At 48.8% G+C, this 71,233-nt stretch overlaps 1 protein-coding gene across 8 annotated transcripts; it reads right to left on the bottom strand.

Moving 5' to 3' along the window:
- Window positions 1–23,412: 23,412 nt before the first annotated feature.
- LOC308491177 (tyrosine-protein phosphatase non-receptor type substrate 1-like) lies at window positions 23,413–63,274 on the bottom strand. Of its 8 annotated transcripts, none has more exons than XM_081034203.1 (9): window positions 63,070–63,274; window positions 61,997–62,084; window positions 43,221–43,586; window positions 40,855–41,175; window positions 39,955–40,284; window positions 37,774–37,884; window positions 34,789–34,813; window positions 28,526–28,565; window positions 23,413–26,007 (listed from the first exon to the last, which is right to left on the bottom strand). In XM_081034203.1, the coding sequence occupies exons 2-9, from the start codon at window positions 62,073–62,075 to the stop codon at window positions 25,753–25,755; spliced, it is 1,527 nt and encodes a 508-aa protein (XP_080890329.1). In that variant the 5' UTR covers window positions 62,076–62,084; window positions 63,070–63,274; the 3' UTR covers window positions 23,413–25,752. The 8 variants fall into 8 exon arrangements, with proteins under 8 accessions (XP_080890329.1, XP_080890325.1, XP_080890326.1 ...); XM_081034199.1 differs by having other exon boundaries at window positions 28,514–28,565; window positions 63,070–63,207; XM_081034200.1 differs by lacking the exon at window positions 63,070–63,274 and adding an exon at window positions 62,609–62,742 and having other exon boundaries at window positions 28,514–28,565.
- Window positions 63,275–71,233: the final 7,959 nt, after the last annotated feature.

Below are 71,233 nucleotides of genomic sequence, written 5' to 3'. Positions count from 1 at the left end.
AGGCTTTTCATTCCTTTGTGTAGATCCAGACTCTTCTCTGGTGTCTCCCTCCACTTGATGAGGGATTTCATTAGCATTTCACATTGTACAGGTACGCTGGTCCTGAATTCTTTCAGCTTTTGTACATCTGAAAATATTTTTATTTTCCTTTCATTAAAAAAATTTTTTAAAGGACATGTTTGCTGGATGTAAAACTCTAGGTTGACTTTTTTTCTTCCAGCACTTTAAAGATGCTACTCCACTATCTTCTCATTTGTCTTGTTTCTTTTGAGAAATCTGATGCCATGCTTACATTTGTTCTTCTGTATGCAATATGTTCCCCTCACCACCTGCTGCTTTTTAGAGATTTCTTTTTATCCAATTTTGAGCAGTTTGATTATAAAGAGCCTTGTTATTTTCTTTATGTTTCTTTAAGGCCAAGAGGGGAAAATGAGAGTATAATGTTATCAGATTCTTGAGTACAATGTAAGGTTCTCATGTTATATGTAAAGTGGTATATCACTTGGAAATAGGAAATAGGTTCTAACAAGTTAATGTGTGGGTTCACTAAACTTTTTGGATCTGTGGGTTTATAGTTTTCATCAAATTTGGAAAAACATCAACCTTTATTTTCCTTGCAGGAACTCCAAATTATCTATCTATCTATCTATCTATCTATCTATCTATCTATCTATCTATCATCTTGGCTTGAAGTTGTCCCACAGCTCGCTGGTGCTCTGCTCATTTTTATTTTCAGTCTTTTCCCCCCATCTGTATTACATTTTGGATAATTTCTATTTCTTTAAGTTCACTAATCTTTTTTATTTGGGTACTTTTAATATCATTCATATCACAATTTAACATGTTCAATGTTTCCTCTAACACCTTGAACCTAGAAAATACAGCTATAATTAGAGTTTTAATGTCTTTGTCCATCAATTCTATTATCTATGTTTTATCTGGGTCAGTTTCTGATGATTGAATTCTTTCCTCATTAAAGTGTTGAATTTCCCTGCTTCTTTGAGTGCCTGGTAATTTTTTATTAGATACCAGGCATTGTGAATTTCACATTGTTAAATGCTAGCTTTTTTTCTTTTCTTTCTTTCTTTTTTATTTTATTTTGTTCTATTTTTTGATATTTCTATAAACATAGAGCTTTTTCCAGGGATGCAGTTCAATTATTTGAAGTCAGTTTAATCTTTGCCTTTAATTTTTTAAAGATGGGACCAGAGCAATGTTTAGTTTAGAGCTAATTTTGTCCCCCTACTGAAGCATAAACCTCATGAATACTCTGCCTATTGCCCTATGAATTATGAGATTTTTGTTTTTACTCTGGCTCCTGGGCTTGTTTCCTCTAATCTTGTCAGATGGTTCTTTGCTGGCCTTGGGTAGTTTCATGTTGTGATAGTTAATTCAATGTGTCAACTTGACTACCTTAAGGGATGCCTAAATAGCTGGTAAAACATTATTTCTGGGTGTGTCTGTGAGGGTGTCTGTAGAAGGATTAGCATTCAAATCTTTAGACTGAGCAAAGAAGTTTGCCCTCACTAATATGGGTGGGTCTCATCCAATCTGTTGAGGGACTGACTAGAAAACAATGTGCTGGCAGGATGAATTGGCTCTTTGCTTGAGCTGGAACATCCATCTTCTCTTGCCCTCAGATATTGGTGTTCTTGGTTCTCAGCTTTTGGACTTGGATCAGGTATCATCTACCCCCACTCATCTCCCAATTCTTGGGGCTTTGGACTCAGAATGAATTACACCACCAGCTTTCCTAGTGGGTCTTAGCTTCCATAACCACATGAGCTAATTCCTATAATAAATCCCCCTCTCTCTTCTGTCTGTCTGTCTGTCTGTCTGTCTGTCTCTCTCTCTCTCTCTCTCTCTCTCTCCACACACACACACACACACACACACACACGGCGCCAAAAAATGTATATACATTTTAGAAAGGGAACTTGTGTGTGTGTGTGTGTGTGTGTGTGTGTGTGTGTAGTTTCTCTGGAGAGCCCTAACACAGATGATTTTGGTAGCAAGACTGGTTCTAGAGGAACAAAATTTTAAGGATCAGTTTTCTGAATCGGTTCTGGGGTTTCTGGAATAGGTACTCTAATATGCTTAGATACATAGATGCAAATGACTCTATATCCAATAGGAAAGAGAGCTCTGATAGTCCATGGTGTCAACAGTTTATCGAGAGTCACAAAATATCTGCATGGGGTACGCCTAGTCAACCTATTTAATAAGAAGCAAGGAGCTGGGTGACTGCATATAACACTTTCAAACATTTTTGGAAACAGGACTATAAGGACATTTGTTGGTTGCTCCTAGCGTCACTGAACAAAGTGGTGAATGAAAAGGATGAGCTCAGGGATTCAAATTCCCAGCTCAAGCACAGCAAAAATGACCTAAGAGCTTCCATGTGTACCCGGAAGGAGAGCCTTATCTCCTGTAGCCAAGGCTGAAATTGCTGAAAATCAAATACAAACCATCATCCTGCAATTGGCTGAATTACAACACAAGTTAAACTCTCAGTCTCACAGGGTGTCTGCTGCTAAAGTGAGGGCACTGATTAGGACAGAATAGGATCCTACAAGTTGGGATGCGGGCCGTGGGAAGGCCTTGATGAAGCTGGGGACACTGAATCCTTAAATTCTGATGAGTCTTCTTCACCAGTGGGAGAGATCTTCCTACCCCCAGGAGAATTCCTTCCCCAGCATAGGTGGCCTCCCCTGCCCCAGTCGTATCTGCCTTTCCACCTTTGCTGAGGGAATTAACCCTGTATCACCTAAGGAAATGATAATGACCTCCTTGAGGCAGTTGCCATGCAACACAATGCCGATTCTCCCCAGGATTCACCACTATCACCCCTCTTTGCTTATAGATCTGTAGCGAGACTTACATCCCAGCAGGTCTCTACACTTGAGGTACGAGGTGAGGTACACTCCAAAAGAACTGACTTGAGTTTTCTAATTTGTACAGACAGAAATCCCAGGAACATGTGTGGGAACGATCCTAAAGGTGATGGCTTAATGGTGGAAGGAAATATAGTTGGGTCAGGATACATTTACTGACATGGGCTCACTAAGTAAGCAGAGATTCTCCATTTACCATTGAGGCTCAGGAAGTCAAGAAGGGCTTAAATAGTTTATTTGGTTGATTGGCTGAAACATGGACCAAAAGATGGCCCATGGAGTGAAATGGAAATGCTTGACCTCCCACGCTTTAAAGCAGAGGAAGGGATTCAGGTGTAGGGAGATTAGAATGTTAGAGTGGATCTTTCATTTAAGATCTACGAGCTCACATTGGGAGGGCCCAGAACACATACCTTTTATCCATACTTTGAGAACTAAATTCGTGGGATGAGTCCCAGAATCCTTGAGGAGCTCTGTATTCATTCTTCTCGGTAGGACAGACCTCACAGTGGGAAATAAAGACTGTCAACTGGAAAACCTAAATGCAATGGAAGTAATTGGATCCCGGGGTGATAGGAGTCAAGCAGCTGCACTCAACCACCAAAGGCAAGGTGGGCATGGTTACCACAACGGACAGCAGAATCAAAGCAGCAATCAGGCTAGTGTGGTTTGCATAGATGGGTGACACTGGCTAGTTAATGGCGGTGTTTGAAGAAGCGGAATAGATTGGAAGCCTACTAAATTTTTACTTGATCTGTATAAGCAGAAGAGTGCTAGGTCAAATGAACAAAAGTCAAATCTGAATCATAAAAACAGAGTCATGGCCCCTCAAGTAATTCCCAGACTTGAACCAGTTAACAGACCTAGAACCCCTTGAATGAAATGGGGGTGAGATCCTCTTGAGGAAAGATCCCAGAATACTACTGAAAATTTATACTGTTCATCCCAACCTTCCCAAAGAGACCCATGGCCTTTTACCAGGGTAACTGTACATTAGGAAAAAGGAAACAATCAGAACTTTTAGGGTCTACTGGACACTGGCTCTGAACTGACGTTAAATCCAGTAGGCCCACCAGTCAAAGCAGGGACTTATGGAGGTCAGGTAGCAATGGAATTTTAGCTCAGATCCATCCCACAGTGGGTCCCCAGACCCATCCTGTGGTTACGTCCCTGGTTCTAAAATACTGGGATTGACATACTTACCAGCTTGCAGGATCCCCGCACTGGTTCCCTGACCTGTGGAGTGTGGTCTATTGTGGTGGGGAAGGCCAAGTGGAAGCCATTAGAACTGCCTCAACCTAGGAAGATGGTGAATTAAAAGCAATACCACATTCCTGGAGGGACTGCAGAGATGAGTGCCACCACCAAGGACTCGAAAGATGCAAGAGTGGTGATTCCCACCACATCTCCATTCCATTCTCCTATCTGGCTGGTGCAAAAGACAGATGGATCTTGGAGAATGACAACGGATTGTCAGAGCTTAACCAATGGGTGACTTGAATTTCAGCTGCTGTATCAGATGTGGTCTTATTCCTTGAGCAAATTAACACATCCCCTGGTACCTAATAGGCAGTTATTGATCTAGCAAATGCCTTTTTATTCATACATGTCTATACGTTTCAACAGAAGCAGCTTGTTTTCAGCTGGCAAGGCCAACAGTACACTTTCACTGTCCTGTCACTTTCTCTGGAGAATCCTGGCTAATATCAACCCTCAAGGCCTATGTCATAATTTGGTTCGCAGGGATCTTGGTTGTCTTCCCTCTTTACATGGTATCGCACTGACCCACATTGATGATATGAGGCTGATTGGACCCTGTGAGCAGGAAGTAGCAACTATTCTATACTTATTGGTAAGAGATTTATGTGTCAGAGTGTGAGAAATAAGTATGACAAAAATTTAGGGGCCTCCTACCTCAGTAAAATTTCTGGGGATCCAGTGATGTGGGGCATGTGGAGATATTCCTTCTAAGGTCAAGGGTAAGTTATTGCATCTGGCCCTTTCTACAACCAAAAAGAGGCCCGATGCCTAGTGGGCCTCTTTGGATTTTGACGGCAACACATTCCTCATTTGGGTGTATTACTCCAGCCCATTTATTGAGTGACTTGAGAAGCTGCGAGTTTTGAGCGGAGCCCAGAGCAGGAGAAGGTGTGCCCCAGGTCCTGGCTGCTGTGCAAACTGCTTTGCCACTTGGGCCATGTGACCCAGCAGCTCCAGTTACAGAAACAAGGATGGCTGCCATGAGTATTTCCTCCTTATTCTGTTAGGAACACGTTTGTGTGTATATATGCAAATATTAAATACATAGCTTTGTTTTCTTTCTTCTCTTATTACCATATCATGTTAAGAGGTATTGACTTTATATCAGTATTTAAGTATTGTTAATTTTACATTATAATATTTAAGTTATGGGGTATCAGGTGAAGAGTAAATATCACTCAAGGATTTTATCTCCTCTTCTAGGGGAGGGATTAGTGCATCTTGGGTTGTGCACAGGGTAATTTTATCATGTCAGAAGGTATTATGACCTTTTGTTGTCTTTATTTGGAGATTAAGTATAGTTTAAGGAGATACGTATGTGTGCCAGATTGACAAGGGGTAGACTTATGATGGTTATAGATCTCAGGTAGCTTCCGTACATATTGTGATGGTTGATTTTATGTGTCTACTTTACTGGGCTAAGAGATGCCCAGAGAGCTGGTAAAACATAATTTCTTCTGTCTGTGGGGATGTTTCTGACTGAGATTAGCATTTAAATTGGTAGAGTGAGTAGAGAAGATAGCCCTCACCAGTGTGGGTGGGCCTCATCCGATCCCTTGAGGGCCTGACTAGAATGGACAGGTGGAGGAAGGGTGAATTTGTTCTTGGCTAGAACTGGGACAACCATCTTCCCCTGCCTTCAGAAATCAGAGATCCACGCTCCTGGTTCTTAGGCTTTTGGATTTGGATTGGGACTCGCTCTGTCAGCTCTCCTGGTTCTCAGGCCTTTAGACTCAGACTGAATCACAGCACTGGCTTTCCTGGGTTTTCAGCTTGCAGATAGTAGACTGTGGGACTTCTTATCCTCCATAACTGTGTGAGTCAATTCCTATACAGTAGTCCTCTCTTATTCATGGGAGATATGTTCCAAGAACCCCCAGTGAATGCTTAAAACTGAGGAGAGTACAGAACCCTATTGTCATGCGGGGTGTCATGCGGCGTCTCTGGTCCTGCTCCCTACATAGGAACGCAGGGCATGGTGAGGCCAAAAAGGAAGACCCACGGAGCCATAGATAGGGAAGTCATACCACTATAGTCTCTCTGGCGGTTGAGCTGGAGACACAGGAGGCAGGAGCCACACGATCCACAACCTGCCGTCCCCTTGTCTCTGCCAACCAACCTCACTTGCTAGCTGCAATCCGCCTCTCTGCAATCCATAATCCACACTCCACCACGCCACACCACTACACCACCACACCTTGCTAGCTTGCCTACGGCAGTTATATCAGTGGTTAATGGCTAACCAGTAACAGCCGATGGCCAACTAGTCACAACTGATGGCCATCTACTACCCGAGCCAGCACCTTTCTATGTGAGGCCGAGAGCCTGGAAACTGCTCTCTGGGGCTCTGTCCCACACCTATATACGTTGTTGTTTTTTTCCTATACGTACATATACAGCTTCTCTCTGGCATATTCAAATTGCCAGCATCACCACTCCAGCAATTCGGGGCCATTATTAAGTAAAGTAAGGGTTACTTGAACACAAGCACTGTGATACCATGACAGCCAATCTGATAACTGAGACAGCTACTAAGTGACTAACGGGCAGGGAGCATATATAGCTGGACGAAGTGATGATTCATGTCCCCAGAGGGACGGAGTGGGATGGTGTGAGATTTCATCATGCTATGGAGAACAGTGCACCATTTAAAACATGAATTGTTTATTTCTGAAACTTCCATGTAATATTTTCGAACTACGGTTGACCGCTAGTAACTGAAACCATAGAAAGTAAAACTGCACATACGGGGGGACTGCTGTATACATTTCTTACCTTATTGGTTCCATTTCTCTGGAGAATCCTGGCTAATACAATGCTCATCAGTACTCAGAAGAAGACTCTAGGGGTCTTCTGCAGATCTCCTGAGCTGGTTCATGGTCTCTTTCTCTCTTTGTCTCTCTGTCCCTCTCTCTTTTGTTCTGTTTTTCTGTCCAGCTTGCTCCTCAGTGAATTCTGGCCACCTTTGTTCCCTAGCTGCTTGTCCTTAACACGGGGAGACCACTGGGCTCCACTGAGGTTCCCGCTCCTGCACCGTGGTCTGAAAAATCTCTCCAGATAGTAAGCTGGGGGCAATCACAGGGCTCCCCTCTTTAGTTTTCTATTGCTCAGGAATCACTGCCTTTGTTGTCTGATGTCCAATGTCTTGAAAACTGTTGTATTGTATGTTTTGCCCATTTTTGTTTGTTTGTTTCAGGTGAGAGAATAAACTCATTCCTTGTTACTCCATCTTGGCCAGAACGAAAGTCAACGAATGAGCCCAGAGCTCTTCTCAAGGAACCAATATATCTCCAGGTATTTCTGTTGGGCAGTTGTGATGGAGAACTATTGGTCTCCATCCTAATTCCTCTTTAAAGTTCTTTTAAAAAACACTGGGTGGACCAAACAATTCCTTCTATAGGCTGTATTTGGCCCTTTGCTTGCCATTTTGGTACTTAGGTTCAACCTGTTTCCAGATGTATTTTACTTGTCATTTTAACTTGTTTAAGCCTCAAAATGGATATTCTTTACATTTTGCAAGTGCAGAAATTAAGACTCAGAGAGGTTAGTCAACCTGCCCAAAGTTAGGAGTTGGAGGAGGCAGGGTTTGAACCCTGACTTCAAAACCAGTGCCATTTCTTATATGAAATTCCTACCCCTTTGTCCTCATCTGCACCATTACATTTCACATTGTTTTTGTTTATTTACTGCATGCTTCTTCCCTCTCCCCTTGGGCTTTGAGATTTCTTGTCTTTTCATCCTCATTCCACTATGTTTAACAGAGGGCCTGACCCGAGGGAAATGCTGAGGGAAATTTTGTTAAATAAATGACTTCTTTCCGTATGTTTGCCCTCTTAATGTTTTGTACTTTCTCTAGTCCACACCTGTCTGTTAAATGGGAGGTACGTTACCAGTAGCACAGGTGGCATTTAAATCAGGCAGCTGGTACCTGTGAGATGATGCCTCTGCTGCCACAGGGGAGAGGAGTGTGGAGTGATTCTAAGACAGAGTCAGATCATTTGAAGGGAAAAGGGCTGGTTGGCTTCATGTAAACACAAACTTTGAGGGATTAAAAAAAATTTTTTTTAAGTCCTAAAATGTTGGAGGGGGGATATTCAACTTTTGTAGTCATCGAAAAAATTCAAATTAACAAACAAAATATTAGCATAATCTAAAATATACCACAACACAGGTACTGATGAAAATTTAAGGAAAAGATGCTCTCATATGCTGCTGATGGCATTATAAATCAGTATATTTTTTCTGAAAGGCTACTTAGCAAAACTTATCAAAAGCCTTAAAATGTTCATATTGTTTGACTAAGCAATTTCAGATCTAGAACATTCTACCCTTAGGAGCTAATCGGACAAGTGCACTATAATTTATCCATGAGAATGCTTATTGTGGCACTTGTTTATATGGTATTAGTCGAAAACGAAGGACTTGATAAATGCATCAATTCCAAAGAAAACCCCACAGCCTTTAAAAACGAATATGCAAAAGAGTAATGATTTGAAAATGCTTATGAACAACTGTGGGTTGAGAAAACTCAATTATAAAATTATGTGCGTTTAATAATGATCAATACCTCCTGTGTGCTTTACTTATCTCGTTAACTCGTTTGGTCCCTACAACGATCTTATGAGGCAGGTACTTCCTTTGTGGATGTAAGAACGGAGTACGGACAGGCCAACTGACTTCTCCACAGGCAGGTGGCAGGTGGCAGAGCCAGGCCCACGACCTTCACAGCTACACCAGCAGTTCTCAAAATGCAGACCAGCAGCTCTGCATGTCCTGGAAACTGTTAGAAATGCTAACTCCCAGGCCTTCAGACCACAATCTTTGGGGTGGGGCCCAGCCACAAGTGTTGGAGCAAACCTTCAGGTGAATGCATGCTAAAGTTGGAGCACCACCGCTTTACTGGAATCCAACTTGTCTTGAAATTTTGTTCAGTGAATGTATATGTTGCTATAAAAACATTTCTGATGAATTAGTCACTAAAATATTTACAGCCTCATCTCTGGATGGTGAGACTTGGGGTGATTCTTTCCTTGTGAAGTTTCTTTTTTTTTTTTTTTCCATTTTTAAAAGTTACACTGCACGTTTGTGATCAGGGGAAAAAAAGTGTTCTTAAAAAAAAGATCCCCAGGGAGAAGGAACTCTGTCTAAATCTCAGTGAGTGGGTATATATTTGTGGGGTAGGAAATGTAACCCGGGGAATAGTGTCCTAAGTCAGGTAGAAGCTCAGGCAGTGCTTCTCAAATGTGCATGAATCACCAGACGGTCCTGTTAAAATGCAGACTCTGACTCAGCAGGTCAAGGAGGATGAGATTTTGGATTTCCAACCAGCTCCCAGGTGCTGCAGATCTGGGGACCACACTTGGAGAAACAAGTGACCGGAGAGGTGTATGTTCTCATTTCTCAGAATGTAGGCTCCACAGGGGAACCTTTTCTGGTTCAATGATGTGTTCCCAATGCTGAGAACAGATAAGGAAGAGTTATCAAATACATGCATGGAGACCCTGAAAGCCGAGGGTACTGCTGGGGATTCAGGAAACTGGGTTTTGATTGTGGTCCTATATCTGCCGCCGGCACCCTCCTGGGCAAGTTATGGCCTCTGATAGTCACTGGGCAGGGTGACAGTTCTAGGCCCTCTTTTGCTATGATGTGTAAGTCCCACTCAGCTGGGCCAGGGCTGCCTGACATTTCAGCCTGTTCGAAACAGAGAGTATCAGGAACTTGGCAACTCGTGACCAGTGCTCTGAGAGACCCAAGGAAAGAAGTTAGAAATGAAGAAATCTCCAAGTTGAGATTTCTGTAGAACATTAACTCATTCACACAGTCTACATGCTGTAATTGGATTACAGGTTAGGCTCGTAGCCTGAAATAAATTATATACTCTCCGTATTATTCAGCACTGTACTGTATAATAATAAATTATACAGTTATAGGCCTCAGCCCAAGTTATATCAAATTATACCACAGCGTATAATTACCCTGTACTGCACCATGTAATAATAAATTAGACAGCTACAAACCTAAGTTGTGATTCCAGAAAGAGATATGAGATTGAGCAGGGGCTGTTGATCCATTCCTCTGATTGAAACCTTGTCTGACAAGCCAGGGGCCAAAGGAGAAAGAGGACGGTCCTTCTTCCTTCTCTCCCTCCCTTTTTTCCTTTTCCTTCCTTCCTTCCCTCCCACCTTCCTTCCTCCCTTCCCTCACATCCTCCCTTCCACATAGATGCCTCCTAGATTCTGAGTATAGACTTGACCTTGGAAACCTGGACTAATTGAAACTAATAACCATCCTCAAGGGTTCCCGGGCTGTGGAGAAAACCACATGTAGACTGAAAATGCAACACAGTGTGATAATAGCTACATGAATAATAAAATAATGAAAGCATCCAGGTATCAAATGTATCAGCACAGGTGTTAACTCCTCGTTGCCCTGTGACGTGGGTTTCATCATCTCCATCTGACAGGTGAAATGAGCAAGGCTGAAGTGACTTGCTCAAGGTCATACAACCGGAAATGGCAGAATGCGATTTTAGCCCAGGACTATCTGCTGGTTGTATTCTTTTGAGGGTCATCTTCAACGGAGTCAACCTGGAAAGTAATAATCAAGTATAATAAAAACTGACACGTCCTTCGGAGACACCACGTTGGAGACTGACGTATCATCTCCTGGTGAGTCGAGCACAGGCAGGTTTCTCTGTAGCACGGGGTCAGGCTGCTCTTCCTTCCTGGGAGCTCCTGGGCCTGGTGTAACATGTGATTGTAATGTTAGTGGGTATGAGGCACTGCTGTGAGCACTGTACATACTGTAAACTTAGTTTATCCTCTCAACAATAACCTTATGAAGAATGTACTCTTCTTATGCCCATTTTACAGATGAGGAGCCTGAGGCAACAAGGGGTTAGCAACTTGTTCAAGGTTACACAGCTAGAAAGTGGCAGAGCTAGAATCTGAACTTAGCCAAGTCTGGTCTGCCAAATCCCTCATTCTTGACCAGTATACTGTTAATTAAAAAAAAACCAAAAAACCAAAAACCAAAAAAAAATCCCACCAAACCTACATTTATCTTTAAAGTTGAAACTTATCCTCAGGTAGTTGTAGGATGACAGGCCCTGGGGGACTGAACCCCACATATACATTGTGTTGGAATGTATTGAATACTTCATTCCAATACATACGTGTCATGCTAATTTTTGTATGTAAATTATGTAATAAGTGAAAAACCTGAATGTGCATGGTTTAAAAAAGGATTCTCACAGATTCTCACATGTATCTCATATCCACTCAGGGCGTGCGTGTGCCCATTGGGACACCGGTGCATTATTTAATTATTTATATTTCTTTCTTTTTTTCTTTTTGTCCTAAGAGCGTATTAAACATGCATAAACTGTGGTTCCCTTGTAATCTAAGTGTGAAAGAGGCCCAAAGGGACAGAGAAGTGAAGGCAAGTGCCTCTCTGCCTGTAGTAGTCAGGGAAGGCTCCTGGGAGGAGGTGGCATTAACATGTAAAGGGTGAATAGGAGTTTAAAGGGCATTCAAGGAGGGAGAGGCATTCCGCGAAGGGAAAAGAGTAAAGGTAAAGCCCTACAGGTGAGAAGTGATTGTCTTTGGGGGAATCCTAGTCCTTCTAGGTGGTTGTGTGAGCTGGGCAGGTGGTAAGGTGGGGTGGCAGGCTGGGTCTTTGGATGCTTCACTAAGGAACTGAAACTTTATCCTGAAGGCAGTGATGATCAATGTGGTAGAGTCGGGGTTCCTTGGGGACTTCCCAGCTTTTCAAGGTAGCCCAGGAGGGGGAAACTGAGGCCCTGCAAGGACTAACCTCAGCCTGTCCTACTACAGCTTGCAAGGCCCTCACATGCTGATTGAGTGTTTACTCGAATGTTCTTATCATGTCTGGCAAATAGAAGAGGCTTGGTTATGTGGTTCTCCCTGGAAGGGCATCTATTGGGGGTTGGGGCGGGGGGGTGGAGATGGGGTGGCCAGATAAAATCCAGGGTGCCCATGCCCAGTTAAATTTGAATTTCAGATAAACAACAAATACATTTTTAGTACATGTATGTCCCAAACATTGCATGAGTTATACTTACACTAAAAAAGTGTTCATTATTTGTGTGAAATTCAAATTCAATTGGGTATCCTGTATTTTTATTTGCTAACTCTGTCACATGTAGGTAGAGGGGAGCTGGCCACTTTCTATATAAAATTCAAATCCCTGTACATCATCTGTCAGGGTCCCATCAGAGAAGAAAAGCCTTTACGAGTGATCTGGGAAGAGGGAATCCTCACAGGGCTGTGTGAACCCATGCAGTGAGGGAGCTGGCGAGGCTATGTGTGCCAGCTGTTGCCCCTGCATATAGTAAGAGCTGGAAGTTTCTACGGGTCAGCAGGACCAGCAGTCGGAAAGGAGAGATGCTGTGGGCAAGAGCAGGACAAACCGGAATCAGCGTCTGTCTGTCTCTATCTCCAATCTCAATGCTGCAATGACCTGCAGGAGAACCAGAGGCCCTTCCCACGGCACTTCACCTGTACCCAGGACTCAGGGAATCTGAGGGCGATCCCATGGGAGCTGTGGATCTGAGCGCTGCCGCCCATGCCAAGGAGATGAACAGCAGGTCACCAACAGCATGCATGAGTGGTCTCTCTGCCTGGCGACATTCAGAGCGTAAAACGATGGTGGCGTCTTCACTTGTGCCTTTGAAACCTGAAGTAAAATGTTGCACATGGCCAATGCCAACCCAGAACCACATGGGAAAGGGATTCTGGGACATGCAGCTCCATTTTGACTAGGATGAGACAGTTTAAAGCCCTGTCGTCCGCGCAAACCACAATTACAAAGGAAGGGAGTACTAGGTTTGCTCCCTGACTAGCTCCTCAATCTTGGGTAAGTTAACTTCTCAATGCCTCGGTTTCTTCACCTGTAAAATGTTTACAAACTCATACCTCCCTGGTAGAATTACTGAAAAGATAACATAAGACAATTAATCCAGTCTTACAGCTGACACCTCATCAGCAGTTAATGAATAATAATGATTACTTGTTTCAAAGATGATGATAAAATATCCATCTATTTTGCTATGGGAAAAAGAAAAAAGTCACTTGTCTTAAAAGATAAAATATTAAGAAACAGTACGTTGCAAAGTCCTTTCCCAATTAAATAACTCGCCAGGTCAGTCTGGAAAAGATAACATAAACCTTTTTCAAAGCATCTCTAAATGCCAAGATCAAAATCAGATACCACATTCATACTTGTTATAAAGCCCCACGATTTCAGCAACCCTTTCTCTTCTCCAAAATAAACAACACAAATAAGCCTTCAGTGATGAGAAAATAGTAAAACTTATGCCTCTACATGGCTGCAGATGCTGTGGTTGCCGATTAAAAGAAAACGCTTTCTTTGAAAAGACCACTCATGAAAAGGGAAGTCTGGCAGTGGAGCAGAAGTGGAATGGAAGCTGGGAGGCTGGCCTGCAGGTGGTGGCCACCACCAGGGGACACTGACAAGGCCAGGAGGGGGCCCAGAGGGATGGGAGGCAAAGGGCTCAGAGGATAGATAGCAGCTCTCTCCATTCCTCCTGCTCAAAGAGGGATAAAGAGAAGGGTTTTCCAATTGGCCCTTTGTCATTTGTAAACTCAGGGCCTGTTTTCACTGCCATCTCAGTGCCATGCCTTGTTTTCACAGTTGAAAAGAAAAGAAGAGAAGGGAAGGGAAGGGAAGGGAAGGGAAGGGAAGGGAAGGGAAGGGAAGGGAAGGGAAGGGAAGGGAAGGGAAGGGAAGAAAAGAAAAGAAAGAAAAAGAAGCAACTTTACCATGGTTGGAAGAATAGGGGTAAATTGGCCATCTTTGGGACGCTGGAGGCCTCTCTCTGACTCCCATTGGAAAAGGCAGCCCCTGGGCAGTGTTTTTAGCCGCTTAGCCTGATTCTGAGAGTTTCCTTTTAACGACTTGTAATTTCAGATTGCAACAAGAAATATGAATGCATTCAGGACTCGTGGGCTTGTGCCAGGACTGGAGAGGTTGGGGAAAGTGTTCCCAGGAGCAAAGCAGGTGGAGAAAGTTCAGAGTGGAAACTGGAACTCCTGCGTGTATGGCAGGAGTGAACTGGAAGGCAATGGGGCAATAAGGAGATGATAAAAACAAACAAACATTCGCCTGTTAAATCCGACCGTTCCACTTCTAGGAATTTCTATGCAATGATGTTTATTGCGAAATTGTTTGCAAAGAGGGAAAAAATAGAAATAGCTCAAACCTCCTTTAATGGGGAATTCATGACCTCCCTCATTCTTCCATTAGTGCCCTCCAATCCATTCCTACCCAGCAGCCAGAATGGGTTGTAAAAATTCATATTAGAGCAGGCGGTTCTCCTGCTCCAATGTCTTCCTATTTCTCTCAAGATAAAAGCCAAGCTCCCCTACCTCCTGGGGCCCCAGATGGCCTCTCCACCATCATTTCAAAAATACTCATTCTCTACCTCCAGTCAAGTCACACTGAGCTTGGTCCAGCCTCACAGCCTTTGCCCTTGCTCTTCCCTCTGCCTGAAACATTCTAGCCTAGGTTCTTCCCTTGCCCTCCCCCTTCTCTTTCTGTTGGTGGCAGTATGTCATCTCCTCAGGGAGTTAGCACACTGTATCTAAATTGCTCTCCCTCCCCTACTCAGTATCTCTCCATTACTTTGCGCCATCTTATTTTCTTCATAACACTCAGCAGAAGGTGAAATGATTTCGATTATTTATTTGTGCATTTGTTAATTGCCTCTCCCACTGGAACTGAGAGCAAGGACTTAAAGTGTTGTGTGTCCTTGCCTGGTGTAGAGAAGCTGCCGCTACATGCAAGTTTGGCAAATGAATGGATGAATGAACGAACGAATTAAGAATCCTATGAAGCTATTTAAAAGAATGAAGTAGATCTCTATGTGTTACTTAGAAAATGCCCCAAATATATAAAGTAGTTGGGTATGAGCCTATTTATGTAAAAACAAAGCTTACACAATAAGAACTACCAGTTTGTGTGGACTCACAATCATCTGGGCCCAGTTGTAACCACTTTTACATTTATTGGCTTATCTCATTTCATCTTCACAGCAACTCTTTGGGAGATGTTCTAGGCTCCATTCTACAGAGGAGGAAACCGACACAGAGAGGTTAAGAAACTTGCCCAAGGTCACACAGCTGGAAAGTAGGGCAGCCAGAAAATGAATCCAGAGTCTGACTTCTAAAAATCTATTCACTAAATGGTGTACAGTGATTACCTCAGGGGATGGAGAGAGGCTGAGGTGAGATTCAGGAGGTCCTGGATTTCAGGGAAGAGGGCCAGATGCCAATTCAATGCTTACAGCACTGTGTGATCTCTCTCAGGCAAGTCACCGCCCTTTTCCGTGCTTAGCTGGGAGCCCAGGTGGTGGTCCGGAGCTACTGAGAGGAATAAATTACTTAGGAATCCAAGTGCCCAGCTCGGGTCCTCAACACCTGGAAGCTATCAGCAAAGGGTTGTGAGCGTTTGGGAATAGGCCTAAACTCCTCTGCCTGAAAACCCTGTTCCATTTCTTGGAACCGAGGCCACGCAGAGTCTCCATAAGGCCTGGGTGCTTGGCTCAAGGCAAGGGTCTTTCCCCAGGGCTGCAGACACCCCCAGCTGTCCCCAGCATGCTGCTCCAGCTGCAGAGGAATGTGACTTCCTGGGCGGCCCAGCAGGGGAATGCACAGGGGGCATTCCTGAAATAGCTGAGCTCCAAGCTCAAGGTGCTAAGAGCAGTGCAGGCAAGATTTCAAAGGGCCTTTGCCACATTATGAAAGACAAGACTTTAAAACTTGTCCTGCATCAGCAGAATGGCAGCTTGGAAGGGAAATCAAGTTAACAGCAGGTGGTTCAGGAATTTTATGCAAGCAAGGGCAGCACTGTTTCCACTGGAGGGTGTGGTCTTGGGCTGTGGATTGTGCCTTTGGGTTCCCTCTAAACTCCCCTTCTGAGCACTCCTCACCCTCTGCAAGTTCACGTTTAGTTTTGTGATTATTTGGTGATCTTGTCCCCACCTTCCCTTCACCCCCTTCTGTCCATAGTATGCTTCCCATGAGTCCACAGTATGACCTACAATAGATGCTGGGTAAATAGCTCTTGAATGAAGTTTCCCCTTCTGCCAGTTTTGTCATATTGGAAAGGCCCTGGGATTTAATTCTGCAGCTCTAGGACTAAGTATCTGGATAAATTTGACCTTTGCTTTCAAAGCTATAAGACTCCAGAATCAACCTGTCTGGATTTGAATCCAGGCTCTATCTCCTACTAGCTGTGTCACCTTGGGAAAGTTTCTTAACTTCTCTGTGCCTCAGTTTCCTCATCTAGGAATCTGTGACTACATCATAGATTGCATGAAGGATAAATGGCTCAACACATGGAAGGTGCTTACAATAAGGCCTGGGATGGAGCAAGGTCTAGATAAATATTTACTTGTATTATTTTTTAATTATGAGTAAATCAACTTTATTAAAGTATAACTTACAAACAATAAAATGGACTCATTTTAAGAGTACGGTTCTGTGAGTTTTGATAACTAGATACACCCTGTAAGCACCACCTCACCTCGATCAAGATAAAGCACATTTCCATGTTCCTAAGAGTTCCCTCTGCCCCTTGAAGTCAATCCACTTCTCTGCTTTCTGTCATGATAGATTCGTTTCGCAGGTTCTAGAACTTCACTCTTCAGCATCTGGTTGCTTTTGCCAAGCATATGTGTTATTGAGAGTCATCCACGTTGCCGGTGTGGCGGTAGTTTGTTCCTTTTTATTGCTGTCACTCATACTATTAGCAATTAGCAATTATTTTCTCAGTCTCAGTTTCCTCATCTGTAAAATGAGGTTAATAATTTCCACCTCGCAGAATGTGGTGAAGAACCAACAGGAGTGTGAATAATGCTGCTGCCACATTGATTCCCCCACAGAGGACCTGGCATGCCACACTCAAGTGTGCTCTCCCTGCCCCCGCCCCCTCACCCCCTGAGAAGGGCCTCTTCGCCTGTTCCAGGGACCCTGGGGCCCAAAGGGTCAGGGCCTTGTGGAGTTGATGGGGGGAGAAACCTCTTGAGTAGACGCACAGACCAAGATGATGGCCGTGTTTATAAAGCAGACTGTTATTTTTTTTAATACTTTGCCTTGTGTCCTTTCCCCTACTTCCCTCTTCTACGGATAATTAAAATGCAAGCTGGCACTCCCTGTGAGGAGACAGCTGAAGATTTAATTGCCCCAAGAAAAATTTTCCAGCGAAAGGTCCTGTGGTAATGGCAGCTCCCGGCCTGGCCGCCCCAGCGCCTTTGCGTTCTGCACATAATATTAGCGGTAATGTGTTAATCTGCATGTGCAAGGGTCCATTTACTGGCACCAAGGGACTCGGGGCTGAACGGAGCTGACAGCCTCAGTCAGGCCACAGCCTTCTCGCCACTGAACTCTCACCCGGCCTCATTCTGGAGACAGGTCTGTGGCCCAGATCCATGCGACCAGCTGCCACACCAGCTGACCCTGTTCAGGGTGGCCTGCGGGAGCAGAAGGCCGGGGTGGCTGGGAACGGCACCTTCCACCATGAGGTCTTGGCCTGTTGTCCTTGAAGCGGGACCCAGAGAACATGTCTGCAAAGCGGTCAAATGTCACCAGCTCTCGTAGTTGGGCCATCTACCAGGGGCGTCAGGGTTGTGCAATTTCAGGACAGACAAGGGCCTTCACAGTCTCTCATCGTGCTTTCTAAGTATGGCCCCAGTTTCCCCAGATGAGGCATCAAAGGCCCAGACAAGGGTCAACGGCTCCTTGCTTACTGGGGAGCATGCATCAACTTTCAAAAAAGTGACAGCTCTGAACCCAGGATCATGATGGAAGGCAGACTGTCTCAGTGGAGAAAGTCAGTTAGACAGGGGTTTGAATCCCAGTTCCAAACCTGCCAGCTGGGGAACTTTCAGTTCTCCTAAGATGCCACAGTCTTCAACTTCTATGCTTTTTTACATTCTCTTCATGTTCTTTCCCACGTTTCCTTCCTCCCTTCCTTCTTTCCCTCTGACCCATCCACCCACCCTCCCATGCAGCTATCCATCCAGCCATTCAACCTCTCTCCCTCCTTCCCATCCATCCATCTATCCATCCATCTTCCCATTAATTCATCCTCTCATCTTCCATCCTCCCGTCCGTCCATTCCTCCTCTCACCTATCCAAAAAATATTTATTGGATGCGTCCTATGGACTGCACACAGGATAAGTGAGCAAAGCCAACACCTTCCTTGCCCTGAGTCAGCTCCCAGGGCAGTGGACATCCAGTAATCACAGTGTGAATGTACAATTACACATGGTGACAAGGGTTACAAAGGAGAAGTTCCGGGCAGGGTTGTTACGATGGTGATTAACAAAGGGCCCAGTCTTTGGATTGGAGGACAAGCAGGCAAGACCCAGCAAGTATTCCAAGCAGAGGGAGCAGCATATGCAAAGGCCCTGGGGTTCATTCCAGGAATTGTCAGGGCACTGTTGTTGCAGGGAGCGATGGAGAGAGTAGTACAAGAAAAGGCTGCAGAACTTGGCAGGGGCCAGCCCACGTGGGGAAGGCTTGCTTCTGCTTGGCACTGCCTCCTCCATACTCTCTTTATTTGGCTCATTCATCCCCAGCCTTTAGGTCTCAGCTCAGGGATTTCCTTTTCAGAAAGCCTTTTCTGCCCTAGGTGGGCTGAGTGAGGCCAATGTACTTTCTCCTAATAAGAAAAAATACCCAAGACTTAGAAAAAAGGCAAAAGGAAGTGGCACTCCCTGTCATTGCCATAGTGGGGCATTGTTTAAGAAGACCCACTAGAGTTCATTTTATGAAGAATACACCTGAATTGGACTTTGCTATTTGATTAGGGCCTAGATTTTATAAAGCTACATGCTAATTTGCAGATTTTTGTCTAGGAGAGGTACAACTGACTTCTGTCTGGTAGAAAAGTTAACTCCAAAAGTATGGTTGAATTGTCCTGAAGAACATCAACCAGGTTTACATGTAACCTAAGCATCTTAGTCTCACATTCTTTTTCCAAAAGCCTGTAAATACCCATTTATTCTTGGAATCAGCTTTTGTCTCCTGCTGGCGCCCTCATTAATGTGTTCGTTCTGTATTTGTATGTATCATGTTTTGTAATTTCCTGAAAACCACACGCTGACACCCGCTTGTCCTACCAACACTTGTGCGCATGTTGGGAGTACCAGATGCTCTGGCTCCCTCACAGCCCATGAGCTCGCAAGGGCGGCCCCTCGTTTGTCAACATTGAATCTTCAGAATTTTGTACAGGGCCAGGTTCATAGTGGGCTCTTGAAAAATCATTATGGGCTGAATGAGAGATCTTGAGCTCATCTCTTTACCTCGGTTTTCGTATCTGTGAAATGGACATCAGAGCACCCATCTTCAAAGGACGTAAAGGTTCCAGTGAAGTAAAGAATTCAAGTGCCCAGGATCCTGTCTGGCACATGGTGGGCTTCAATCCCTTTTCCCCAGGGGCTGGATCTCAAAGGTAGGAAATGAAGTTCTGGGGTTGAGAGATCGTGGTCTGGTTTGAGGGGAGCGTGACTAAGTCACTGGGGGGTGACTCCCTGTGGAGTGAGGGTGTTCACAGGTGGCTCCACCTGGTATTTGGTGGGATATGAAGATTAGCCTGGACAGGGAGTCCAGTCTGAGCTGGGGAGGAGCAGGAAGCGTCCTTTAAAAGGTCAGGTGGGGTATAAGGAAGAGGATCCTGACAACCAGGTGGGGGTGCTGGATTCTCCAAAGTTAGTAAGAGGGAGCCATCCAGGCTAAGGAGGGAGGGAGGGGCCTGATGACAGGATTTCAGCCAGGAGAGGTGATCTATCATCGTTGAGCTTCTCTGAGAACCTAGCTTTGGTGTGTGCATGTGAAAGTATGTATGAGGACCTGAGTGTAAAGGTGTGAGGGTGTGGGTGTGAATGTGCGAGGAGTTATGTGTATCACTGCGCATGAATGTATGCGAGTGTGGGGGCCTGAATGTGTGTATGTGTGAATGTGTGTGGGGCGTCAGAGTCTGCATGTGTGTGATTGTGTGTGGGTGTGAGAGTGAGTGTGAGTGAATGTGTGTGGGTATGTCTGTGTGTGTTGACTGCTGTCTGCCTCACTCTGTTGCAGTCTTAGATCTAGTCTCTGTTGAACCTTCACTAGAAGCATCCGAAGTGAAGACATCTACTGACCCATTTCCCAGGTGACCAAACCAAGGCTCAGAGGTGAAGCAGTTTGCCCGAGGTCACAGGGTGAGGACTGTGTGTGCAGCTGCTTCTGTCACGCTGGGTAGAGGGTGGAGGGGTGTGGGTAGAAGGTGAGTGGGAAGTGGGGGAGATTCTCAGTAAATGAAGAGATGACACATACATGGTTTATCCTTGTAGCCAGGGTTGGTCTTCATGCCCAGTGCGGCACTTTTTCTTTCACGGGTTTATGTGCTATTTTGGGCGCTGGAATGCTGTCTTTCACATGAACGCAGCGACGCTCCCTGAGTCCCTCGCCTGAGCCAGGCCCTGGACTGGGTTTGGGAACCAAAGGCGAGGCATGGACACCATCTTTGTCAGGCGGGGGCAGGAATTGAAGTTGGGGGGCTGAATTCCCAGTCTTTTTAATACTGGGGGGGGGGGACTTATCCCCAGGGAGATGCAGACATGTGAAGTCTGCACTGATGGAGTTTTACACCTGCATGCCTACGCGGAACCACCACTCAGACAAACATCCCATTGTCCACAGGGCCCTCCGGCTTCTCGCAGTCACTGCTCCCTCCAAGCCTCGCCCCCGTCCACCACCAGGTTTGGCCCGTTTCTGAACATCTGGGGCACATGTGTTTGGGGAAAGAATTTTCAATTTCACAATCTTGCGTTCAGAAAACAAACCCGGACCCTGGTCAAGCACACTGCCATGGTTAAGGGATGGGTGCCGTGGGGATCCAAGTGGCGGCAGCCTGGGCCCTGGGGAGGCCCAAGGGTACATTTGCTGGCTGCTGACCAGACAGGTGACCAGGACTGCCCTGACGCTGACACTTTGGGAGTGAGACCACGTGGTGTTTCCTGGCTCTTTATGGAGCTCAGTGTACCCCAACACTGTCTGTACACCCCACTGTCTCTCCAGCAATCCCCAGACCCCCGTCTTGCCCACCCAGTGCTCACTTACACCCACAGATGCAGCACTTCCTCGATGGCGGCCCTTGAACAAGATGGGTAATCTCTCTGTGCTTCACGTTGTCTGCTAAACAGGGGATAATTGTAGTCCTACCTTACAGGTTTGTTAAGAGGATGGAGTGAATTGATATTAAATAAGTTCATATTAGTACAGAATTTAAGAGCCTGTTGATACATAGTAAGCGCTTATGTAAAAATAAAATAAAATAAATAAATTTAATCCAGTCTTGGCTGGTGGGAATATGCTAGAAGACACGGGTTTTTCCAGTTGGGCATTAGGATCTTGAGGAGGGAGCAGAGATTTTCCTGATCATTGTGGAAAGTGGGCGGGGGCGGCAACTGGTCTCTGGATCCTCATGGAGGAGGTGGTTCCTATCATTCTCGATGCCCAAGGAACCCAGTGGAGATGCCCAATAAATGCCAAGTGCCTGACTGATTTCCTGGTGGGCAGGAAGAGGGTCACTTGGCTTCTATCAACTTTCATTTCGCCTGCCAACCTGCAGCCCTGGAGATTCAGGCCATGGAGGAGCCAGACCCAGGTGCTGCATGAAATACATCCCCAAGTCTCCTTGCTTGGACACGGAGTCCTTCATCCCCCACCTTCCCAGAAAACAGAAGGCATTTCTCCGCCCACTCAGCCTGGATTCATGCCTTGAATACCTCACCCTCACAAGTGGCACACTTGGTTTCACAGAGAGCTGAGTTCTCCGTGATAGCCAAGGTCCTGGTCTGTGAGGCAGGTGAACTCTTAGCCCTGCAGGAGGCTCCTTGCCTCAGGTGTCTCTGGTCACATGGACCAGGCCAAGGGCTCAGTGATGGTCCTGGGTGCGCTTGTGGAACAGAGAACAAGTCGCAGCTCAACTAGAGATTTGTTGTGTGAGATTGGCCAGGTCACGTGCACATCCTGAGCCTCAGCTTTCCTTCTCTGCAAAATGGGCACAAACACCGCTGACAGCGATGAGAATTAAATGAGGCAGTACAGTGTGGTGGGGAAGAGCCAGACTCCTTGGGTTCAAACCTTGGCTCTGCCATGGGACACTGAGGAAATCACTTAACGTCTCCATGCCTCAGTTTACTCATCTGTAAAACAGGGATAACAAGAGTTCCTACCTTACACGGTGGTTGGGAGATTAAATGAGCTAATAACTGTAAAGCACTTAGCATATTACTTAGCATATTACGTAGTCAGTAACAATACATGATGTATTGATATTAGCTCAGGATTAGAAGCTGGGCACTGAAGTCAGACCGCTAAAGTTTGAGTCCCAGCAACATCCATTAGCTGTGTGACCCTGTATAAATTACACCACATCTCTGTGCTTTGTCTATAAAATGAAGTCAATAATATTATTATAAAGTCAATAATATTATAATAAATGAAGTCAATAATCGAGTTGTGAGGTTTATGAGTTAATCAATGAAAAGGGCCAACACATAGTAAATACCAAATATTATACGATTCTCATTTATATTATTTATTTACTAATGGAGGGGGGGTAAGGAAGCTAATATTTATTGAGCACCGACTATATACTAACACTCGACATGAATCATCTGGCAAGGATATTCTAGGACAAGCACATTAGGTTTCTGCCTTTAGTAGAGGAGGAAAGTGAGGTCTTGCTTGTTCAAGATCTCATGGGCTGCAAGGGGTGACCAGACCCCAATGTGCAATGTTTAGGGCGGGAAGGAAAGACCCAATTGTAAGCAAAGGACTGCATGTGCCACGCATGGGGTTTGGGGCCCCATGGCCCCCTTAAATCCCCACAGAAACCCTGGCTTGGGATATTATTGTCCCCACTGTACTGATGACAGCCCGGAGACTCTAGGTGAGTGGATTGAATTCCCGCAGCTCTGAAGTGGTAGAGCTGATTCAAACTCGGTTGTCTGTCGGAATTCTACTGACGAAGGTGTCTTGGGCTCCTTACAATGACTCCCTCTGAGTCAGAGAAACAAAGTCTTTGTGTCTATTTAAAACCCAAGAGAGAGGACCGAACGCAGAGATCATTGACAAGCTCTAGGGCCACAGGTGGTCCTCTCCTAGGCTTCTGGGGACGGGGTGACACACTCACAGACTCAAGGACACTCAACACCCACAGGGGTCATTGTTACCCAGAAATCTTTATTACAAAAATATTTTGCAAGCCAAAAAGTTTAAGTTGCAACTATATACAAAATGGGGCCTGTTTCCTTCCCAGCAGTTTTAAAATAAACTCCCCAAACCACGCTCCTTCCGCACTGTTGTTTTAACCTCTTCCTTTTCCTGGGGTTCGATACACAAGGTACGAGAATCTCCAGGCTGCCAGGCTGGAGCTAAATCTACACGGCTTCCTCGGCCTCATTCCTTTACTCCCCTTCCAAAATTCAAAATAAAATTAAATTAAAATGGCACCAAGAAAACATTCTTTTAAGATTCTATGTGCATGTGTGTATGTGCGTGTGCGTGCTCACGCACATGTGCTCTCTCTGGGCAGAAGAGAGGGAGATGAAGGTTTACAAGCCAACGTTTTGGAATTTGGAAATAGCCCGAGCCAGGTGGCTGGGCCACTGCGCTCCCAGATGCCACAGAGAAACTCTGGCTTGTTGGGCCAAAGCTTCCCACATGGCCTGTTGGCTCAGCTCATTCCTGGATGTCATCATGTAAAACACCAAATCACTGTCCCCCAGAGAGCCGGGTCTATGCTAAGCTCCCGGAGTTCCACCTGCAGGATTTGCTGACAGGCAAGATGGCTCAACTTCTCGCTCTGATCATCCCTTGGGTACTAAATGGCTGGACCCGGGTGGGTAGGGGGGTGGGGCAGTGAAGATTAGTGTCTCAGCTCTAAGAGCCGATCAGTTATATGTGAAGACCGAACACACACAGCGTGCAACATTTGCTTGCCCTCGGCCCAGCCAGGCCCCCACACCGAATTGGAAGGGTAGGGGTCAGGGGATAATGGGTCACAGCCTCTGCTCAACCTCCTGAGACAGAGGGACAGAAAGACAGGTCAGTTCTGGCTTCACAGCAGCGCAGTCCTCCTGGCGGTCTTGGATTTATTCCAGTTCGGTCCCAACAGGGTTTGAGAGCAGAAATACAGGATTCTTCCTGCAGAGAACAGCTCAGAATGCTGGAATGGGAGAAGGTCTCTAAAGGAGTGGGGGAAATGGCCAGGCAGGGCTTCCTTCCCCGCGTGGCTCTAAAGTGCTTGTGAGCAATGGTGGGGGAAGGGTGGGGGGAAGACATCTTTCCTCTCCCCTCCTTCCAGGTGAGAAGACTGAGGCATTAGGTCTCGACAAGACTGCATGGTGAAAGAGGCAGCCCGGAGAAGCAGGTTTGGACTTACCATGCTGGGGGCAGGAAGGCAGTAGTACCAGCCACGAGGCTTAGCTGAGAACGTGGCCAATTTAGTCCTGGAGAGAAGGCTAAGCATCTCCACGGAGCAGCCAAACTGGAACCTTCTTCCCCATCCTCAGGGCTCTGGGACATGGAGGAAGTCAGTTTCTGCCGCAGGCTATTCCCTCCAGGACACCAACTGCTAAACCTTAAACGGCACACGACCCAACCATGTACTTCAACACATGACAAAGAGCCAAGATAACGCTGCCGTTGTTTTAAGAAAAACAAAAAAACAAAAAACAAAAAACAAAACACCACAGATCAAATTTTCTAACACCTCAGTTTCAAGATTGCACGTTTCACATTTCTCACTAATTTACAGGCGTCCACAGCGAGATGTCGCTGAGTTAGTGCTAGCTGGAGGAAGCAAGCTTGGGTCTAGAAAGGAGAGGCAGGTCCATGTGGAATGTCACCGTCAGGATGCTGGGTCTTCAAGGAGTCTCAGAGGGCAGGAGGAGGAGGGTCTTATTACTCGGTCCTTGTGATGGTGGAGGATTCTCGGAGGGTCCTTTCCTCCCGGGAATGGGGGAGGCCAGGGCTGTGGGCAGCCACCTCACCGAGTCTCCGGATGCGGTCTCAGATTTTTTTTTTTATTGTTCCAGCTTCTCCACGGATGGGGCAGTTCAATTGAAAGAGAAGTTTTCCCAAAACCACAGTTGGGTGGCGGGGGTGGGAGGAGGAGGTGGGGTTTTTCTCCCTCCTCATCCTGGAAGATCAGGCTACAGAGCATCAGGGAGGCATCAAGGGTCACCAAGAACATGACTAAGACCCACGATTGATGGAGAGACGCATGAGAGTTCTTGGTTCCCCGGTGGCTCTGGCCAGTTCCCTGGTTGGTCTGGCAATATCAGTCTCCATGTGTGGTAATGGGGGGGGGGGCTGTGGTCACCCTGGAAATGCTAGAGAGCCAAGTGGGTTGGGGAGATAAGAGCCAGCCTCATCCTTGCGTTCCAGGACCTGTGCCACCCTGGCCCTCTGGAAACTGGGCTAGCTGTCCTCATTACGCCTGCCCCATGTGGGACAGGAAGGCTCATGGGCACAGATCCAGAGACAGTGCAGGCCCTATTTACTTCCTCTGGACCTGGACGCTGGCATACTCTGAGTAGGATGGCTCGGGCTTGGGGGCTGGCTGCTTATGGGCCCGGTTGAGGTGGACCATGTCCAGGTCAGCATAAGTGAGGGTGTCCTCAGGCTTGGGCGGCGGGACCGCCTGAATGCTGGCGTACTCCGTGTGGTTGTTTGGCTCAGCAGCCCGGGGGGCCGACTTCTTCCTCTTAGGCAGGTTCAGGTCTGCGTATGTGATGTCATTGTTGTCCTGGATCTAAATGAGGCAGAAAGAAGGTCATTCTGGAGCCCCAGCCTCTCACCCACTGTGGTACTAAGTCTGGATGCTTCTGTCTCCTCTTGGCCTCCACTGGCTCAGCTCTAATTCACGCCCAGCTCTTCTCTGACCAAGGTTACCTTCCTCCAGCCTTATCCTTCCAATCCACCTACCTCCTCACACAGCCTGAAGGATCTTCCTAAATGCTAGTCACCTCAAAAGCTCTGACTCAGCGTCACCTCCTCCCACAGTTCTGTCCTGCCTTATCAACACTCCTCCATCTGCCTAGCATCCACTCTATTCTTTCTACTCATAATGAACGCAATCTATTCTGTACATTTAAGCACAAACATCACTTCTTCCTGAGACTTTCCTGTCGTCTGGGTTCGGGACTCCTTCTCTGTGCTTCCTCAGCCCATGTTTCTCCATCACAGCACCCACCATCTTGGACTGCGTTTGGGGGTTTGAGTAAATGCTGATCCCCCAGTGGGTGGATGCTTTCATTTACTCATTTATTCAACAAGTATTCACCAGGCATTTGTTATATTGCAGAAACCAAGGTTGTCACAGAAGAAGCCTGATCGGTGTTGAATGAAGAAAGAATGAATGAATGGCAACAATTTCAGCCCCACTGGGGACTGGGAGACAGAGAATAGGGACATGCGAGAATGAGACACCAGTTAGCAAGATAGTAAAGTTTCTGAAATCAGAAGACTGGAGTTTGAATCATGCTTCTCTCTAGCTGAGGAACTTCGGGTAATTCACTTAACCTTTTTGGGCCTCAGTGTCCCCATCTGTAAAGTGGGGATAATAATCGTATCTATTACCAGGGTCGCCGTGAGATGAGATCATCCAGGGAAAGCTCTTAGAATAGAGCCTGGCACCTACTGAGAGAACACCTATGTTCAATAAATGGTTGTAATCAACAGCTACCCAGTGACCCTGATCATCTATCTCCTATGTGCTAATCTATCCCATCCACCACTGAGCCTTAAAATTACCCATCAGGAATGATAAACTTTGCTCATTCTGTGCCCGGCACCTGTGCTGCAGAAGCAGAGAGGAGCTACCGACAATGGGAACTCCTGGTTCGTGCACAATAATAACCACAGATTTCAGTTCCCAACAGCTTATTAGTATCATGCTATCACCTGGATCACCTTATTTAGCACCTGTCACAATGCTGCTTGGTAGGAATTTTGTACCCCATTTTACAGGTGAAGAAACTGAGACCCAGGGAGGTTAAATAATTTAGCCAAAGTCCCACAGCTGGAGAAGAAACAAAGTCAGTTAGACTCTAAAACTGTGGTCTGACCACACCGCTCCTTTGTCCCAAACCGTGCACGTTCACACTTCTCTCTCAGAAAACCACACCAACAACATTAAATCCTCTCCTTGGCAAGGGCCGGCACCTGGCAACAGGAATCCCAGACACAAGGCTGTAAGTGCCACAAGAGCTGGGTTGTGACTGCCCTGCTCACTGCCCAGGGCCGTGCACATAATAGGTGCTCAGTAAGTCTTTGCTGATTGAATTTTATACAGGTTTCAGTGTATAAAACTGAATGTCATGCTTTCCCTGGAAAGTTCCAGAAAGAAGTCCAGAGGTAAAATGACTAAGAAGAAGGTCCCCCTCTTCCATAATTGGAAATTGTCTTGTTTTTCTAATTACCTCCCGAGTTCATGGTCAGGGCCACTGGGGGGCCCCGCACTGAATCAGGAGCACAGCCAGTGTTTTGGCCTACAGGCATTCTGCCTTTTACCAGCCCTGACTCTCTTCAACAGATTACATCTAAAACGATGACAACAGCCAGGGAAATGTCAAGGACAGCTGGCGCTCTCTTGTTCCAGGTTCAGGGCAGGTCCTGTCTTGTTACAAGACGGAGGGGAGCCCTCTGTCTCCGAGGTCTGAAACGTTAGCCGGTAAGGAGCAAAGGCTAGGTTTCTCGGAAACAGGCCAACCATGCTGCCTGTGAAATCTCCTCAGCAATGATGAGGAGACACTGCCAGCTGGAGGGAGTGTGTCCTTGCAGGAGGTAATTAATGACACAGGGTCTTTCCATCAGCAAAGGCAAGAGAGACTCTGGCAGCACTGTGTGTACTCCATGTAAGGAACAAGGTGGAGGTAGCTGCGAGCTGGGCAGGTTGCTCCTGGTGGAGGGACCGGCCTGGGCAAATGCATGGAGGCAGAATGGCACAGTCCACACTAAGCACGGCTGCAGCCTGGCTCCATTTACACAGAACACGTTGTGAAGGGCGTCCACTCCCCTTCCCACCTCCCCCCAGTTGTGCAATGGGTGGTGCTGACTCAAGGAGGCAGAGACAGACTCTCCTGGCTGGAGCAGAGGGAGAGAATGTGCAGAGAACAAGGGAAAAGGAGGAATGTAGAGATCCTCCACCCTCCGCACCCTCCCGCCCTGAGGAAGGAGTCTTAATTTAGAACAAGATCCACAACTCTGGTTGATGCAAGAAAATCACACCATCGCATTTCCCAGGAAAGGCACCTCACCAAAGATTGTACCTGGGTTACTTCTCTGGCGTTCTTCTCGGGCTCATGCAACCTAAAAAGGAAAGAGACACAGAGATAAAAATATCCTCCCTATCTCAAGCACTCATGGAAATTGATAAGAATAACATTGAGGCTCCACTTCCTATATGGGTGGAGGACATGACAGAGGTTCACAACAGACACGCAACTGCTTATCAAATGTTTGGACGACAGGGTCAGGCTCACGAAAACGGAGTTTTTAGCAATGCAGTATCCATTTGGTTTTTTAAACCTACTGTATCCGCAAGGATCTTTTAAAATTATACTACTCGGTGTTGGGGAAGGTATGGTGAAGCTGGCACACTCATACATTGCTGGAAGGCGGGGCACGTTCATACCTTTGGTACAAATCTTTTGGGAAACAACTTAGCCAAATCAAGGCTTGGAAGGTATCCTCATCTTTTGACTCACAATTGTATTTTACGGGGGTGGGGGGCGATTCAAAATATAGAAAAAGGTTTATGCACAGAGGCCTCTATTCCAGGGCAGGGTGGGGGAGGGAGGTCTGCATCTTATAGCTCTGCCAATTGTGACTGGTGAAAGAAATTAGGAGAGATAGACTCATAGATAAAGATTTAAAAGGTTTACGAAGAGGTTTCTTTTTTTTATTACAAATGATTACATTTAAAAGATGAACGGAAAAGCAAAATTCTCAGTGGAATGATCTCAATTATGAAAAATGTATAGATAACACTGGAAAGAAACACAGTAAAATGCTAACAGCGTGGTCTTTGGGTGGTATTTTTTCTTTTCTGTTTTTCAATTTCCCATATTCTCCAAATGTTCTATATTCTACACATCTAGGTGTTACCATTAGAAAAAGAAAAGAGAAGAACCAAGTGCCCTGGTTAACCAATGAAGCTGTTCATGAGTTTGATTCTGTAATTGGAGGCCGTGGCTTGGCTCACTGCAGGTTCATGGTCAAGGTGGTGAGCAAACCAGAGCCACTGGTTCTGCGGGAGCTGTGTGAAATCTCCAGCTGGCCACCTCAGAGATGTGAGCCTGGATAATGTCATAAATGAGCAATGGAGCTTGTCAGCGGGGTTATTAATGGATTTGGCATGAGTGCTTGGCTCAGAAAGCAGTTCTGCAGCATGACCGGCCCCATGTGGCCACAGAAATGGCCCCCCAGGAGCAGGGATACTGTCTGGTAAGGCAGATCACACAGATCTATATACACTCCTCCTGCTTCCAAACCCTTCTGGAACTCTCACTGCCTTGGGATTGAGTCCAACTCATCACCCTGCTTGTAAGCCCCATGTGGTCTGGCCTCTGCTGACCCCCCCTAACCCCCCTGGCCATCCATTCCTCTGCCCTCATTTACTCACTTATCCACCCACCAAATATTTCAAGATGGCTACTTAATGTGATGCATTTTATGTGTCAACAACCACCCTGAATGACCCTCTTGACCACTTTTTCTCCTGGTTAACTTTTGGGTACCCTTCAAGTCTCCACTATGGAGTCACATCCTTGGGGAGGCTTCTCTGACAGTGCTGGGCTGGCTGGGCCGCTCCTCCATGACAATTTCAAACCTCCTTGCATATTTTCTCATCTGGTTTATATGTCTGTCTGTCTGCCTGCCATGCTTCTTTACCACATGGGTGCTCAAAAAGTGTTCAAACACAACTAGGAATGAATACCAGTCAGACTGCCCCAGGGCCTTTGCACACTCAGTCTTCCTGACCTCTTCATCTAGTTCACTCCTCTTCCCTCAGATCCTGTTTCAAATAGTCCTTTCTTGGGAAAACCTTCACTGAACCTCCATGCTCCATTCTCAGAACACTGGGTTCCTTTCTTTCAGAGCAATATTTCTGACAGGAAGAAATTATCCATTTTTTTTTTCGTGTCTGTTTCTCCTCTGGTCTCTCCTATCTCAGTGAGTGGTACTGCTATTACTCACCCCTGTGCTCGGGCTAAGGAAGTGGGAACCCTCCCCGAGTCTCCTCACTCCTCCTTTACAACCCATGTCTAATCCACCACAAGGCTTATTGACTTTGCCTCCAAAGTACACATCAAACCCAACTACTCCATCACCTCCACCATCGCAGCTCCCTGGATTCCCGAGGTGCCTCCCTGTGTCCCTGTTTCTTCTATTCCTGCCCCCTTGCGCTCCATTTCACATGTAAAATGCATAAGCGATGTCACATCTTTTCTCTGCTCAAAGCCCTAACCCTTTTTCCCCACATCCTGAAGTCCATTTCCGTATCCTCACTGGTGAGGCCTACATGACCAGCTTCCACCAACTGTTCTGGGCTCCTGTCTCTCTTCCCCTCGCTCACGCCACTCCAGCTGCCCTGGCCTCCTCCATGATCATCAACATGTCCAGTTGCTCCTGCCTCGAGGCCTTGGTACTGGCTGTTCCCTCTGCCTTGTCTACTCTTGCCCCAGATATTCGCATGGCTGGAGCCTTCTCACCGGTCAGCTATCTTCTAAATGTCACCTTCTCAGACAAGCCTTCCCTGATCATCCACTGTACCCCACCTCCTGCTCTGCTCCCAGCTTTATTTTATTTAGTCAGCACCTGCATCACACTGTGGCTTGTCTGTCTCTCGATGGACCATGAGCTCAGTGTGGGCAGGGACTAGGCCCACCTCCTTCACCACTGGAGCCCTGACACCTGGTAATGGGCTGGCGCCTCGTCAGCTCACCATGGATATTTGTGGAGTGAATGAATGAACAAACATCTCTGTCATGGCATCAAAAGTGCCATGAGACCAGGGTTTGTGTCTTTTTTGCTGTTCTTTGCAATCCCCCAGCTTAAGGCCTGGCGCTGAGCTGGGCTCAATCAGATAATAAATGAAAGAATCAGGGAAGCCCTAAATATTCCAAGAATAAACGCAGTGAATGTCTGACAAGTGAACAAGTAGCCAACCGAACGAACCCCAGTGCCCAATTAAGGGAGCAGACACATTTTTCTGTCGTCTGAGCTGGGGAAGATTACAGACGATGTTCTGCCTGTACGTTCCAAACCCTGCGAGTTGGAAACAGCCAGTCCCTCTGCTGGCCCTGCAGCCGGAAGGGCCCTTTGAGCTCAAAGCCGTGGTACCCCCCCTTGGCACCCTCCCCGTGGTGCTCAGTGTTACCCATGCCACCGCCACCATCCTCTGGAAAGCGTCTGATCCCAGCCAGCCGAGCGGAAGCAGCTGCTACATGGGAAACCACCATTACCGCTCACTAGCTGTTGCTTTGCTTTAGAGAGATGAAAGGGAGCAAGTGATCTCATGGCTCCCTGGGTAGGCTCACGCTGGAAAAATAAAATAACAGGCAGAAAACGGTTGGCTTCTCTGGGGAAGAAGAAACAGGCAGCAAGAAGCCTGGGCACAGACGAAGAGTGTCAGCTTCAGTGTCAGAGAAATCTGGGCAGGAGTCGCAGTGCCAACACTTACGAGCTGTGGGACCTTAGGGATGTCACACGACTTCTCTGAGCCTCAGTTTCCTCAACCACACACAGGGACAATAATAACTTTCCAGAACAGGGGTTCTCCAAAGTCTGGCTAGGGAGCAGTGGTATCAGCACCACCTGAGAGCTTGTTAGAAATACAAATTCGGCATCAGAAACTCTGGGGGGTGGGGCCCCGAAATCTGAGTTTTAACAAACCCTCCAGAGGATTCTGCTACACAGTGAAGCTTGAGACACGCTGTTCAATTAAATTGGGATAATAGTAAATCATAGGGTCTTTTGCAATCATTTAAAATCACCAATGGGCTGATAAAGTAAAAGCGTAAGTTGGTCCCTGGAACACAGTGAGTCCTCGACAGATGTTAGCTGCTGATGCTATTGTCATTATTACTGCTGACACTGCCCTTTTCTTCCAGAACTTATTGTCTAATTGGGGAGATAAGACAACGAAAAAATAATGGCAACAATAAAAAGAAAACAAAAAAGAAAGATATTTGAATATTTGGGACTGTGAAGTTACTGAGAAGGGAGAGTTTTAGGGATTCAGTGATGGAGATTGCTGCAGTAATTTGTCATGGCATTCATTCATTCATTCATTCATTCATTCATTTGTTCATCACTGAGCATCTATTCCATTCCAGGCACGGTGCCTTGATCAGCAGCTATGAGCAGTGAACATGAGGGAAATGGTCCTTGCCCTCAAGAGGATTGGGTTATAACCTGGGGATAAGTGCAGAGACAGCTTGTACACATCAGGATGTTAATGCAGGGGCACCAGGAGAGCTCACATGAGGGGCTCCTGGTCCTGAAGGAGGTAAGGCCCTTGCTGAGCCCGGAAGGAAGAGCAGGAGGTAACCAGGTAAAAGGAGGGTGCCTGCTCTAGCTTCCAAGTCTCACAACTCCAGGGGGCGCTGTTCTCAGAGCCCACTGGAACTGCTGCCCCGGGGAGTGGTGGAGACCTTGGGTGGTGACTGAGCAGGGGTGGGGGCGCACATCTCAGGGCGAGGGGCCAGTGCACAAGGGCTAGGAGGAGAGCAAGGCTGCAGCACGTGGGAGTGAAGGGAGTGCAGCATGGCTGAGCCACAGAATTTGAATACTGGGGAGTGGCTGGAAGTGAAACTGTCCAAGCCAGCAGGGGCTGGACCACGAGGGGTTTGAGGATCTCAGGTGCATCTGGACTATCCTGAGGGCCACGAGAACCACTGAAGGTTTTTAGGCAGAGGATGGAGCCACGTCTTGCCCTTGGAAAAGAGTGCACTTGCTGTGTACACACTCACACAGCACCCCCATCGCCCCAACCTTGGGATTGTTCTTGACTCTACATCCAATCCACCAGCAAGTTCTCTTGGCTCTCCCCCCAAAATGTATCCAGAATCTGACCATTTCTCAGCCCTTCCCACCACCCTGGTCCAGGCCACCGTCATCTGCTTGGACCATTACAGCAGCCTCTGTCCTGGCTTCTCTGCCTCCATCCTCACCTTCTACAGCCTGGTCCCTACACGGCACTCAGGGTGATACTTTTAAAACAAAAGTCACATCATCTCCCTGCTACGGCTCCTCATCCCACTGAGAATAAAACCCCAAGGTCTAACTGCCACAGACCCTAGACCACTGGCTTTCACTCTAGATCTCTCAGTTCCTGCTCTGGAATTCGGAACTCCACGAAGCTCTAAAAAATTCAAAGATGTGCAAAACCCATTTGGTGGCAAAATCTGAACCAACATGAAGCTATTTACAGTTTTTGGGTTTTTTAAATTGCCCTTAGTAGGGATGTTCGTACATTTCCAAGCAGGCACATTCATGTGGTAGATTATGGGGTGCTGCTTCTACTCTACCGGGGTGAATATCGGGGGCCTTCCTAAAAGCTGAAAAGTCTGGATGAATCACACATCTGGCTGCTCGAGCTTCAGTGAAGAGGCCATGGGGTGCAGCTCCCTGCCCTCATCCCCTGCCCTTCCTCGTTCCTTCTGCCCCAGCTGCACCGGCCTCCTCTGTCCCTTCCGGGACACACATCTTGGGCCTTAGCCACACCTGCTCTCTTACCCAGCACACACCCCTGCATCATAGTTCTCTAGCTCAGGACCCTGCTCACATCCCCTCTTCAGAGGAGGCCCCTTCACCTGCCTAAGATAGCCATGGGATAAATCTCCATCCCTTCGCTGTGTTTGGTTTGTCGCCACCTGACATGGCACTAGGTACCATTTTGCCTCTACACTTACTGTCTGCTGCTTCTCTCCCTGGTGTCTGAGCCTCATTTAGGCACGGACTGATTCTTGTTCCCTGCTGTATCCCCAACATCCAGAACACAGCTGGCACATAGTAGGGACTCAGTAAAAATCATTGACGATATGAATCAACAAACTAGGGTACCATCTGTGACATAATATCATCGCCTTAGCCGCTAACCAGGGCATGGGTTTCAAGAGGGCACACATGCTTTCTATCCTACTCACTCAGCATTCCCAGGGCCACCCATGCCAAGGGGCTCAATAAATATTTAATGAATGAAGGAAAGAACAAAGTATACAACTTGGATCTGAGGGCCGAGTGTGCAAGAGGCAGTTGCTGCCACAGTCCAAACAGGACTTGACAAGAGTCTTGCTGTCTGTAGACAGCACACATGAAATCAGTGCCTCTGTGCACGGAAATGCCCTCACTTGAGACCATAATTAAAAATGGGCCTGGCATGAGGAGCTTGCAAAGGAAAGACATAGAAAGGTTGGTCGGCACAAGTGTGAGGGTCAGTGGGTGTGGATTATGCCTTGCAGTGTTGGGGCTGTCAAAACAACGAAATAACAACTGCAAAAGCATCCTAGTACGGCGATACACTTACCTTGTGGAAGACGTGGAGCCCTTGGCTGAAAGTGAAAAGAAACAAAAGCTGGTTATTTAACTTAGAAACATACTTTTCTTACATAACATTTTTGGGGGAGGGCAAAGGTTTGCGTACAGTGACATTAGGAGAAATTGTTGAAATCATATCCTTCCAACCATAGGAAACCCCAGAGAGATGGTCCTTTATCTTCCATCCAGGAAGACCAGTGGCTGGGCCTTCCTGCATTCTCACCTCCGGGAATCGCCAAAGGTCAGATCCAAAAGCAGTCCTCAATCCTACCCCTGTGTGGGCCTCACTTCCATTCACTATACACCTTACCTGAGCAAGCCTGGGGCCCAGTCAGGGCCGTTCATTGCTGGACAACATATTCTAGCAGGGCTGCGAACTGGGGAAGCAGGTATGAATCCCACTTCTGCCACCAACTTACTCGTCGCGTGACCCTGAATGGGTCATTTTCCCTCTCTGAGCCTGGATTTCAGCTCTCTAACTCACAGGATTGTGCTGGACAGGCGTTCATTTTCATGTGACCTCTTTCCAAAAACGGATCTTGGGAGGACATAAAGGGTTCATCTGGTTCAGAGATTTTTAAACCTGTAATACGGGGCATCCTGCAGAGAAACCACCAGGGTTCAGCCACCATTTGACTGGAATTTCACTGCAAGATTGTAATTAAAAAGCAACATGCACACTCACATGTGCTCGGCACCACATGTTAACAGGCTGGAGGCTGCTACATAATGCAGGAATTCTCACTGCCAGGTTAACACTTGGAGCCTGGGCAGGGATTGGATTTTCAGGTGAGTGGGTACCCGTTGGGTACCCACATTACAGCCCAGCATGTAATGTTTGAATAGAGGCTGGTAAGTTGAACAGTGCTAGGACACAAGTCATCTCAGAGAATCCGATGACAGGACACTGATTGCTCCCGTTTTATACCAAAGAGACTGAGTGACTCCTTAGGGTCACAGACCCGGTAAGTGGCAGAGTTGAAACTAGGGTATTTTACTATGAGTACTGAGGTAGAAGATGGGCGGACCCATCCAGGGACCAATGAGGGAGAAGGGGGTACGTCATTAGGGTGGAAGTGATGTGCAGTGATGAGGGTCCCTGGAGACCCACTGCCACGATTTAAATCCTGGCCCCACCACTTACCAGTAGTAAGGCCCTGAGCAAGTTTTATAAGTTTCCCATGCCTCAGTTTTCTCATATGGAGATGGGGTTAGTAATACTACTGCAGAGGTTTGTGGTGAGTACAGTGCCTGGCACACCAGATCTGAGTGAGCGCTAGTTGTCACTGTCACTAGAGCCCATGTGTGAGAGCTGGGCTCTGCACATATACAGACCTGCCACTCAGGGGCTGGGTGCCTTGCACCCGTGTCTGCAGCTCTCCGAACCCCCATTCCTCCTCTAGAACACCTGGTTGCTTGTGCCTAAGCCCACATGTAATGAGCTCACATGTACCGGGAGGGATTTGGTGCTCAGGGGCGAGCCTCTAAAGGGGACTGAGATTTCACTAACGGCCACCATGAATGCTCCATCTGGCGGGCTGGCTTGTCACCTTTGGTAGGCAAAGGACCCTGCTTTCCCATTCAAGCAGGGGCTCTCCAGGAACTTTAGAGAAACCACCAGGTAGGCCACTTGGCAGATCCTGTTCCAGATTCCAGAGATGTGGGGTGTGACTCTAGCCCTCCTGGACGAGGAGCTTGTGGCTCGGTCAGTATTCTCAGCTAAGTCTTTCCAGCCAGCCCAGGAGGGAGGGACTGCTGGGGGCAGAGGTGAGGGGGTGCAGAAGGGACATGTGACTGATGCACAAATGCCCACTGGAGCTGAGCTTGCGGGTCGAGTGGCATCTCAGGACAGTACTTCACACTTTGCAGGCTGTGGCATGTGGTACTTCCCAACAGCATTTTTAAGACAACTTAGTATAGAATATGACAAAAAAGAAAATATCAGAGTTCTAATTTTATCTATAGGGTGTGTTTGTGTGTGTGTGTGTGTGTGTGTGTGCGCGCGTGTGTGTTGAGTTGAGATGTGAAATGTATTTCTATCACTTGTAGTCAAGTAAGTTTCAGAAACACTGGCTTAAAATTGTTTCCTCTGAGAGTGGAAAAGAGAACTTGTATTTTTTGAAGTCTGAGAATGTGTCAGAGCTGTTATCTCACATGAGCTTCTTTGATTTCATAACTATCCTTCAACATAGGTATCACTACACCCATTTTACAGGTGAGGAAACTGAGGCTCGTGGAGGCCCAAATGATTGTTTAGAGCCTATAACAACCCTCTCTCTCTCTCTCTCTCTCTCTCTCTCACACACACACACACACACACACACACACACTCACACGATGTTCTGGATTTGATTTGAACCTGTACCCTCCTGCTATGGGGTCAAAGACCGCACAACTAGCCACTGTGAGGGGAGCTTTCCAGGAAGGTGGCTTATGTTTCTGGCCTCACATATTATGTAATGCTGACAATAGGAGCTAACACTTTTTGAGCACTTGCTGTGTGCCAGGTACTTTCCTAACCTTTTACATGTAGTCACCCACTTAATCCTCCCAACAGCCTTGCAGGTAGGTTGTGGTATTATCCCCACTCCCTTCCAGCCTCCTGTCCAGGGGCTGCACACGTATCCTGGGAAGGTAAGAGGAAAATGGGTTTTCCAGCAGGCTGCTGGGAAATATTATTTCCTCCTGAGACCCTCTTGCCACCCTGACAGCTCCCTGCCTCCCGCCTCGCTAGTGGTCCCGTGAAGATGTGAGGCCTGGAGCAGTGATGGCCATCTTGCCACCATGAGGGGAAGGCTGGTGAAGGTGCCACGCCAGCCATGGCACTGCTACCTTTGGATTTCTTGTTACTGGAAGTGACTGGATGTCCTTCCAGCTTAATCTACATGTAGCTCAAAGTACTCGAGTGGCCTCTCCCTCTGGGAAGGACAGTCCAGAGGCAAACGCTTGGGGAGGAAGCAGGGAATTCACCCACCTTTCTTCTGTCGAATTCGGAGGAGGTAGAGGGCTGCGATCAGCAAGGCCACCAGCAGGGCACACACCACGCCCACCGCAATAAAGATATTATTCAAGCTGCTTTTCTCATCTAGGGATCAAACAGAAGAGAGGCTTCATGCATGCAAATTAAAAACAAAGAAAATCAGAACCCACCACCTCTTTTCACCACTAGGCGGGCATCATTAACTGAGACTACCTGGCTGGGCCTTCTCAGAGGTTTCGAACTGCATGGGCACGGTGATGGGTCTGCACACTCTTCCCCTCATGAGTCACCCCAGGCAGCGTAAAAATCATACCGAGGTGCCAGGAGGGAAACAGCCAAGGTGGAACCCTGGCCGTAGGGTGTGGGCAGAACTCTCTCTCCTGAGGAGCAGAAACATGTTCCTCCTCATCTGAGTGAACCCGATGGTCACCGTGTCAGCACAGGTCCATCCAAAACTTTGAATTTCGATTGGGTGTCACACAGCAGCGTCACACAAGGCATAGGGGAAGGGACAGGGAGGAAAGGCAGATGCGGAGCTGACTAATGGACTCTGCAGAGCTCTCAGGGGCTGCCCACGGATCTGTGCCCGGGACCTGGGCATAGGAGCTCTGAACCAGGACACTTGAAATGAAGACAAGTACTTGGGTGGCACAGGTAGGCGATCCCGTACTAGAGCAGAGTGGATGGTCGGGAGCAGGGCTCTGAGCCGTGGGAACGTGGGTTCAAATCAATGCCCCTAGTTGTGTAAGGTTGAGCAAGTCATTTAAACCTCACTCCACACACTGGCTTCTTCTTGTGTTACTGAAGCCAAAAATAATCTCTATCTCATTGGATAGCGCTGAGGATTAACTCACTAACTAACCAATCAACCAACTAATCCATCCTTTCATCCTTTTTAAAAGTATGTGCTGAGTGCCTACAATGTGCCAGTCTGTGTGCCAGGTCCTGAAGCTATGATGCTGATGAAGACAGCCAAGGTCCTCAGCAGCTGAGACTCAAAGCTGAGGGTCAGAAAGCTCATCTCCTTCAACACTGCCATGAGCAAGTGAAGAGGCCAGAGAGAGGCACTGACTTGTTCAAGGTCACCCAGCAAGTCTGTGACAGAGCCAGAGATTTATCCACATGTCCTGTCTCCCAGTGCAGGGCTCAACCTATAAAAAGCAGGCATTGGTGACATCAAAGGGACACCTTGACAGGACCGTAAGGCTTTAGAGCTTTCCTGTTCCCTTGAAGGATGGATGAAGGAAAGAAATGGACTCTATTTCAGAAGGTCTGCTATGTACAAGGCATAGCCACGCTAATGACAGGTGATGGAACATTCCACAGTGGCACCGAAATGCCAACTAGTGCTGCCATTTTGAAAAAAGAAGAGAGATACAATGCCCACAGCTTTGAAGGGGGCAGAAAAAATCACACCTTGACACCTTTTATTTTCCCAGGAGAGTGGCAGCATTACCATCATCTTAAATGGGCATAGACTTTGGCCCAAACGTGCTCTTTGGGAAACTGTCCCACACAAATAGCTGCACATGTAACAGAATGTGCACAAGGACATTTATGAAACAGTGATTATATTTGAGAAAAGCACAAACATCCTGAAGCCCCTGCCCCACTCCCACTGGGGCAGGCTTGTAGTGGCAGCCAGGGACACAAGACAGCAGTTAGAAAGAGCAAGGGGGCGGGGGAGGGCTGATGTGGAAAAGTGAAAACAGTAACCGTTAGGTGAAGAAAGCAAGAGGCAGGATGCTGTAAACAGATATCTACCTCCTCTTTCCCCTCTTTCTTCAACGTGTATTGATGTCAAAAGATTTATAAGAATGTGTACTACCGTGTTTCCCCAAAAATAAGACCTAGCCGGACTATCAGCTCTAATGCATCATTTGGAGCAAAAATTAATATAACCCGGTCTTATTTTAATACCGGGTCTTATATTAATTTTTGCTCCAAAAGATGCATTAGAGCTGATGTTTTGGCTAGGTCTTATTTTCCGGGAAACACGATAACTCTTACTGGTGGAGACTCTTGGAGTGTGATGACTATTAGAGCTCACTGCAAACTTTTGCTTTCTATCTATAGATTTCTAGACTAATCTATAATAAGTTTGAATTACTGCTCTTAACATAAATAAAAAAATAATAATTTGAAAAGCCTGGTCAGTTGGAGTGGATGCCTCACCCAGGGTTTCATCTGTGCTCTGGTCTTTCTGGTGGACAGAGGCCTCCAGGGTAAGGTTTTTGGTGACCGCCGGCTGCCCATCATGCCCCACCTGGCAGGTGAGCACCACGTCCTCCCTGTGGGCAGATAAATTCACGAGGAGCCAGCTCATCCAGTTAAAGGTTCCATCCTTGTTCTCTATGAGGGTCGTGGCCGTTTCTGTTCGGGACAAGTTTCCGTTCTCCAACCAGGTCAGCTGTAGGTTCCGGGGGTAGAACTTCTTCACCCAGCAGGTGACATTCACCTGGTTCCCTGCCACAGGCTGTTGGGTCACCTCCAGGGTGGGCGGAACTGAAACAGCACAGGGCAGAAGCTCTGACCTCATGGAACAGACAGATACAGGGGAGGGCTCCATAACTTAGCTCCTCCCACCACAGCAAGGGGACCAACCAGGACACTACCAGGCATACAGCAAGTGCTCAAACACTGAGGGTACTCCCTGCATATGAATGAAATCACTAAGCACAGTGACCAACACACAGTAGGTGCTCAAGGACTGGTAGCTCCTATTAGGATACATATGAGTGAATTCAAAACACAGACCCTGGCATGCATTGAAACGTAGTAACCGTCGCAAAATGAATGAAGTCACCAAGCACACAGGGTCTCGCTCACAGTAGGTGCTCAGTAATTGGAGTTGCTATTGGTAAAGCAATAAAAGTACCTACACAGAAGTAGCTGTTACGTGGCAGCTGCCATTAAACAGTAGTGAGTGACCAGCACACACAGGAGCCTGGTCATGGGAAGGACTGTCAGGAATTAGATTCCAGGCAATTCCAGGCTTGGAGCAAAAGCAGGGGGAGGAGCAGGCTTGGAGGTTGGGGGTCAGGTCGGGGCTCGTCTGGGTGGGAGGGGATCTACCTCGGATGGTCTCAGACAAGTTGGCAGTCCCACGAAGAGGAGGGGCCCCCTGCAGGGTGACGTGGTCCACCTCGCAGACCAGCTGAGAGCGAACGTCCCCCGGGGCCAGCACCAGCCTGGCTGTGCTGGAGATGTTGTAGGAAGCGCTGTCTCCCTCTGGGTCCACGGTGGTCTGGAAGGCTGGGAGCTCATTCCCATCTTTGAACCATTTCAGGGTGACCTTTCGCGGGGAGAAGCCGTGGGACTCACAGGTGAAGTTCACTGTCTGCTTAGGTGGGGCTCTCCCCTTGGGGCCTGATACCACGGGGGGAGAGGGTTTGGCTACAAAAGGAGCAAAATGAACAATAACGATGATTGTGGTTATCACCACTAAGGATAAGCATGTGACACTGTTAAAGAAGCCTCACATATGTTATTTTTTAATCCTTAATAATGCTGGGAGGGCAATGTCAACATTCTCATCTTACAAAGGAGGACACACAGGTCCCCAGGGTGAACTCTGAGTGAGGGGCAGGGCTGACATGCAATTCCAGGCCTGAGTTCAAAGTCCACCTTCTTCTCTCTGCTGCGTGATTTCACACCAGTCTGGACACGGGGACAAAATTACTGATCGATCTCCCTCTTTGTATTAACTGTTCCTAGGTGGCCTCCCCTGGAAAGCTTCCCAACTTCAGAGAAAGCGTTTACAGAAGTAAATGCAGGGGAGGCAGTGACGTGCAGGACCACAGTGAAAGCGGGAACCAGGCCGGCCAGCTGACCAGAGGGGTGACTGGGGCACAGTCCAGCTCCTGTGAAACAGGACAGCAGGCATTTCTCCTTCCGGGGGCTGCAATGAGGGTAAATCAGGCAGTGGAAGCATTTTTGCTTTGAGTTAAACAAAAGATGCTTCCCCCAAAATAAACAAACACAGGGGTATCTGGAACCCAGACTTCATTTATATCCAGAGCTCTTCCCTTAGGAATTTATTGTTTTACTCCATAGTTTTCAACCTTTCCACAGATATTCCAGTGGGGCTAATCTGTGCCAGTCCCTGAATTTGAAGGGAGTGGATGAAGGGATGTTTTTCTGAATCTGGGTTCTTCTCTCGGGTCAGTTTTGGGTTAAAAATAAAGATCACTGAGTGCCGAGAAAGCCAAAGGTGGATAATTTCTTAATCATTATTAAAGTAAAAGAGACGCAGACACAGGCCTAGAAGCAGGCAGGACTCCTGTGTCCTGAAAGCATCCACACATCAACGAATCAACAGTGAGGGCAGTTTCTCCTTGTAGAAGGAAGGGTTCTGTAGGGTGTGTCCAAATTGTTCATTATTACCCAACACCTTTGTAACAGTGGGCAGACAGCAAATATGACAAATACGTGCATTGTAAATATTTCACGTACTTCCTAAAACTCATCAAACATTTTGAGGACATAGTAAGGGGGTGTCACTTGAAAAAGTCAAGTCATAAAAACACCAGCAGCTGGACTTCCCTAAAGGGATGAGATGCTGGGATCAGTTACCATTTATTGAGAGCGTCTCAGGAGCCTGACACTCGGCTGATCCCTCCATGCGCCCCAGCTTCTTCATTCTTTGAGGGAGGGCCTGTGTGGTCCCACTTACGGATGAGGCTCAGGGAGGAACGCGGCTGGCCAGGAGCACATAGCGAGTAAAGGGCAGAGCTCATCTCACTGCACACAGGACTGAGTGACTTTAGCATCTCTGTTCTTCATCCATGAGCCTCAGTGTCTGTTTCTGTACAAAGTGGATCAAAACACCACCCTGGTACAATGAGTGAGGATGTATATAGTAGGTGCTTAATAAATAACCCCTATGACTGTTGTCATAAGATCTGGTCTTACTGATACTGAAACTACCTGTTTGCTCTATAGGCAGTAAGAAGGCAAAAGCATAGTGGAAACACAAAGAAGAGTCTCAAATCCTTCTCCCTGTACCGGCTGTGCAAAACCCAAATGACAGAAGCAGAGAAACCACCGACTTATGATCCTTTCCCTCTTTCTAAAATAATCCCCTCAGGAACAAGTTTGGCAAATTGGCTTGCGAAACACAAACGAGATCTCTTGGTTCCCTCATCCCTTGAACCAAGGGGCTAGACGGGAGTGGAAAAGGCATGGGCTGTGGAGCCAGGCAGACGGGGGTTCCAGACTGTTCCCACCATTTACCAGCTGGGGGGCCTGAGCAAATAGCACAACCTTTCCAGGCCTCAGTGTCCCTGATCTGTAGAAGGGGCGAAATCAAGTCATGAGTCAGATCATGACTATAAGCCCCCTCTCGGCACCTGATTCTTAGTTGTTGCTCAAAGAACAGAGGTTGTTGTCATTGCTTGTTCTCACACATCAGGGACAAAGGAGGCTAACACCGTACTCACCACTCACAGTGAGCCGAGTGCCTGCTCCAGACTTAAAGGGCACGTCCTCAGGGTCTTGGCTCCGGAACTTCACACAGTAGTAGGTACCGGTGTCTGCGGGGGTGATGTTACTGATGCGGATGGAAAAGTCCATGGTGTTTCTCTTTGTGTTGTCTGCAACATTTGTTACTCGAGGGAAGCGGCTTCCCTCATTTCCTTTGAAACTGTAGATTGGCTCCCGGCCTGGCTCTGTCCCCCTGAACCACCGGATGGGCCCCACAGGGAGCAGGGAGGTCACGGTGCAGGACAGAGTGGCCGTCTCTCCAGCTGCGACCGACACTGACTTCTCAGGCTGAATCACCTGCAGCTCCTTCTCACCTGCCCCTCCTGGAGGGAAACAAAGCAGTGATTTATTCATCCTTATGTGATCCTGTAGGTTTTGTCAAGTGTTTATCAATAACCATTTTTATTGACAGCCCACAGTGTGAGAGGGCCTTGAGCTCAGTACATTGCATGTGTCATCATGTGTAACCCTCACAGCAAGCCTATAAGCGAAACCCTGTAACAAGTGAGGAAACTGAGGCACAGAGAGATTAAGTGATGTGTCAGAGAGTGGGTGTGAGTGTCTGAGCTCACTCTGGAAGGGTCATGTCTGAGCTGGGCTCTGAATTCAAATCTGAATTTACCAGGTGGTAAAGGGCACAGTGTTCCTGACAGAGGGAACAGCCTGGGCAAAGGCTCAGAGGTGGATGGAGCGTGGTGTGTGGATAGTTCTATGAGAGTTTAGATTCTGTTTCAGGCTGGCCTAGGAAGCAGGCCCTGAGCAGGGAAGCTGTTCTCAGCAGGTGGGCCTCCTCTAGTCTGTGGAGAGTGAAGCAGGAGTTGGGTTTCGGCCCTGGCTCAGGGCTTACTGCTCTGTGAGCTTGGCCATCGCTCGGGCCACAGAGAAGATCCAATGGGCAATCCCGCATGTGCTCTCAGTACTGCCAAGCACCACATGTGAGTGCTGCCCTTTATTTGGGCAGGTCCCTTTACTGCCCTCTGAGCCTCAGTCTCATCTGTCAAAAGTTATATGGCCCTGTCCTGATGAATCTCTGGTAGGACCAACCAACAAGTCTGGACCAGGAAGCGGCTGGTCTTTGGAGATGTCTGACATGGTTTGAAACTTGGCTCACCTCTAGTCATATGTGACCTAGTTTATCTACTGGTTCTGAGCCTCAGTTTCCTCATCTATAAGATGGGTGGATATCTCCTAACCCTCTGCTTTAAGTCACTTAACACCAAGCTGGGCACAGGGAAGCTTCTCTCTTTACACAATGAATAAATGAAGGAGGGTCTGTTGTTCAAACTTCATTTCTTCCAACCTTTGCTGATGGTCCTATAGGCCAGGCCCGTGCTGGGTGCTGGGGACACAGAGGAGATAGAACCAGTTCAGGCCTCAAGGGCTCCTGGTGGTGGATGGAGTCATGCAGATCAGTGGGGGGGAAGGGCCTGAGCCCCAAACTGGAGAGGACTGGAGCACATAAGACAGAGGCTCTGATTAGAGAGGATGGGGCAGGAGGTGAGGACACAGGTAGCGGAAGACGAAGAGGCAGGTGAAGTTGTGTGAGGTGTGCTGCAGGTGCTCAGAGCAAGGCACAGCCACAACCCCAATTCTGAGCAAGGTGGGGGGTGGGGAGAAAGGACATCATAAAGACTTCGGAGAAACAGAGAGGTGGGGGGAGAGAGGGAGAGACAGAGAACCACAGACATAGGCTGTGGGAGAAGCAGACAGAGACAGAGAGAAACTGAGACAGAGACGTGGAGTGGCGGCAGCCTGGGGTAGGAGCAGACAGGCCGTATGACCTCCGCCTGAGTGCTCCACTGACCTATGATGTGACATTCTCCTGTCCTGACCTAGGCCACTTTTGCCTTGTACATCAGACAGGGTTGCAGCTGATGCCCTGAGCAGCCCCCTCTGGCTCTGGCGGGGCAGGAGAGAGACCTTGTGAATTTGCCCACCAGCCTGTGGCCTGGGACCCACTGGCAGGGGCAGGGCACCAGAGAGAAGGGAGGCCCCTGGACTCCAGTCTGCCCTCACTGTGGGCAAGCCCAGGGCCTGAGGACAGGTCCCTCACCCCCATGCCTGTTGTCTCAGCCCTGACTCCCAGGCCGGGCCCACCTGCTTCTCATGGCAGATGAATAGAGACTCGGAGTGGCAGCCTGAGGATGGTCCAACCCTCATAGTGCAGGGAAGAAACCAGAGCTCATAGAGGACAGGGGCTCGTGTGGAGCCAGTGGGCAAGTGTGTGAGAGGCACACAGGCCAAAAGAGGCCGGCAGTGACCCAGAGACATCTGAGGCGGCACCAGCAAATGCCAACAGCATCCAGCCAGGAACACTCCCAATGGGCCTGCATTCCAGCGTAGAGACTGGGCGAACTGGAAATGCCTCCTGGAGGCAGCCCAGGCTGCAACAAACAGGCCTGGGGAGAGCACGGGTTCTCCCTTAGCCAGCTCAGCACCCATCCTCCCTGGGCCTCCATTCTACCTTCCACAAAGTGGGGTGCCTGCCCCCCCAGGACAGTCATGAGGACTGACACAGTTGGACGTAAACACCTGCCACAGAGGTACTGGTTAGATTTTAGATTCTTTTCCCAGTGTGATCACAGATAAATTATTTACTTGATTTTCTCTAGATTGTCATGTCCCCCCATCCAGGACGCAGGATCCACAAGGGTCTGTTTCTAACCCCTGGCCTACGCCATATCTGGCACACACCAGGCCCTCAATAACTACATGTTGAATGAATGCACGAATGAATGATTAAAGGAGGGCTTTTACTTGCTGCTGGGCAAATGCCCTCTCTGAGCCTCTGTCCTCGTCTGTTAATGGAGCTGCTACAGGCGTGTACACCCAGACCACAGGCAGCCTGCCGCCTGGGACCGCGCCTGGCCCACAGAAGATGCCTGTAAAACATGGCACTTATTATTATCCTTATCAATAACACCCCACAGGGCTGTGAGTCAGCAGCTGTGAGGGGCGCGGTGTGAGCAGGAGAGGAGGCTGCAGAGTCAGGCGTGCGTGCGTGCGGCGTGTCGGAGCAGGGCTATTCTCGTGGTGCAGCCGGAGGCTTGCAATCACACCCGGGCAGGTGACAATAAAATCTGCAGCCGTGTAGGGCTGTCCCCACCCCCCCCCTTTTTTTTTAAGTTCTCTCCACCAACTGCAGCCAGATTTAGGTGGCTTAATTAATTAGCTAGTGTTTATAAAGTGTTTGAAGAATGTTAAAGTGCGGCATAAGTGCCAAATATTATTTTAATCTGTGTACATGTGTGTTTTTTCAAGCAGCTTTTTTCCCCCGTGCTTGCTTGCTTTTCTTTTTCTCTCCAGGTTCTGCTTTGGGAACCTGGTTTGTTAAAACTCATTCCTGCCCTTCTGCCCCTGGGGTCATCACGCTGGCATTGCCAACAAAACTGTTCCCTGCTCTCTCCTGCCTCCAGGGGCCTGAACCATCCGTCTCCAGGAGAGAAGGGCGGCTGGGCCCGCATTCTCACGCGCTGCTGGTGGGAGTGGAAATTGGAACATCCTTTCGGGAAAGCTGTTTGGCAGGATGTACCAAAGGTGTGAAAGCTGTTTGGAGCGGGGATCCTGTGTAACAATCTTGAAAAAGTTGGGAAAGAACCCAAACAACAGCCAAAGACAGGGGATGGTTAAGTGAATTATGGCCTATCCCCTAGATGGAATTACAGGTAGCCATAAAAAGCCATCACCATGAAAACTGGTGATCTGGAAATTTTTGCGTGGTGTAATTGTAAATGATGTTGTGATTATGAAAATAAAACCTGTTCACTGCAAAGCATGGAGAGAAAACAAAAAAGTGTAAAAACAAAATAATGATCTCATAGAATGCCATCAAAGACAACTGGGATCAACATTTTGATGTGGTTACAATGTTAGTGAATAAAAACAATGTAAAATCAAAAAAAAAATTAAATGTTAGACTGCAAGATATACCATATTAAATTATGACTACAAATAGGACAATGTTCATAGGAGAATAAATTTGTCAACCTGAAAAAAAAAACAATGCAAAATCATACTCAGGTAACTAAGACTATGTACAAACATTTGGCTTCGTTCATTTGATTCTTATAAAAATGAAAAATTGGAAATATCCTAATGTTCAAGAAAAGGAGACTGTTTGATCCTGTGATGTTGAACGCACATGATGATCAAAGCCATGAAAATGACGGTGTAGAATTATAATTATTGATGCAGAGATATATTAGGAATTCAGAGTCAGTTACTCAGTGACATTTTCAGCGTGATCCCAAACTCTAGTTTTTTTAAAAAAAAATGATGTATGATACTAAAGATTAGCAGTGATTAATTGTAAGTGGTAGATTTACAAGGGGTTTTGTTTTTATATGTTCTGTCTGCATTACTTGTGCAATAAAAAAGAAGGAAAAACTACACTTTCAGTACGATCATGACTTTGTAAAATAAAATAAAACTATATGCAAATACACAAGGAATTATACAAAGCTATAAAACACAACTCTCTTCGGATCATGAATCTAAAGCTGATGGGTTTTTCTTTTTTTATCTTTCTATTTTGGGGATTTTTCATTTTCTAAACTGCATGACTATTAAAGAATTTTTACAGTATCCCATGGTGTAATATGCAAATCTCTACATGCAATATGTATGTTACATACGTGCTTATTGTTTGAATGAGCCTTCCCTCCAAGTTTGTCTGTTTTGTTCACTGCTATTCCTCAGCTCCTGATACAGCGCTTGGCACATAGTAGAAGCTCAGTAAATATTTGCAGATTGACTGACCAATCAAATGTCTAGAGAAAAAGGTCTAGAATAATAAACACCCTAACTAACGTTGAGGTGCGTTACGTCTGGGAAATGGGACCCAGGGTGGGCACATTTTCTTTTTACTTTATAGTAAACAATATATTGAAGTCTGTTTTCTTTTTTCAGAGAGCATTTACTGCTTTGGAAAAAAATTAAAGTAATGAAATAAAATCTATGAGTAAGTGTTCTAATGGGAGAAACCAGCAGAGTGGGTGGTACCTGCCCGGTGTATTTGTTGTAAGAGGAAATCAGTGTCTATGGAATGCGGGAGCCCACAGCACAGGGCTGGGCAGTGATGAATTACTGGTATCTGTGCGACAGGCCCTGAGGAACGACCGTGTCCCTGGCCTCGTGGAGCTTGCCCACGAGCGAAGACAGACTTGAAGGAAATAAATCAAGTGCTTACATTTGGAATTAACACCAACGCCTGAGACAAGTGGCTCCTGCGGCATCTCTGACTCCATCTCCCACGCGCTCCCAGTGACCAGCTCCTACCACCCCAGTCTCCTGTGTCTTTCACAGACAAGCCAAGAAGGGTGTGAGAGACGCACTAAGACGGAGGCTGAGAACTGACCGTCAGTTGGAAATATATATGCGTTTTCCATGAAAAAAAAATTCACACACACACACACACACACACACACACACACAGAGGATTCCCCAAAATGTATACACATTTTAAGAAAGGAAAAAACTGTATTAAAATTATGATACTCAAAATCGATATAACACTCAATACCGATAACAAAAGATCAATACAAGTCACATTTGACTTCTGCAATGACAAGAGGTGCTCAAAGTGGTTCCCATCAGCGTCCAGACACTTCTGATTACGGCGAACTACTGCTTGAGCAACGCTGACCAAAGTGCCCACTTGTAGACATTTTTTGGCACCCCCAGTATTTATATATATACATATACATATATATAAATATATATATAAAATTTTCCATGTCCACGTGTAGCTTTTGAGTTAAGAAAAGCTGAAAACAATTTTCATTAAGAAGTGAAAACACAAGCACGGATGCTTTTCTAGTATTAATAACAAACTTAGAACTGAAACTTGCTGGGAGGGCACAGGTTCTCTGTGACCCCTGGTGTGATTCCTCTAGGAGCCTGCCTCATCGGGGTCCAGAGAACAAAGCTGAGATGGACATTTCCCAAGGGCCAACCTTGCCCAGATGGCCCTCACTGTCACTCATGTTGGAACCTGCCCATCCCCCAGAAGCAGTGGGCCATGAGAGCAAGGGGCGTGGGGACAGGCTGGAGGCCACCCGTCAGCTTTCCACAAACTCAAGGAGCCCAGGGCCTGGGAGGCTCTAGCTGGAGCCCTGGCAGTGCCCGAGGCTCAGCCTCACGAGATGGCTCAGATGACACCCCGATCCCCACAGCAGGGGCTGCTCGGCACCCCGTTCCCTGACCACAGTCATGATCATTACTGGCCATCCCAGGGGGGCTGCTTGTTTATCACTTCACGAGCACAGCAGCTCCTCATCAGGTGCCGCCTTTGGTGTCTTCTGGATTATGACTTGATGGCTGTGTGCGCGAGTGGGTAGTGCAGGAATGTGGAGGAGAGTACGCACACAGGAGTGAAAGAGCAGATGTGGACGTATGCACAGACGTACCTGAGTGTGCCAAGTGCAAGCATTCTCACATGTGCATGGGTGGGCCCTCGGGGGCCGTGTACACAGTGAGCGTATGCATGTGTGCAGGAATGTGTGACAGGTCAGCTCAGAGGCCGTCTTCATGCCAGTGAATAGGGCTGAAGGGTGTGAAGGAGCATATCTGAATCATGGGCGTCCTGGGGGTGTGTGAGCACGTCAGTGGCAGGAGAGGGGGTGTCTGTGCCTGAGGGTGTGACGAGATGTCTGGGAGGGATGTGAGCACTGGGTGCACATGAACGTGTGTGAGGAAAGGGGAGTACAGGAGGGATAAGCACGTGGTGGAATGTGTACATGAGAGTGTGTGTGTGTGTCCACGGTGTGTGCACAGGGAGGGCATGTCTGCAGTGGGTATTGTATACGCATGAGTGTGAATGTGACAGGGTACGCTGGCATAAGTGCTGGGGAGCAGGGACAACAGCGTCTCTGTACATCCTGCGTGTCCACGTGCCAGCTGAGAACACACCTGGCTCCTGTGAGTTTCCCCGCACATAGGTGTAGAGAAGAAGGAGGCTAGGAGTGCCACTTCCCTCAAGTCTGTCCTCAGGTCCGGGTGGGCACAGCTCTGCGTGGCACCTGGCACAGGGTCCTGCCCTTGTGGAGGCGCAAACCTTTACTGACACCTACTTGCTACGTGTGGCCACAGGGCACAGTGGTGAAGAGGCCAGCCCGGACTGCTGTGCTGGAGCTCACGCCCCTCGGTGGGGGACAGATGGTTTCTGGGCTGATCCTGGAGGGGCCTGCACAGGTGGATGGCTGAGGACTCTGCAGTTCCCAAGCGAGCTCGGGCTCCGAAGCAGGTGTACTAGGGCTCCGACAGCCGCAGCTAGGCTTTGCTTTTTCTCTGGAGTCAGACTGATTCATTCATGCCCTCTCAAATTGCGCTCTGCTGCCAGGCCCTGTCCTAGATACCACAGGACACAGAGCCAAGTAAGATGAATCCCTGCCCTTGTCTTGAACATGGGCAATAACCACATGCAGAGCAATCAGTGAGCAAGTAGAGGCTTGGCGACGGGGTCTTGGACAAAGGGTGGAACCTGAGAAGACTTCCTGGAGGTGGTGGCCCCTGACCTGGGTCTTGAAGGCTGACAGGGGCTGGGGAGGAGGGAAGGCATTCCAGGAGAGGGGAACCACAGGAGCAAAGGTGCAGAGGAGAGAAAAGGGCTCTGGACAATCCAAGGACCAGGACAGAGTCCTTGGGACATGCTTGTTGACTGTGAGCAAGCTGGAGACAGGGCTAACATGGCACGTTAAAGGATGGCTTTCGTTGCCATGTGAAGAACAGTCTGCTGCTATCATTGTATAAACCTATTGTGCAGAGACACACCAGGTGCTGTGGAAGAAGCTACCAGCTGCATCGGAGCCAGCAAAAAAGAGGACACATGTAGCCTTGTAAATAAGGTGGGGTATTCTCTCCCTACCCCCACACCAGGCAACTCAGGGAACTGGGCGGTGCATCATATGCTTGCAGGGAAAGGGGAGACCCTGGTAGCCCCCCAAGGTAGCAAGAAAACTTCTAAGATACCAACACAGTCTAAAGCTTGGGCTCTGGGGCCAAAAGACCCATATGTCTCCTCCCTAACAGGGTGACTTGGCAATGTCACTTTTCTCTAAGTCTCCACTTTTTCATCCGTAAACAAAGGAATGCCGCCATCTCTTCCCCAAGGTCAGGGTCGCACCGTGATCAGAAGTGTTCAGTGATCAGATGGTCAGTCAGTGATCAGAAAAGCTGGACTGAGAACTCTATATGCATTTCCTCAACTCCCTTCTCCCCCCCATGTCCCTCTATTAGCAGATCCTGCCAGCTCAACTTCCAAGATTTGGCCAGGCTCTGACCTCTTCTTACCACCTCTTCTGCACCACCATTCCTCACCTGGATCCTTACCTCAGTTTCTAACCTGGCCTCCCCACCTCCACTTCACCGCTCTCCAACACATACGCCCGCAGTAGCCAGAGGAGCCTCTGAAACCTGAGCCAGGTAAGAGCCTTCCTTTGCTCAAAACACTCCTACAGCCCCCACTGCACTGCGAGTGAGACCCAGAATGCTCCCAGGACCCCACAGCCTTGTTCTTAGTTACGCCAGATTCTTCACTCACCGCAGGGCCTTTGCACTTGCCATTGCCTCTATCCGACACTCTCATCCCCTAGATATCTACACGCTGGCTCCCTTTCCTCCTTCAGGCTTATCTGAGAGGTCTTCCCTGGCCACCCTTATTCTCTCCGAGGCAGAATAAGCTCTGCCCCAACGTATGCATGAGAACCCTCGGAGCAGGACGTACAAGCCGGCTGAGCATGCTGTTGGCAAGGAGGCCTGTATAAAATACTACCCCCTCTATGACCCTTGGTCAGCTTTATTTTTCTCCTAGCACCTACCACCAACCATATTAAGTATTTGTTAATTTCTTTAGTGTTCATCTCCCCAAGCTAGGTTACTTAGGAGCCCTTTGAGAACAGGGACTTAGTTTTGTTCCCTGTGCTACCCTCCAGGTTTATACCACTGCCTGGCATTTGTTGAATATAGTTTTGGTTTGGATTTCAACTTTGCTACTTGACACGACCACAAGAAATGTCTAAACCCCTCTGGACCTCTGCTTTCTCATCTGCAGAATCGGGATGATGATGGTAATGACACTAATAACTGGGGTTGTTCTGAAGATGAAACAGACTGATGTACGTAAAGATCTCAGCGCCATGCCTGGCACCGAGCACTTAATGCAGGGCAGCTGTTATGTACCACATAGCAGATATTTCAGGATGAAGGGGATGACACATGATCAAAGCTTTAAGCCTGAGGAGCTAAGGATTCTCTCCGAGGCAGAATAAGCTCTGCCCCAACGTATGCATGAGAACCCTCGGAGCAGGACGTATAAGCAGGCTGAGCATGCTGTTGGCAAGGAGGCCGGGAGGCAGGGAGGGCCAAAGGCCCTGGTGGGTGCTGGTGGGGTTTAGACTGGACCCAGAGGTGATTCAGAAATGCTTGCAATATGGTTTTTTGCAAAGTAGGAGGGAAACAACTACTACCTCTGTGTGTGTGCTGTAAATGCCCTTTGTATTTACCTGGCCTAGAGGTAAGGATGAGAGAGCATGCAGGGATACTAATACCCACCATTCACTGCACTTGGTGCCTCGGCAACCTTAGGAGCATCTTCCCACCTCCCCATTTTGCAGAGGGAGAAACTGAGACCTGGAAAGACTGAGATCCCAGGTGGTGCTCTTCCAATCTCTAGGCTCAACTGCTCCTCTAGGACAGGCCCTGGTGCTGCCCAGCCATGCTCTTGTGGGTACAAGGTGTGGCTCAGACCAGATAATGGGAAGTCCTCATTTAACTGTCACCATAGCCAAGTGGGGCGAGGGCTGTTGTCACCATCCCCTTCCTCCAGGTGAGAAAGCTGAGATGCTGAGAGGCAGGGAAGGGGCAGAGGCAGGACTCAAACACAGACATCTGCCACTACCATCGTCTGCCATCAGAGCTCATGTGTGATCACTTCTCCCGGCAACGGGGGTCCCCTCCAGCTCAAGCTTCTGGATTCTCAGGCTGACAAGGACGCGCACGCATTTTCCCAGCCGAGATAAAGGACCCCTTAAAAGCGACACACATTTATTAAATGGCATTTGCCAAGGTTTCAGCACACTCTGCTGCCGACAGCAGACAGTCTCTGGATGAGATTTTTCCCCGACCTGACACTATTCACTGATGCCTTTTATAGCACTTTTTGCAACTTGCAAAAGCACTTTCTATGGCTCTTAATTCCCTTTAACCCTCAATAGTTCCCATGCAGGAGGAAACAATGGTAATGTTTCCATTTTGCAGATGGGAAACTGAGGCTCAGAGCAGGGAAGACACTTGCTCCAGAGCACACAGCCAGTAAGCAGCACATATTGGATTCATAATTCAGGAATGTAACCCAAAGTGCGTACCCATTTCACTGCCTTCCCTGCTAGAGAGGGGTTCTGGAGTGTCATCGAGATGGGTATCCGGCCTGGAGCATTAAGGCTGGAAGAGACCTGCAGGAGAACAGTCAAGCTCTCACAGAATGGGAAACAGAGGCCCAGAGAGGCAGTGCAGTAAGTTTCAGGTCTCCTGGCCTGTAAGAGATGGAGCCAGAGCGCCACCTGCTCTTTCTAAACCCAAACCATGAGATGATGATCACACACAATAACAGTAACAGTAATTGTGGCTAACAAGCATCAAGTACCGACATTAGTAGGAATATGACAGGCCTCTCCAAATCTCCATAGGAACCAGCAAGACAAGGGTGTCACTACCCCCATTTCACAGAGGACAAGACTGAGGCTCAGGGAGGTACAGCCACTTGGCCAAGGTCATGGTCTGACTTCACTTTTGTCTTCACCCACAGTACCAGATGGCCTCGTGCAATGAAGGACCAGTTTGGGGTAGCCTGACCCGAGTCAGGCCCTCCAGACCAAATCCTGGCTGAGTGTGGCACTGATTGTATCATGTTTCATGGTCTGTCTGCTCATTTTGTGTGGCCACAATTTTAAGTACAGATTCTGGGGTTTCTCTCCCCAGCTGACACTATTTTTGTACTTCCTGATATTCCAAGGATCCTATGTCAGCATGATGGGCAGGGATTTGTGATGTGGCTATGGCCCTGGTCACAAAGGTACTACATAGCAGTTAGAGCACAGCTCTGCTTTTGGACCAGGGTAACTGCCGATGTGACCTCGTAGCTCTGAGCTTCTTCCTTAAAATGGGGATCTTAGTACCCTCTGTTCCCCTCATTCAACCAATATGTATTAACCCACCCGCTGTTGCCAGACCCTTTGCTAAGGTCTCAGGACGTCCATCAGTGAGTAAGACAGACATTGTCCCTACTCTCATGAAGCTTATATCCCAGGGGGGAGACAGTGCTAAAGTTATGAAACAAATATAGAAATGGCTAGGAGTGCTAGGAAACAAATTTGGTTTCCATGATAGAGAATAAGGGGACACTGCTTTTAGATTGGGGTGGTTGGGAAAGGCATCTCTGAGGAGGTGTGATTGCAGCTGAAACATGAAGGAAGCAAAGGCCAGGGAAGGTGTTCCAGTAGTAGAGAGCAGCAAGTGCAAAGGCCCTGAGGTAGGAAAGAAGCTGGTATGTCTGAGGGCCAGAAAGAAGGCTACTATGGCTGCAACTCACAGAGGAAGGAGAGTGTGGTATGAGAGGAGGCTGCAGAGTAAGATGGGGTCCAGAGAATGCCATGCCTCATGAGTAAGTAGTTTGATTTTATTTTAAGGGCAGTGGGAACCACTGAAGAGGGCCAGAGTGGAAGCAGGAAAGCAGTGATGAGGGTGCTGCAGCATTTACGGGCCTGGGCTCAAATCCTAGTTCTGCACTTACAAGGTGTGTGACCTTGGGCAAGTCACTTTACCTCTCTGAATCTCAGTTTCTTCATCTGTCCAATGGGTATAATAATAGTTCCCATCTCAAGAACTGTGGTAAGGATTAAATGAGATACTGCACAAAGTAATGATCCTATCACATGTCCTGATGTGTTCAAGGTCAGGTGTTCAATGAACCAGATCCTACTTGCGCTAGCCCTGACCTCTCCTCATTTCCTCACCCCTTGTCTCCCTTCACTCCAGCCTCACTGGTCTCCTTGCTATTCCTGAGACGTAGCAAACTTATTTTAGTCTCAGGGCCTTTGTACTTGCTATTCCTTCAATGTGGAGTACTCTTCCCCTGATATTCCCACAGCTGCTCCCTCTGTTTAATTCAGGCCTGTCTCCTCAGAGAGGCCTTCTGTCTGTCCCCACTTAACATCCTATTCCCTAATCCTGCTTTAGATTTCTTCATGGCACTTCTCTCTACCTGATGTAATGTTTACTTGGGTCTGTTTCTATTTCCTCTCTAGAGTGTCAGCAACATGAGAGCAGGTGTTTTTGTCTGTCTGATGCACAGTTGTATCAACACCACCTAGAGCTTGTCCTGACACATAGAAGATGCTCAAAAATATTTGTTGAATGAGTATTTGTAATTAAAATGACCACAATAAGGACAGCAAAGTGGTTAAGAGTAAACCAAGGCTTGGGTCAGACTTTAACTCTCGTTGGTTATGTGGCCTTGGGAGGAGCCTAACTGGGCTTTGGGAGCCTCAGTTTCCTTGTCTGTAAAATGGGGATGAAAGACTCCATGCTTTTTGGCTCATTGAGAGGCTTAGACAACAATGCACATCAAAGCAGTGATGGATGAAATGATACCCGCCTAGCATTTGCTTTACAATACTCCTCCCAGCAAGGTGAAGGCAGGTGAAACAGGAATGGCAGGTCAGTGTTGAAGCTGGGGTTCCTTTCACCATTCCTTCTCATTTTGCAATTGTTTAAAATTTTCTAAAATAAAACGATGCGGAAGAGACAGTACAGATTCAAAGCCCAGCTTTGTGCCTCGCACCCAGCGTGTTATTTCCTCCCACCACGAACTTCCATTTCTGAAGGACACTGCACTTGAAGAATGGGGCACTAGAGACGGCCCTGCACCCATGGCCTCGGCACCCACACACGCCGGCTGTCCCATGGGCTGGAAGCTCCTTGCTCATTCCCTGCTTCCAGTCTCCCTCCTGTTCCTGTTATGACACCTGATCTCCTTTGGCTCCTGGCGCCAATCTGCAGCCATCTAACACCCTGCGCCCTCAAATGGACGTGCCAGGAAATCTTACAGACACAAACATCCAATTCTGTATCAGTTCCGACTTCCACCTCTGCTGTTTTGCATCTCTCCGGACTGAAGGCCTGGCAAGACACCTGGCAGAGAAAATCCACCTGGCGGAGGGCTCCGACAGAAGACCTGCCCAGGAATACCCAAGTTAACAGGAAAGCAGTTTCAGCTGTGAAAATAGATGCTTCCTTCTCCAGCATGGGACGGAAACACATCTCGGGAACACCTGCCTCCTCTGCCTTCCTGGAGGATACACTGAATGACAGAAATACGAGGCGTGCCAAGAAGGCAGGATGCCAGCATCCCTGGGCCTCAGTTTCCCTACCTGTCAAACAGGGCGAAGTGATGTCCAGTTAACAAGCATGGACTGTGCGATTGTTCTGACTCTGCCACTTATTGCGTGGCCTTGGGCAAGCCGCTCTGCTTTGAGTCTTGTTTCCTCATTGGTCAAAGGGGTCTAATGGTAACTGTGCACACCAACCAGGGTTACTGGGAGTCCCACTGGGATCATACACGCCAAGTGCCGGGCCAGATAAGTGGCCAGAAATGATGGCTCCCACGATTACTACTTTAGTATGTTCCCATGCAATTCGGGATCCTGTCAGATTTCTAACTTTAACAGTGGAAACTTACAGCACAGCCCAGTTTTAACAAGCCTCGCCCTGGACCACAGGGGACTTGGCGTCCCATCCTTGCTGTTTTGCGTCTCTCCGGACTGAGGGCCTTGCCACGGATCTGCTGTGTGAGCCCACCAACCCCTTCCTCTCCTCAGGCCACAGTATTCTCAGTGTTGCCCTGGATGAGAGGACTGACCGATCTCTCAGGCCCCCTCCAGCTTTCCATCTCTGGGAATCCACAATTCCAGGCCTGGGGGTCAGGACAGAGACACCTACAGGCAGGCTGTGTGCACAGCACTCAGTTGCACTAACAGACAATTAAATCACACAGCCTGGGTTTCTGCTCAACTTGTCTACCTCCCGCTGGCATGGAAGCTACAGGGAAAAACCTCAGGCTGATGACATTCACTCCCCTGTCTGCTTTGTTGTTCTGTGAGTACCCACTCTGTGCAAGGAGCTGTGCTACGTAGGTGCGTTAGAGGCAGTCCCGCTTTTATAGATGAGGAAAGCCAAGCAGAACAAAACTGATGATGATTCGGGCTCACGTGCACTGAGCGCCCACTATGTGCCCGGCACCGCCTCAAACACCACACATGCGGTCATTGACCAATCCTGTTGATGTCACCTCTGTTTTAGACATGAGCCAATTGAGATGCAGTTCAGTAAGCTGTCCAAGTAGATAGTGGAGCTGGGAAGTCACCCGCAGGGGCCTAGCTCCCAAGCCTCTGACCCCCTGGGCTGTGCTGTGTCTCTACATGGAGAGGCTAAAAGACCACCACGTTGCAGGAAACCCATGCCAACCAAGCCATAGAGTTAAATATGCATACCTAGGGTGATAAAACAAAGGGAAAGCAATACATAGCCCCAGGAAGGATCAGATACAATTCTGTTGGAGGTTCAGAGCAGGAAGAGATCCCTTGGAGCATAAAGGATGAGTAGGATTGGGGCATACGGAGAAAAAGGGATGCAGGGAAGGGCCTCTCTGATGGCAGGAACAGCATAAGCGAAGGCACAGACATGAGCGAGTTTAGCTAAAGGCATGGATTTGTACAAAAGCATTCACCAAATTGGGTTAGGCTGCATGTTAATGGGTGTTATACAAACCAAATGCATCTTGGTCATACGTTTGGGGAACACGGGAGTAAATAGGGTCTGACTAGAGATTCTACAACTGTGGAACTTCTCAGGGTCTTTTAGGTACTAAGGTGCTTGAGTAGCCAGGAAAGCTTTGGCCTGCAGGGAGGAAGCCTGGTTATCTTGCAGCATTTCAATAGGCCAGCTCTTTGGAAAACATGTGGCTGAGAAGTAAGTCCTGTCATGGGAGGAAGCTCAGGCCCTGGTGCATTTTTTTTCTTTAAAGAAAATTTGGACCCACTCAACAGTTTTGAGCACGGTAATGACGTGATCCGAGTTGTGTTGACAGGCCAAAAATCTGAGCACATTTAAAAAGAGGGGGGTGGGGGAACCTTCCGTCAGTCTAAGACTACAAATAAAAAAATAACCTGTCGCACGGAGCCATTGGAAGCAGCAAGCGAGTGAGTGTGGGATCTGTACAACAGTTTTAGACTGCCTTCCTCTCATACACCCCCTCTCCATCTGTCGCAAAGGGCACCAGGAAGATAGATGCAAGGAGGAATATTCCAGCTCTGGGGGCTCCCGAGCTCAGCAGCCCAGATGGGGGGCTCTGACGGGAGCCACATCGTTCCCATGAGTTGTCATTGGTGAGGGCCAAGGGGCTGTCATTGTTTCCATCCTCAGTGTATTTTCAGAGAAACGACTGTGACTCAGTTAAAAACTTCTGTCCCAGAAGGAACCTTTCTACAAACCTCCATCTAAGCCTGGACCGGGCTCCTCTCACTCCCTCCAGCTTGGATTAAGTAATCCTGATTAAGTCAGTGAACTTCTCTCAGAAGCTACCCAGCTAGGAGGCTGGGATTCAAAATCCAGGCTCCCGACCATTTACTCCTTGGACAAGTTACTTCTCCAGTTTTGGCCTCTATTTTCCTCATCTGCAAAATGAGGATAATAGCCAACGCAAGCTTTGCTTTGCTGATGGGAGAGATCACACAGAGAGGCAGTCGGCACACAGCCAGGAATACAGTTACTAGTCAAAGAACACTGGGTCTCCTCGCTTCTCTCAACACACGGTTCACATCAGGACTTCATACGTGCAGAGTGACTGCAAGTTGAAGAATGAATCACACCCTGAGTCTCCACGGGGTTGGTAAAGGAATCATTAATGGCCAGAAAGTACCCAGAGAACACATGGCTTTAAGGACCGTCCAATAGCCTGAGTTTATCACAGCCAAAGCCCCCCCCCTTCTCTTTTTGTGAAAGAGGAAGTGAGATTAACTTTACCACTTAGGAAAGTACAGGGGAGCCCCCAGCATGCTACCCACTACCAAAGAGTCAGAAGTCATCAGAGGGCCCAGCTGTCCCCCAAATCCTGAACCCCAACTTGGCCTGGCCTTCTCCAAGCTAGAGCAAGGAGTGAACGGGAGCTCATCTGGGTTCGGCCCATTAGATGGCTCCTACATCCCAAGACGTAGGTAGGGCTAAGCCAGGAGCCAGCAAGTTCAGTGTCAGGTGCTACTGCTGGTGCAGAATCAGGCTGCCCAGGTGTCCCCAAGACCCGGTCCCCTCCCTTCTCCCAGTCTCAGAATCTCCCTCAGTGAAGCTGTTTAAGAAACAGGCCTCACATTGACTCCAAGACACAGGTTGGTGACTTCACTGGCATCGTTTTAGAATTTCCCTTTGGCGGCATTTGTACTGAAAGCAATCTTTAGAAACTTTTCCCCCTGCCTCCCCCAACCAAGATAACTCTATGACCCGCCCCCTCTCTAAAGAGCGATCATGTGAAGCCACAGCAGTCATGTGACACCTCCCAAGCTGACAGTTCTGGCCGAGACACTACTAGTCATTCAATCCAGAGCCGCCTTCCTAAGCCTGACATTTGAGTTTCTCACTCAAACAAATCCATTTTCTTAGAAAATTGGACAACTGCCTCCTTCTACCTTCCTGCCCTCTGTCCTGCCTGTTCTGCTTTGTCATCATTTCCATGCTTAGAGCAACTGAGGAAGGGGCCTGAAGCCCCATCCTTTAGACAAACCTGGTGAATTCCAGGCCAGAGCCCAGAGCATGACCAGGACCCCGTAGAACGTAGAGTGAAGGATGCTGGGAGGCTTCAGCTATGTGGTGACACCCTATCCCTTCCCCACCACCCTCAGCCAAGAAATTTGTTCTCACCTCCTAAGATTTATTTATTTCAAAGTTAATCTTGGCCCCTCTGCTGCTCCCACTTTTTCAGGCTATTGATGCTGAATGGATTGGAACGGAAGTTTTATGGCCTAATCTTTACCATTTTATAGATTGTTTTTATAGACAAAAGGGGTAGATTTGCTCACAAGAAGGGTGGTGGTATTCCCAGCCAGCGCCCGGGGAAAGGCAGGCTGTCCATCTGAACACTTGTTAACCAGTGTCACCACTCATTGGCCAGAAACTGAACCACAGGGTCCTGGTGGGAGAAGGGTCTGGAATAGATATTTAGAAATTAGCTTGGGGCCAGTTCCCTGCTTTAGGAAAATTAAGCACCTGTGAGAGACACGAATTTCCAGGCCTGGAAGAATGAATGGTAAGGCAGGAACTGGGACTTTGCAGGGTGTACATGGCTAGCTCAGGCAGGAAGGCGCCGATAGGAGATGCCACTCACCGGAGAGATATGAAACATACCCGTGCTTCCTTCTGCCCAGCAAGGACCCAAGTATAACTGAAAGACCCGGGGATGGAGTGGGGGGTGCCTAAGTGCATCCCCTGGGTTCAAGGGAAACTGTAGGGCAGAGAAAAACAGCTGCTTAGCCCTACTTCTCCCTCCACCCACTCTGCTAATTCTCCCTTTCTCACTGCTTTCAGATGGTTACCAGTCTCTAGGCAAATGGAAAGAGGGGGGGGAGAGATACTGAGCTTATTTTTGCCTCCTTCCTCAAGAGAGGGAGGCACAGAGACCCCTCTGCCAATGACAACACAGCTTCAATAAACCAAATAACAAGATCCCCATTTCTCTCCTCCACCCTTCCCCCACTCCTTCAACGCCAGTTCTCAGCCTCCTCCTCAGCCTCCTCCGTGCCCTCCCAGGAGACCCATGGTTTTGCAAAACCCCTTTAAGAAGCAGGACTCCTGAATGATGACCTCACCCCTTGGTGAACACATGCTAGCTTTCAGAGCCTGCCTGCTGGAGAGAGACAGGTGTTTGATGTAGGCCAACAAAAAGACATGCTCACAGCCACAGGTAATAGCCCCACAGAGCCCCTGAACTGCAGGGAGCTGCCTGGCAGCCTGGGGAAGGCAGGAGGAAGTGGTGTGGTGGGGCAGGAGAGGAGCAAGGAACCTGGCCATCCAGTGAGAGGCTCTGGCAACTCCGGCGAAAATTCAGTGTTTTCATATTAGGATCTGTTGATCGCAGCAGCTTACCCCAGGGTTACCTGTGGCCTCCCTTCTCTCTGCTGATACACACACTAACACTGTTTTACTCTGTGTACCAGAGGGAATGTGCGTGCTTCCTTATCGCAAGTCTGCTTCTGTTCCATCCCAGGCAGTACCTGGAAGACCTCTGCCTCCACCCCCTTCTTTCAGACCCTGAAGTCAAACAAGTGGAAAGCATCAGTCCAGGGAGACAGCTTCTAGGGAAGCCAGGGGTGCCTTGCTTAGAAAGATGCTGACAGCCTGCCTCCCCCTCCAGATTGGGCAGGGGCTGGGTGAAACAACTCATCTGGGTATGTCAGTCCCAGTGCCCAGCTCAGTGCCACACAGTCAGAGTCGGGAGAGACTGGGTTCTACCCTTGGCTGTGTGACCTTGGACAAGTCGCTGGCCCTCTCTGGGCCTCAGTTTCCGCTCCTGTAACCCTGGTTGCAGGCATCTCTACCCCTATTACTGCTAACATTGCCGAGTGGCTCCCGGTGGCAGGCTGAGGGGCCTGAGCCCGCAGTTTAGGGGACAGCAGCGGGGTGGGAGGGCGCTTACCTGTACTGAAGCAGGACACGGCGATCAGCAGGCAGAGCAGCGGCCGGAGGCGGCCGGGGGCCAGGCCGGCGGGCTCCATGGGCCGCGGCTGCGGAGCGAGGAGGGAGAGCGGCCGTGAGTGCGCGCTCGGGCGGGCGCGGGCTGGAGCGGGGAAATGACTAAGGCTCCCCCCTTCCCCCTCCCCTCTCTCTCCTACTGGCCGGGCTTCCCCCCCTCACCGGAATGAGCGCCCGGAGCGGCTTAGGAGCTGCCGTCACGGCGGCGATTTTCGGAGAACGCCCCCCCACCCCCCGAAGAGATCGAGCGAGAGAGAAGGGGACAGACCCCAAGCGCGCCAGAAAGAAAGCCCGGGCGGCCGGAGAGAGGCGGCAGGAGAGGAAAACAGACCCAGGGGAGCCAGGGAGAGAGCCAGAGGCACAGAGAGGCGAGAGAGGGGGAGAACGGGGGGGGGGGAGGGAGAGAGAGAGAGAGAGGGAGAGAGAGAGAGAGAGAGAGAGAGAGAGAGAGAGAGAGAGGGAGAGGCGCGCGCAGATCGAGACAGACCGCGCGGGAGAGAGGAGGACCCCGGCCAGGGCGGAGGGCAGCCCCGCTCGCCGCCCCCGCGCTGCCCACCTGCCCCGCCCGGGCTCCTGGCGGCGTCGGCGACTCGCCTCGCTCCCGGCCACAGTCCGGGCCGCGGCCCCCTCCCGCCTCCCGGTCCCTCTCCTCTCGCCTGCCCTCGCGGGGGGGGGGGGGCTGCAGGTCTCTGGCAGCGCCGGCACCCTCTCGGAGAGCGCCCTACAGCAGCGCGCCCCGGGGAGGGAGGGAGCGAGGGCTGGTGTGCAGCGCCGGGTCAGGAGGCCAGCGTCGCCCCTCGCCCGCGCCGCCGCCCGGGCACCCAACCCCCTCCCGGGCCCACGGCTGCAGCCCCGGGAGGCGGCCCGCCAGCCCCCGCCGCCGGCCCCCCGCGCTCGGGCTGGGGACTGGACCAGCCTCCGCCTCCAACAATGTGCCAGTTCAGAAGCCCGAGCGGCTGTCACCAGCCCCCAGCCGCTCCCTACCCCGTCCCCTCCCACTGCCAGCCCGCCTCGGACCTGCGCCGCCAGCGAGGGCTGGAAGGCTGTGCAAGCGCCGCCGGGGCTGCCCAGGGCCGGGCCCCCCGCTCCACTTTGCGCAAACTTGTTTGTCTAAGGTCAGCGCCGCGAGCTGGCTACATCGTCCTCTTAAGGTGGACTGGGGAAGTTGCGCCCGGCCTCCCCTGCCTCCGGACTCCGTCGCGGTCAGTCCCTTCTTCCTTTTAGCGAGAGGCTGGAAGCTGCGAAGGCGTGGGGGACTAGAGGGGGGGATGGGGGTGTCTGCCTTTTCCCCTCCCCAAGTGGCCCTGACCCTGTACCCCAAAGCTAAAGGCCCCTCTTGGGGGTGGGCTTGGGCCAAAGGGGCCCCGATTCTTTCAGAGCTGGGCCGAGGTGACGGAAAAGCAGGAAGTAAGTGAATGTAGGGGGAAGGGGAAGAGGAAGGAGAGAGTGATCATACAAAAATAGCGTGTGTGTAGGAAGGACTTCGGTGCCGCCTGGAAAAGAGGCGCAGGGAGGAGAATGAGAGAGAAGAGGGGCTGTGGCCCGGGAAACTAGAGGGGAAGGGTCGGGCCTCCCTAGGGAGGTGGGCTCTCTCTCGCAGGTGCCTCTGTCAGGGGTGGCAGATTTAGGGGGTGGAGGAGAGAGAGGATTTGAAGGCCTGGGCTCTGGGAAAATGACAGACAATGAGGAAGGTGAGAGGAAAGGAGGGGAACAGAGGCAAGAGGCCTGGAGTCTTCGGAGAGGACAGAGCCTTTATCTATCTATCTATCTATCTATCTATCTATCTATCTATCTATCTATCTATCTGTCATCTATCTGTCCATCCATCCATCCAACCATCCATCTACCTACCTACCTATCTTACCTACCTACCTACATACCTATCTATCTAACTATCTGCCATCCCAGGTCAGTGATAGGCAGTGGGAGTGCTGGTTACCTGGCAAAGGTAACTCCAGACTGTGGGAGGGAAAGGAGTCCACGACCCTCTGCTAATTGGAGGATTTGGGACTTGGAAATAAACAACAACCAATTTTGCTTCAGGAGTCTGTTAAGAGCATATGAATGAAGCAACAAAAAGGAGTTGAGGCCCAGAGAGGAAGTGGGCTTGTCTAAGGCCACAGAGTAAGGCCTGGGGTAGAAACAAGGTTTGAATTTCTGATTCCCAGGCTAAATAAAATGAAGACTTTTGCAAAGTGACACCCCCAATCACCCCAGCCTCCCTGTCAGATGCCAAGTCCTGGTGTATTAAGACAGGGAGGCAGGAAGGGTGCAGCTGCTGAGCGCATGGGCCAGACTCCTTGGATTCAAATCCTGCCAGCTACCTCTTATGAGCTGTGTAGACTTGGGAAAATAGCTTATCCTGTCTGTGCCTCAGTTTCCTCATCTGAAATTGGGCCAACATGAGTATCAACCTGAAAAAGCTGGTGTGAGGATTGGATGAATTAATATTTGTACACTTTAAAGAGTGCCTAGCATGTCCTAAGTGCTACATAACATTTGATAATAAGTAAAATGTTTGACAACAGTCCTTGGGGAGTCCACAGGATTCTGGACAGTATTTGAAGTACAAGGGACATTTTTTTCTTTGGGTGTGGGAGATACAGCAGGGAATCATACAAGGTCCCTGTCCACGAGACATTTACATTCTAGTGGGAAGACAGATAAGTCGACAAGTAGAAATAATTAATGAACAACAGAAGATTGAGCTCAGAGAGTGAGAAGGGCACCCTCATTTAGATAAGGGTAAGTCTTCCCTGAGAAGCTGGGAGCTGAATCGTAAGAAGGGGCAACAAGGTGAGGATTTGGGGAAGAGGGAACAGCACATATAAAGGCCCTGGGGCAAGTGTGGCTGGAGGGAATGTGCGATGGATGGGGGAGAGGGGTTCAGCTGGATGGCCTTGCAGGCCTTGGTAAAGTGCCTGCATTTATTCTGCAGGTAGGAAATCATTGAAGGGTTTAAGCAGGGGAGCCCCATGGTCCGATTCATGAATTTAAAAGGCCATTCTGGCTGCTAGTGGAGAATGGGCTGCAGGAAGGGGAGCGTGGAATCAGCACCAGTGAGGAAGTTGTTCTGGGGTCCTCCTAGTATTTGAAGTGGGAGGTAGGGAACCTCTAACTCTTTAGGCCACGTCTGGCCATGAAGGTGACCAGCTGAGAGTCCTGGGAAAATCCATCATTGGAATCCACCTGGGGTGGGAGAGGGGGCAAGGGCAGCTGGTGAAGTTCAGCGTTGAGGCAGACTCCTGGCCTGGGCTTCCAGAAGTTTCTGCCATCTATTCACTATTTCCCAGGATATGCGAGAGACCTGCCTGGGATTAGGAAATTGAGGATTAGGGAAGGATTATTATTGAACCACCTGCTGTTTACATATAGCACTTTGGTAAAGGCACCCAGCAGGGCTTCCTAACACCAGGGCCCTTTCATCCTCACCTCCACCCCAGGAGGAGGCCTGGGCCTTGTTCTCCTGATTCAGTCCACAGAAAAATCACCCTTGGCTGACCATCATGCCTGGGAGGTCACTGAGACCAATCGGCAGCAGGGTATACTGAGGCTGGAGGACAATTTGTCTGAGGTCACACAGCGAGATTATGGCAGATAATTGAAGAGAATCAGCCACCTCCGTAGTAGGCATCCTGGACTGCCCTGGATTAAAACTGAATTGCCTTCATACATATACCATTCATTCATGCACGTAACAGTATTTATTACACACCTACTATGTGTCCGGCACTGAGCTAAGCACTGAGGACGAAGCAGGTGAGGAAAAACACAAAACCTCCTGCCCCAAGGAGCTGGCATTCTAGTGGGAGCGAATAAACAAACCAGTACATAAAATATTTAGTCTGTCAGACATGCATAAAGCTATATGAGGAAATAAAGCAGGGAAGGGGACCAAGAGGGCCTATGAGAGGGGAGAGGGTCAGGGAAGGCCTCAGAGGAGGTGAGTGAAGGCCTGAAAGACTTGAGATGGAAAGCCAGAGGCGGCTCCATCCTACACGGCTTCCAACTCTTCTGTCCCTCCCCGTGTGCAATCTGTCAGCTGCACATCCCACTGGCTGGACCTTCTCTTCACATCTAGAACCAAACCACTTCTCAGCATCTCTGCTGCTGCCACCGCCCTAGTCTAAGCCTCCACCATCTCCCAACTGGGCACCATCTTTCCACGTTTCCCCCCTCTTCCTCCATCTATTCTCCACTCAGCAACCAGAAGGGATCCTTTGATAGAAGTCAGATCATATCCCTTCCTGTTGCCCAAGGCCTGCTGGGAAGAAGACTAGAATGAGCTCAAGGAGGGGAGGGTCAGGGGTTTTGAAGCCAAGATGCTGCCAATTTAACTTCTATGACTCGGGAAAATGTTGTTGTTTTTAAATGAGCCTTAGTCTCTTCATCTGTGAAATGGGAATAACCAGGTCTACCCTGCTCCCAGAGATAGTAGTAGCACAGGTGTGAAAGCAACCGTGGCGGGAGCATATCTGGAGTTTGCCTCTGCAGGTGGGATGATGATTCCTCTGTGTGTGCCAGGCCCCTCCATATGCGTTGTCTCACTGAAGCCTCAGCAACTTCACTGTTCCCAAAGGTGGAGAAACAAGACCAGAGGCAGAACGCAACTCGACCAGGGTCACTTTGCCAGGGCGTGCTGGAACCTGCAAGGACCCAGCTCTGCCTGGCACCAGCCCTGCCTGGGCTCAGCTCCTCACTTCCCGTAACCCTGGACCGGCGTCAGCAGGCAGGCCCGCCAGGCCGCCTTTGTGTGGGGCCTGTCAGGAGGCTGGAGCTGCCAACGACCTATTTTTCTGGGCAAGAGGAACCATTTGGAGTGAGAGGCCTCAGCTTTGGAGCCAGAACAATAAAAATAAAAACAGCAAGGTCTCCTGGGCGGCCTGGACCAGGGAACCAACAGCCCCAGAGAGGAGCTACTGACAGGCTAGAGAGAAAGTGGGGTGGGGACAGGAGGTGGGAGTGCCCTTACCGCACCCTTGCTCTGTTCTCTGATCTGTATGTGGGTTATCGCCAAGGCTCCCGGCAGCCATTTTAGAGCTGCAGAAAGCAAAGTTCAGAAGGATGGAATCACTTGTGGACGTTCAGCTAGTGAGGGGCTGAGCCAGTTAGGATTTGAACTTAGTTCTTCAAATAACAACAGTTCCTATTTGTTCAACATCTACTGTACTTTCACAGGCATGTTCTCGTGACACATTCCCACCGTACCTGGGAGGGGGTGCTATTAATTCACTTGACAGACAAGAATGCTGCCTTAGAGAAGTCTTTGCTCACAGGTCACCACCTCAGAGAGGCCTTGCCAGACCACCTTGTTAAGATAGTCACCTCCACTCCAACTCACCCCAATGGACTCTATCCCTTTCCCTACATTATTTTACTTCAAAGCACGCATCACGACCTGCCCGTGTTATGTGTCTTTATTGCATTTTGTCTGTTTTCCTTAACGAGCCACAAATCAGCCCAGCCCAGTGGCCCAGTGCCTAATTCTGGGAGCATATCTATGGCTCAACCCCCAGTATTGCCTCAGACTAGCCCTGGAGCACGTTACGTTGACCATCTGTGCACCACCCACCTGATTCAGGTAATGATAGAACGGTACCTACAGGTTTCTTGTAAGGGTTAAATGAGTGAATATAAGTAAAGATGTTGGGTATTGCCACTGTTTTCTTCCACCACTGAAGCCTAGGGCTTTCAGCAGTAAACAGTAGGTTGTCAATAAATATGTATTCAATATAAAAAATGACCTGCCCCAAATCACACAAGACACTGGCAGAGCCTGGATTGGAAGACAGATCTCTCGGAGCCTGGGCTTCAATGCACCCCATGTTATAATCACCTCTTCACAGCATGCCCCCCTTCTACCATAGCTGCACAGGACTCAAAGATGTGGTTCCCCAATTGAGCAGGCATGAGCGTCACTTGGAGAGATTGTTAAACAGGGATTTCAGGGCCCCACCCCCAGAACTGCTGATTCAGCAGGTCTCAGGCAAGGTCTGAAAATCAGTGCTTCTCACAGGCTCCCAGGTGCTGCCGATGTTGCTGGTCAGGAGACCACTCTTTGAGAACCACTGAACAGACTATGCTTCATGAGCCCAGCCCCAGTTTTCCTATTGGTTGATCTGTCTATCCCTCTGTTTTCTGTCCTCACCTCACCAGGGGAAGCAAAGTGACAGCACTGGCTTAGAAGCAGCAGCCAGTGCCCCAAAACTGAGAGACAGTGACAGGTCCCAGAGCCAGGGCTGGGGGGGAGCCATGCTGTAATTAGTGCTTTCCTGGGGAAGTTAGCGACTAAGCGACTCAGCAGGCAAACAAGCATCTCTTCGAGCTTGTCAGGGGTGGGACTGCGCTGTCAGGCCCTAAACACTGTTCTCAGGCTCTGGGGATCTGGCTCTGCCAGAAACTGAGCCCAGCTGTGCAGCCCTAGGTGGGGGGTCCCTGCAGGGTAGTGATGCAAGGGCCGTCATCAGGACAGGCAGCTGATTGCCTCAGCGTACACTGAGAGACCTGAGTTCAAGTGCTGTCTCTGCCTGATAATAATACTATAATAGCAAAAATGTAGGAGCACTTATTAAGCCCCAAGCCAGAAGCATTTCAGCAGATGCTCTCATGCTTCTTAGTCCCTCTTTTATGCAGACATAATTCTTATTCCTATTTCTCAGATGAGAAAACTGAAGCACAGAGAGGTTAAGGGGCTTGTGCAAGAGCACACAGCCTGCGAGCTGAAGAGTTTTGAAGGCTTTGAATCCAGGCTTTTTCATTACTCAGTCTCTGCTCCCAACCTCTGCACATTCTGATTTCTACTTTGCTGTGTATGAGTCTGGGTGGCCCCACAGTGCCCTTTCTGAGTCTCCCTCGCCGCCCAGGGGCTGGCTTGATGATTTCCAGGCCCCGCTGTGGCTCAGCACCCACTGGCTGATGCACTGTAGGCACGGAGGATCGGGTGAATGAAATAATGAATGAACAGATGAGTCTAACTCTTCCCAGTGGTGACGGGACAACAGAGCTCAGTGGCTGAGAGCTTGCGCCTCATTAGCTGTGCAATCTTGGGTGGGTCTCAGCCTCAGTTTCCTCATCTGAAAACAGGTTGAGGGCAGGATTAATGGATATAAAGAGTGGCAGGGGAGAGCGACAGAGAGAGAGAGAGAGAGAGAGAGAGAGAGAGAGAGAGAGAGAGAGAGGCACAGACAACAGCTGAGAACCATGGTTGACGCTTGCCTCTGTCCCATCTTCTCCCTCTCAGTTCCGCTCTTGCAGTTCTCAGGCAAAATTGCTTGGTATCCTCCTTGAGCCCTCTCTTTTTCTTCCTCTCCACTCACAGTATTGCCAGCCAATCCTCTTGGCTTTACCTTCACAATAAACCCAGAATCTGACCACTCCTTACCACCTGTATCACCCTTTAATCCCACCCACCTCCATCTCTCACCTGGATTAGTGCAATCACCTCCTCACCGCCTTCCTGCTTCCTCACAGGACTTCCCATTTTGTCCCTCCTACAGCCTACACCTCCCAATAGCCTTGCCTCTTATCTCTTGGAATAAAACCCCAAGCTCTCAATGTGACCCACAAGGCCTCACGTGATCCTACCCATCACCCCCTCTCTGACCTTTCCTCCCCACTCTTTCCCCAGCTCACTCTACTTGAACAAGCCTAGCAGGTGCCCACCTCAGGGCCTTTGCACTTGCTGCTCCCTGTGCCCAGAACCCTCTCTTCCCAGCTGGCTGCCTGCTGCCTGGCTTGTCCTGTCCCTTCCTTTGAATCTTTGCTGAAATGTCCCTTCCTTGGAGAAGCCTGTCCTGACTACTCTATCTAAAAGTGGCCTGTCATTTCTTACCCTCTTACCCTACTTTATTTTCTTGATGGCATTTAAATATGATATACTTCTTGGTTGCTGTGGCTTTCCTCACTCAAATATGAGCTTCATGCAGTGTCTTTGTTCTCCAGCACCTGGAGTCATGCCTACACAGAGCAGAAGCTCAGTAAACGGTTGCTGACAGGGTAAAAGAAGGAGCTGAGAGGGAGCAGCTCTGTCCATGAGGTGCCTGCAGCTAGACTGAGGGTGCAGGCTCCTTTGCCCTGATGGCTCGGCTTGGCTTGTGTTTCTTGGAGGAATACATGTCCTCATTGAACTCGGGTTTCCTTCCCAGGCAGGGACACCAGGATTCCACTTGGCCTCATTCCTGTTCCTGAGAGGAAGTATCTATCCCAGGGCAGCAACCAGCCTGGCTCTTAGGGAAAGACAAAGCAACACAAACCACTTTCTCTGCTCCCAGCTTCTGAGGAGACAGCACTGGGCCTTGGGGGGTGGGGTGGGGGGCAGTGGGCGGCCATGCCTGCCTCCATGCTGCCACTGCCACTGCAAAAGGAGGAAGGTGGGGTGCCCCTTTCCCCCAAGCTCATTTCCAGAGCTCTTTGGTCTGTTACTTCAAAGGAGCCTCACAGCCTGCTGTGTGAAGCCTGGGCTTGGAGGCCAGCCTCTCCACTCACGTCCACCCATTGTACAGATGAGCAAACAGAGGCTCTCTGAGGGACAGGGGCTGCCTGGATGACATATTAGGCCAGTGGCAAGCAAGGGAGATGAACCCAGATCTTTTGATACCAAATTCCTTTTCCTCTTCTTTATCCTCAATCCACATTCCTCCCTGTTCCACCCCACAAGTGCCTGGGGGCATTGGGTGGTTTACACCAACCATCCCACCACTGGAGTTCTTTCTCACGGAGTCTCATTCCCTGCCCTGCATAAACAGCAGTAACTGTCCCCTGGAATGGATAAGACAACTGAGGCACAGAGAAGGAAAGAAGGTAGTCCTAAGACTCGCTGCCTAGAAGCGTGACTGGCCAAATCAGAACATGTTAGTCTGTGTTTGTTCTCCTACTGTTTTTTCTCCTCCGTTTCAAGCAATTAACTGTGTTTAGTAAATAGGTGCTGTGGGGATTTTGGCAGAAGGGCCCTCTTGGTTTTTTGGTAAAGTCTGGAACCGAAGGAATTATCAGTGAGACTTGGGAGAGGCTGGGGGGAGGCAGAACATGTTGGAGAAGCCGGAGGGTCCCAGATTGGAGGGAAATGCTGCCCTTTCCCCTCCACCAAGGCGTGGGGACATGGCCTTGGGACAGGCCTCATGGTGTCCCCAGGGAATCAGACCTGGGTTCCAAGGCCTCTGCCTCACCACAGGCCCCACAGCCT

The sequence above is a fragment of the Rhinolophus hipposideros genome (assembly GCF_964194185.1).
Source record: "Rhinolophus hipposideros genome assembly, chromosome: 22".
Lineage (NCBI taxonomy): Eukaryota > Metazoa > Chordata > Mammalia > Chiroptera > Rhinolophidae > Rhinolophus > Rhinolophus hipposideros.
The sequence above is the reverse complement of the archived record's forward strand: the minus strand, read 5'-3'. Positions and strand labels throughout refer to the sequence as shown.

Excerpts from the sequence above, each read along its gene's own strand:
- LOC308491177 (XM_081034199.1), bottom strand. The coding sequence starts at position 62,075 with ATGGAGCCCGCCGGCCTGGCCCCCGGCCGCCTCCGGCCGCTGCTCTGC. Across the intron at positions 43,587-61,996 it reads CGTGTCCTGCTTCAGTACAG|GAGGGGCAGGTGAGAAGGAG; the intron begins GTAAGCGCCCTC and ends GTTTCCCTCCAG. Across the intron at positions 26,008-28,513 it reads TAACCCAGGTACAATCTTTG|ATCCAGGACAACAATGACAT; the intron begins GTGAGGTGCCTT and ends TGCCTCATTTAG.